At 43.0% G+C, this 62,133-nt stretch overlaps 1 protein-coding gene, 2 long non-coding RNA genes and 2 other non-coding genes across 5 annotated transcripts; all 5 read left to right on the forward strand.

Annotated features, from left to right (window-relative positions):
- Positions 1-424: 424 nt before the first annotated feature.
- LOC120694297 lies at positions 425-1,546 on the forward strand. The gene is made up of 2 exons (XR_005683423.1): positions 425-796; positions 945-1,546. It is a non-coding gene; the product is annotated as an uncharacterized LOC120694297 (long non-coding RNA).
- Positions 1,469-1,554, forward strand: LOC120694301. Its single transcript, XR_005683426.1, has one exon. It is a non-coding gene; the product is annotated as a small nucleolar RNA Z102/R77 (small nucleolar RNA).
- Positions 1,555-25,788: 24,234 nt separating this feature from the next.
- On the forward strand, positions 25,789-31,449 carry LOC120694299. Its single transcript, XM_039977457.1, has 3 exons — positions 25,789-25,861; positions 26,100-26,374; positions 31,357-31,449. Exons 1-3 carry the CDS (start codon positions 25,789-25,791, stop codon positions 31,360-31,362), a joined length of 354 nt encoding a protein of 117 aa, XP_039833391.1. The 3' UTR covers positions 31,363-31,449.
- A 737-nt stretch (positions 31,450-32,186) lies between these two features.
- On the forward strand, positions 32,187-38,119 carry LOC120694298. The gene is made up of 3 exons (XR_005683424.1): positions 32,187-32,342; positions 37,667-37,836; positions 37,984-38,119. It is a non-coding gene; the product is annotated as an uncharacterized LOC120694298 (long non-coding RNA).
- A 365-nt stretch (positions 38,120-38,484) lies between these two features.
- LOC120694300 lies at positions 38,485-38,570 on the forward strand. The gene has a single exon (XR_005683425.1). It is a non-coding gene; the product is annotated as a small nucleolar RNA Z102/R77 (small nucleolar RNA).
- The last annotated feature ends 23,563 nt before the right edge of the window (positions 38,571-62,133 follow it).

Raw genomic sequence — 62,133 nt, forward strand, 5'->3', positions numbered from 1 at the left:
ATTGGTCACAGTACCCGTGCATTGGACAACATGAGCCATGTTGAAGTTAAATAAAAGAAACAATAAATAAATCTCTATGCCTTCATAACATCACAAAGATACTGGTGGGACAATATGATAAGGAATCTGCCAGTACTGAATTTTCATTATTCCAAGATACATGCACAAAGGCTGACTGTCCAGGCACACACTATGACTACGAGTAAGCTACTTTTGCTTATACTCTCCCCCGAATCAGTTCTTCATACTTTCCTGTCTGTTAACCCTTTGATGCTAAAGCATCACTGATTCACTGTGATTTGAATCTTAATGCTACAATGCTTTGTATTGTACTTATGCAAAAATGAGTGGGCTAAGTATCACAAATTAAAATTTTTATTGCTATTTTACCTTATGATCTATACTTCCTACTATATTGTAACTTTCAGAGCATGCAAGCTGATCCCAAAGATATCAAACAACTGAGCAGAAGAAGACCACCTGATTGAGTGCCATCTATAGTTCTATACATGTAGCATGTTGCTTAGCATTTTGGTGCCATCTTAGCATTGTGATAGTTAATCTTTATATCTTCATGGATTGGTTCACTCTGGTACTTCACTTTGATAGACACATTTTCTTGCTAGGGGTCGGGCGAGATAGGCCAACAAGTGCACATGAATGCTGGATCTAGGCAAATGCTTCCATACTAGGAACAACACTCTAATGAAACATCGAGTTGCTCCAGAGCAATAACAATGCACAAGACGGAATTTTCTGACCCAAATCTTAAGCTGGCCATCAGTTTTTAACTCAGGTGACAAATTTACCTTTTTATTATTACACAACATTGTCCCTTTTGCAATATGATCATCCTACGTATGCAACACCTAACTATATACTCAGAATAGGCTATGGAACCATTAAAACATGGGATTAATCTGTTTTTTTAAATGAACCTGCAGGAGAGCTGCATGTTATATTGAAAAGTAGAAAACGCCCAGAGGGGCGAAGGTAAAATTTACAAGGCAGAACAAGAAAAACGGAGCTCCAACAGCTGCCAAGTCGGATTAATATGTTTGATCTTGCTAATATTGACATAGTGTACTGGTCAACTCCATTGAGGGTGCGGCAAAGCCGCGCTGTGTTTCTAGTATATACTTATTATCATTTGAATGGACAACACACAATCAGGAGCTAGCACAAGTGCACAACTATCAACTACTGCGAATAGCTACGTCAGTGCACTAATTAGTTGGACGATCCTTCAAGTTCGTGCTAGTGCACCTTGTTTGAAATCTTTCTTCCCTTTTCCTGCTTCTCCTATGAGTGGGAAGACTGCTGTTGATGTATGCAGATGAGTCGCAACTCTTTAGTCTCTCAATCTTTCTGCTTGTGTGCCGTGTTTGTATACTGAATTCTGGGTGAGCTTTTTTCTTTGGTCCTGGTTCTGCTTTCTGTATGTAGCAGTGCTGTTTTTTCTGAGAGGAGATGGTGTGAGGATCAAATTGTTTCCCTATTGGTTTTATTGGCCACCATGATGGTTCAAACTGTATTAGCTCTATCTGATTATTTCCTTCACAATCTAATTTTTTGAAACCATTGAAGCCTTTTATTTTATCTCCGCCGTGTTGTTTCAACGATGTTGTTTCAACAATGCCGGTCCCAAGCCCAGATAAAGGAGGAGGGTTGTGTTAGGCATGGCGAGCCAATGTAGAACCCATCTACTCTTATGGAGATGAAACCCAAGAGAAAACCATTGGGGCGTAACCTTCTTAGCGGCGTGCCATATCGCAACCCGGGTATGGTGTTAAATGAGCAAGGGCCGGGCCATCACCCCATTGGTGCCGCGCCATATCGTGATCTAGACGCGGTGTTAAGTGAGCAAGGATCGGGTCGTTGCTTCCTCAGTGGCGCGCTACATCGTCTCCCGGGTGTAGTGCTAAATGAGCAAGGGTCTTCGCACCTGACTCAGCGGGTGCGAGGGGTAAGGAAGCTAGTCGTGCCAACTAGGATCCATCTAGGCAGCTGGAATGTAGGGTCCCTCACAGGTAAGTTAAGAGAGTTAGCTGACACAGCGATTAGGAGATGTGTAAATATCCTATGCATCCAGGAGACGAAATGGAAGGGTCAGAAAGCGAAGGAGGTGGAGAACACAGGCTTCAAGCTTTGGTACACAGGAACAGTTGCAAACAAAGATGGAGTGGGCATCTTGATTGACAAGAGTCAGAAAAATGGAGTGGTGGACGTCAAGAGGCTGGGGGATAGGATCATCCTAGTCAAGCTTGTTGTTGGTGACTTAGTCTTCAATGTTATAAGTGCGTATGCTCCCCAGGTAGGCCATGATGAGAGTACAAAGAGGCAGTTTTGGGGTGACCTAGATAGCTTGGTTAGAGCGGTACCCACCAATGAGAAGCTTTTCATAGGAGGAGATCTCAATGGCCATGTAGGGTTGTCTAATGCAGGTTACGAGGTGGCACATGGAGGGTTTGGGTATGGTAGTAGGAATCAGGAGGGAGAGGAAGTCTTAGACTTTGCTATAGCTTACAATCTGATGGTAGCCAACACCTTCTTTAGGAAGGTGACCTTCTGTAGTGGCCATCATGCTAGTCAGATTGACTTCATTCTCACAAGAAGAGAGGATAAGAGGACATGCTTGGATTGTAAGGTAATACTGGGAGAGTGTGTTGTCTCTCAACACAAGCTCGTGGTGGATGATTTCCACTTTCATCTGCGTACCAGACGGGATAAACAAGTCAAAGCCGTGAGAACGAAGTGGTGGAAACTAAAAGAGGCGGCGTCAGAAGACTTTAAGAGAAGGGTTATCACGGAGGGCTCTTGGGAAGAAGGGGAAGATGCAAACAACACGTGGGAGAAGATGGCAACTTGCATTAGGAAGGTGGCTGCGGAAGTGCTTGGTGTTACCAAAGCGAGCAAAGGTGCAACTAAAGAGACTTGGTGGTGGAACGAGGATGTACAAAAGGCCCTTAAGGAGAAGAAAGAGCGATACGAACGCATGTTCTATGATAGGAGTACAGATAACATAGAGAGGTACAAGGTGGCAAAGAAGTTTGCAAAGTGAATAGTGAGTGAGGCAAAGGGCAGAGCATATGATGACCTTTACCAAAGGCTGAGTACAAAGGAAGGAGAGAAGGACGTCTACAAGATGGCTAGGGTTCGTGATAGGAAGATAAGGGACCTCAATCAAGTCAAGTGTATTAAGGATGCGAGGGATCAACTCTTGGTTAAGGAGGAGGACATCAAACTAAGGTGGTGTGAGTACTTTGATAACATGTTCAATGGGGAGAGTGAGAGCACGTCCACTGAGTTGGACGACTCCTTTGATGATGGCAATAGACACTTTGTGCATAGGATTCAAGAGTCTGAGGTTAGAGAAGCCATAAAAAGGATGAAAGGGGGCAAGGCAGTGGGCCCTGATGCGATCCCAATTAAGGTGTGGAGATGCCTAGGAGATATATCTATTGTTTGGCTAACAAAGCTTTTTAACCAGATTGTGCGATCGAACAAGATGCCCGAAGAGTGGAGGAGAAGTATATTAGTACCAATCGTCAAGAACAAGGGAGATATCAAAAGCTGCACTAACTACAGAGGGATTAAGCTAATGAGCCATATGACGAAGCTATGGGTGAGAGTTATAGAGCATCGTTTGAGAAGATTGACGTGTATTACCATGAACCAATTTGGGTTCATGCCAGGGAGATCAACCATAGAAGCAATTTTTCTTTTAAGACAAGTTATGGAGCGGCATAGGGAGCTAAAGAAAGTCCTACACATGGTTTTCATGGACTTAGAGAAGGCTTATGATAAGATACCAAGGAAGGTTATGCGCTGGGCTTTGGAAAATCATAAAGTCCTAACAAAGTATGTGGCCTTCATTAAGGACATTGAAAGTGAACCGGACGCCTAAGAGGGGGGTGAATTAGGTCTTTATCTAAATTTTCGCTCACCTAAGGGCTACTCAAATTCACACCAATGTCACACTAAACAAAACCTAAACATGATATGAACAGGTGCAATGACGGTTTTGCTAAGTGTGTCTACTCTACCAAGAGCATACAAGCAACCTAATAGCAACTCTAGAATATTTCTACTCTAGACAAGCATACAATCAATTGCAAGTATGAGAGTGCATAATATAAATGCGTAGAGTAAAGAGAGGGTTTGGAGAAGCAAACTCCCGGAGTAGATGACACGTGGATTTATTCCGTGGTGTCGGGGAGGCAATCAACCTCCCCACTAGTCCACGTTATACAAGTCCCTCTCGAGGGCCCCGTAACTTGAACCTCCAATGGAGATCAAGACAACCTTGTCCTCTCGAGGACAAGGACACCGCATGCGGCCGAGGTGATCCTTAATCAAGGATCAACTTCACGTCCGGGAACCGCCTAGCCACCCAAAGCCTTGGGCCACGTCTTCCCGGTCAGCTTCCACTAATGTAGAGCTTCGGACAAATCGCCGAGGGCCTCCCTCCCTCTCACAAGTATGGTGGCGACCCCTCCTCCCGGAGGACCTCGCAAGATTACAAACCACACACCTACAAGTCTTCGTGCTCTCGAGCACGGATAAGCTTTGAGACATGCAGGTCTTAGTGGGTGTAAGGGTGTTACAACTCACACTCTAATGCACTAAGGCTCTAGAATGCTAAGGGGGGTTCTTTCCTAGCTTGGATGAGTATTTCAATGTGTAGTAGTGAGCTAGGGGTGCTTGGAACCAAGAAATGAGTGCAACAGCACTTGGGTAAGCTCAGGGGTGTCCAAGCACACAATGGAGGCCGACCATGGGGGTATATATAGGCCACACCTCGAAATATAGCCATTGGGGGAAACTGCACATTTGCAGTGAACGACGGTCCGTCCGTCTTGTATACGACGGACCGTCCGTCGTGTGTTAGGCACCGCCCCCAAACTAGCCGTTGGAGTCGACCGTTGGACTTGTCAGACGTTCATTGTGAACGACGGACCGTCCGGTGTTGCACGCCGGACCGTCCGGCGTGTAGAGTTGCTTTGCCCGCTATCTTGAATATCTCTCGCTCCTTGTCGTCCGTCGTGTAGCGACGAACCGTCCGTGGTGTATACGACGGACCGTCCGTCATGTGTAACTTAGCCGCTCCTTCCTTCCTTCGCATTCTCGGCCGCTGTAGTCCGTTGTGTAGCGACGAACCGTCCGGCGTTGCACGCCGGACCGTCCGTCGTTTGTAGACTTTGTCGCCGGGTTGTTGTCAGATGCCGTGCAGCCGCAGGTCTGTGGACGCCAGACCGTCCGCCGTTACACGGCGGACCGTCCGTCGTGTGCATGTTGGTTCTGTAGCTTTGTCCTCTCACCGTATTTCTTTGCCGTGACTTGGGTCTTTGCTTCGTCTTCACTTGTACCTCTTCTATAGCCTTTTGATGCCTTCATTGAGGTGTTTTGCACACCAAGCCATCATCTTCATCCCTGGGACATAATCACATACAACTTGACACAATCTTAGTCCCATTGGTTAATGTTGTTATCAAACCCCAAAAACTTTAAGGTATAATGGGTAGGGGGCCATTTTCCTTACAGACATGTACAACAAGGTTGTGACTAGTGTTCGAAGAAATGACGGTGACACAAGTGACTTCCCAATCAACATAGGACTACATCAAGGATCAGCTTTGAGCCCTTACCTTTTTGCCTTGGTGATGGATGAGGTCACAAGGGATATACAAGGAGATATCCCATGGTGCATGTTGTTTGCTGATGATGTAGTACTAGTGGATGAAAGCCAAGCAAGAGTAAATAGGAAACTAGAGTTGTGGCAGCAGACTCTAGAGTCGAAAGGTTTTAGAATTAGCAGGACTAAAACTGAATATATGAGATGTGACTTCAGTACTGCTAGACAAGAGGAAGGAGATGTGAGTTTGGAAGGTTAGGTAGTGCCCAAGAAGGATACTTTTCGATACTTGGGATCGATTCTACAAAAAGATGGGGATGTTGATGAAGATGTTAGCCATAGAATCAAAGCGGGATGGATGAAATGGCGTCAAGCATCTGGTGTTCTATGTGACAAGAGGGTACCACAAAAGCTAAAAGGCAAGTTCTACAGGACGGCTATTAGACCTACGATGTTGTACTGTGCAGAGTGTTGGCCCACTAAAAGAAGACATATTCAACAACTAAGTGTTGCGGAGATGCGTATGTTGCGTTGGATTTGTGGGCATACCTGTTTCTAAAGAATCCAACCCGTGCGAGAGCCTGGATCGACGGTCCAGGGCAAGCCTAACTTAAAACATACAAGTTAAAATAATCTCTAGCATTGTGGTGCACGAGAGTGCCACTAGTACACAAACGCACTACAGAGGCGGTCCCAGAGGCCACAGCAGAGGCGGTGGAAAGATCCGTTGCTGCGCTAGTGTTGCTACTAACCCGAAGCTAGCAGCAGCGGTGATTCGAACCGCCTCTGCTATGTACTTAGCAGAGGCGGTGGACTCTGTGCACCGTCTCTGCTATTTGGTCTAGCAGAGGCGGTGGGTTGTACCCACCACCTCTGCTAAGTCTGTAGCAGAGGCAGTGTAATGAATTTTCCACCGCCACTGCTAATGTTTGAATATTGGCGCAATGTTTGAATGTCCTGCTCTATTTATGTTTCCCGCCATTTTAAAAGCATTTGGTTCCCGCTATTTGTGATAGCATTTGCCGTTTGATTTGAAATGCAGGTATTTAGTATTTTCGAAACACATCGACAAAACGGGATCACCGGTATTGTAGCACACCTCGAATATATAATTGAAATGCATTTTCGTTGCTTTTTCTCTAACACATGCGATAATAAAGCTGTGATAAAGTTAACACACATTTGTTATCCTATATACATCCAGCTTCACCAGATATACATATATATATATATACATATATATATACACATATATACAAACATACAATATATGCACAGAAGGCTGCACAGATATAATTAATACAAGTTCATTAAAATGAATGGTGCCCCCAGTCGATAAGCCGTTTGAATTTGTCGTCGCGTGTTAGGTATGACTCTGGATCAAAGAACCGACCTTGCCGGTTGCATACCTCGTGCATTGTGACACGGCAGAGGTCGGCCACGACGTTCATAAGATGCCTTTCAGTTAGGGGCCAACAATACATAGGGATTTTAGGGATCTAATAATTGATAAAGCAAACATTATTAGTGATTTATACATATACGGAAACGTTGTGTATTGCATTATTAATTGAGATGTTTCATGGAGCACTTACGTCTTCAGGGTTCGTTCTATACCTGACTCGCAAATATTTGCAAGCGTAGTATCCACAGTATCCAGACCCTTTAGGTTGCCGGTGGACCTATCACTACTGGAAACCGTTTTTCCCTGTCGGTGAAACAATTTCCTTGACGGTTTTTTCAAAAACTGACAGGGAAAATATATTATCCCTGTCGGTCCAAGCACTAACCGACAGGAAAATATATATATACTAGCAAGTAAATAAGTATTTTCCTTGTCGGTTTTAGGAAACCGACGGAAAAAACATAATACCTACAGGAAATAGGTATTTTCCGTGTCGGTTTCAGGATACCGACGCGAAAAAACAGAACACCGACAGAGAAATTAAGTATTTTCCTTGTCAGTTTCACGACATCGACGGAAAAATAAGAACGCCAACAGGGAAATACGTATTTTCCTTGTCGGTGTTACGTGCACCCACAAAGAAATTATGGCAGCCATAGTGAAATAACAGAGTGAAATTTAGCCGCGACACATTTTTTGTTCATCCGCATCGGAAAAAATAAAACCCCACCAAAACGCTGCCGCCCAAAAATACAAAATTTGTACAAAGTTTATTTTGTACAATATTTATCTTTACTAAATTTATTTATACAGTAAATCATCAATAGTGCAATTAAATTCATAAAAATATTGTATTGTTGACCAAAATTTGCAAATAAGTTATCTAGTTCAATAAATATGCTATACTAAGGTAATCTCAAGCCTCCACATGAAAAGTATAAATTCAACTATGGATCATGTTGAACCTTGGATGATTCTACCGACTTAATAAGTGACCCACGTTATGAGTGGAAGCCATATGAAAGAAACACCGGCAACATATGAAGTTTCTTGTCCAAACTTTTTTAGGGATGCTATATAGACATATGTTACCCCTCCACCAAATATATTTATTTTCCGAGGCTAATTGTGTATTATTAATTTCTTTTTGCAGTAAATTATTATTAATTTCTTTTTGTAGTAAATTATTAAAAATACAATTAAATTCATAAAATATTATAATATTGACAAAAAAATGCAAATAAGTTATCTAGTTCAATAAATATGCTATACTAAGGTAATATCAAGCCTCCACAAGAAAAGGATAAAGTGAACTATGTATCGCGTTGAAACTTAGACGATGAGGCTAACTTCACAAGTGATCCACGTGGCGAGTGGAAGCCATATGAAAGAAACACCGGCAACATATGGACTTTCTTGTCCAAACTTTTTGGGATGCTATATGGACATATGTTACCCCTCCACCAAATATATTTATTTTCCGAGACTATTTGTGTATTATTAATTTCTTTTTTAGTAAATCATCAAAAATACAATTAAATTCATAAAATATTGTAGTGTCGACAAAAAATGCAAATAAGTTCTCTAGTTCAATAAATATGCTATACTAAGATAATAGCAAGCCCCCACATGAAAAGGATAAAGTGAACTATGTATCACATTGAAACTTAGACGATGAGGCTAACTTCACAAGTGACCCACGTGGTGAGTGGAAGGCATATGAAAGAAACATCGGCAATATGTGGATTTTCTTGTCCAAACTTTTTTGGGGATGCTATATGGACATATGTTATCCCTTCACCAAATATATTTATTTTCTGAGGCTATTTGTGTATTATTAATTTCTTTTTGTAGTAAATCATCAAAAATGCAATTAAATTCATAAAATATTGTAGTGTTGACCAAAAAATGCAAATAAGTTATCTAGTTCAATAAATATGCAATACTAAGGTAATCTCAAGCCCCCACATAAAAAAGATAAAGTGAACTATGGATCACGTTGAAACTTAGACGATGAGGCTAACTTTACAAGTGATCCACGTGGCGAGTGGAAGCCATATGAAAGAAACACCGGCAACTTGTGGATTTTTATGTCCAAACTTTTTTTGAGGATGCCACATGGACATATTTTACCCCTCCACCAAAATCTTGATTTCCTAAGGCTATTTGGTTATTATTAATTTCTTTTTGCAGTAAATCAACAAAATGCAATTAAATTCATAAAATATTGTAGTGTTGACCAAAAAATGCAAATAAATTACCTAGTTCAATAAACATGCTATACGAAGCGAACCTCAAACCCCCACATGAAGAGGATGAAGTGAACTATGGATCTTGTTGAAAATATTGAAGTGAACTAGGGATGGCAAAAGTGACTTCGCGTGTAACACACACGACGAGTTGAAGGAAACACCGGCAACATGTAGCGTTTCTTGTCCAAACTTTTTTGAGGATGCTACGTGGACATATGTTGCCCCTCCGCCAAATATCTTGATTTTCTGAGGCTATTTGTGTATTGTTAATTTATTTCTGCACTAAATTATAAAAATTCAATTAAATTCATAAAATATTCGGTGTCCACCGCTGCTGCTAATGGAGTGGGTCCGGCCACCCTCACTTACCAGCAGCAGTGAATTTTTCCAACCGCTGCTGCTAAGTGCCTTATACTTATTATATTTATTCTATAATACATTTCTCCAACCTGCAACAAGAATACATTTCTTCTATATTTAATTCTTCTATTTACTCCTTTACTTCTGTTTATTTCTTTTATATTTAGTTCTTCTATTTACCCCTCTACTTTTATATATTCTTGCAATATCATACCTTAAACAACAAGAACACATTTGCCATGCACTCATGTTATAGTCATCTCAATGTGAGCTGAAAACAAGAAATAATAAAACATAAAAACTGAAATAATGATACATAAAAGCTAACAGCTTACATCTCAGCAAGCATTTTCTCCACAACGATAAAAAAAATGTCAACGTACACACAATTTATCCACTAACTTGATGGATTTGCAACCGTCTTTGTAGAACTTGCAGGTGGTGTACACCTCAGCAAGTATTTTCTCTGCCGGTGGGTAGGACTCATATTAGCTGAGATGTACACCACCTGCAAGTTCTATAAAGGAGGGTAGGGCAGCTGCAAGGCAACTGGTTATGGAATAAATCCATTAGGATTTTTCCACAACCTGGAACTCCCACCGGAATAGTTGCATCCGGCGAGAGATTAGGATTTTTCCACAACTTGGAGTTTGCATTACATGCAACCTATCCCAATAAGCAGAAAGGCAAGGAAGGAGGAGAAGAATATGTGAGGCATTGTTTCTACTGATGTAGCTTGGCAAGAGGTGGGGGGCACTGGAGGGTATTTATAGGCCCAAGAGGAGCAAAAAAACCAAAACAACTTTCGGTGGAGGGTCACAAGAACACTGTTTAAAAACTGAAAATCGATGTTGAAAAAAATCTGGGACACTATCAGAATCGGTGAACGTAATCCACCGCTGCTGCTAACATATAGCAGCAGCGGTGGATAAATTGTCCACCGCTGCTGATAAGTGGAGTGGGGCGGGCCGCCCACAGTTATAGCAGCAGCGGTGGACTTTCCAACCGCTACTGCTAAGTCACTTAGCAGCCGCGGTGGATAGCGTCAACTGCTGCTGCTAACTTATTTATAATTTATAATTTACTTATTCATATTTTCTTGTTTTATATAATCTTTTATTTACTTCTTTTATACATAATTATCTTATATTTACTTGTTATATCCCTTATTTTATATTTACTCCTTTTCATATTTTCTTGTTTAATATTGTCTTTTATTTACTTCTTTTATACATAATTATCTTATATTGACTTGTTATATCCTTTTTTTTATATTTACTCCTTTAATATTTACTTGTTTTTGAACAACAGAAGACAAATTTTGATCAAACTCAAAATATTTGACGTGCAAAGGTTACAATGTGAAATTAAATAACAGTAGTGCATTAGGCGGTTACAAATCTTGGCTCTCCATCGAGCCGTGACCATGGTTTAACATCCTTTATGCTTGCTTCTACAATCTTGATCTTGGTTGGTAGATCTGTGGAGACCTGCATGTCATCATAGTCATTGAAGGCCTCCACGTCGTTCACACCATGAACCCCGATAATAGTCTGTTTGTCCGAGGCAACTATGTGCTTCTCGTTCTTCTGGCTTGGGTCGAGGACATATACAACCTGTGCAACTCATTTGGCGAGTACCCAAGGGTCATCTTTGTAGCCAACTTTGGCCAGGTCAACAATCGTCAGGCCGTAGTTGTCCACCTCTACACCTTGTGGGTGTTTGACCCATTGGCACCTAAACACAGGAATCTGTATGGTCCTTCCATAGTCAAGCTCCCATATGTCCTCTATAAGGCCAAAATATGACCTTGTTTCTCGTTGTGTCATCGATGGCGTCTATCCAAACTCCACTGTTTTGGCAGACACTTTTCTTATCCTTGGCAGATGTGTAGAATGTATACCCATTAATATCGTATGCCTGCCATGTCCTGACCTGTGCAAAAGGACCCAAAGCCAGCCGTTTCAATGTGACTCCCTCAACAGTTGTTCCCTCCTCTATGTTTTGGTCCATGAGCCAGGTGGTGAATCGTTGTTTGTGCTCCTTCATGACCCAAGCCTCTGATCGGCTGTTGCTTTCTGCGCGAACAATATTAAGGTGCTGCTCGATGAACGGAGACATAATCTCCAACTGGTGTAGGACACTGAAATGAGCGCTTGCCACTTTATGGTATGCCCTATCAACAAATGTTTTCCTCCCCCTCGTTCCTTTCCCTTCTAACTTTCCCGTGTGATGAGATGCAATCACGCCAATACCTTTCTTGTCCACCAAGTAATCCTGATAGCATTCTACAATCTCTTTGGTGCAGTAGGCCTCTATCATGAACCCCTCAGGACAAGCACAATTGAGAACATAGCGGTTTAGAGTCGCCATGAAACGCTCGTATGCTCACATTTCATGTAAGTAGGTATGACCAAGTGCACGGATCTGGTCGACCATATGTACCATGAGGTGTCGCATTATGTTGAAAAGTGATGGAGGAAAACGCATCTCTAGCTAGGCCATAGTCTCCGTGCAGAACTGTTGCAGTGAATCCAATTCATCTAAACGAATTTCCTTTTGCGAGATTTTGCTGAAGAAGTAGACCATCCGAGTTATTACCATACGCACAAATGCAGGCTTGGCAACCCTTATAGCAACCGCGAGGAATACCGTTAGCATCATGTGGCAATCGTGAGCATTGTATCCGCTTAGCGATAAATCTTTCATGGATACTAGCTTCTTTATTTTAGATGACAGCCCGGTTGGCACTTTTAGACAACGTAGACATAGGCAAAGTTCCCTTTTCTCTCCTAATGTCAGGTTGTAGCTAGCGGCTGGCAGCATAATTTTCCCATTCGCATGTTCCACGAGGTGGAGGTCACTTCTTATTCCCATGTTTACCAGGTCCCAACGTGACCTCAAGCCATCCTTTGTCTTGCCTTTTACATCCATCAACAAATAGATAGTGCTATCGAACACGTTCTTCTTTATGTGCATTGCATCGACGGCATGTGGAACCTCCAAGTCCTTCCAGTATGGCAAATACTTAAAGAACATTGACATCTTCTTGAAAGGCACGCCCTCTACAGGGGCTTTAGTTATCTTGATCTTCTTGCCATAGCTGACGTTAATCTTCCTTACCATATCAAAAACATATTTGTTGTTGTGTCTTCTTATTGGTATTGAACCTGACTCTGCCTTACCATCAAAGAGGGCGTAGAACACCTTCCTGCGGTATTTGTGCCTTTCAACAAGGAACCGGCGGTACTTCAGATACACAAATTTTTTTTGAACCATCCAGGTACACAAACATCGTGCCATCCAGCCATACTAAACATCCCGTCTTTCCTTTGATCTGTCTAGAGATCGAGAACAATGCAGGGTAGTCATTGATGGTAACGATTATAATTCCTCTGCATGTGAAGTGGTCCTTAGCATACTCGTCCCACATTCGCACACCCTCATTCCAAAGCTTCACCATATCAGCCATCAATGGCTCAAGGAAGACATCTATATCAATGCGGATTGTTTTGGCCCTTGTATCAGAATACACAACATTATTAACTTCCTCTTCTGGCAAAGCCAAATCGGTAGGTTGTATATGGTCAATATAACTGCCCATGCGCTGTGTATGCTGTTTCTTTCCCCAAAAGGATTCATTCCATCTGTCCTTAGTGCAAACCTCACATTCCTTGGGTGTGAAAGCTTACCCTCGTCTTGAATCCGCTCTTCATGCCACCAACACATCAGCTTTCCTTCTCGAGGGTTTGCAAACATACGCCTTAAGCGGTCGATTGGATTGAGGTACCACATAACCAATTTGGGGAATCTCCTCTTGTTCTCGTCTATGCCTAAGCATGTATCTTCTTTGGAAGGTTCAGGCACACCCTTTTTCTTCCTCTTCTTCCTTTTGGAGGATGCTTGATCGTCGTCCTTGTAAATGTCATTCTGCTTGTAACGACTAGTGCCACATGTTGGACATTTCTCTAGTTTCCCAAATGTTTCCCCTCGATATAGTATCCTGTAGTTCGGGCAGGCATGTATTCTCTCAATTCCCATTGTGAATGGGCTAATAATCTTCTTTGCCTGGTACATGTTCTCAGGCACAAAGTTAGGCTTCTGAAGCAACCACGATAAGAGTTTCATCAGATCGTTGAAGCTAGAGTCAGACCATCCGTACTTGGCCTTCAGAATCAACAGCTCGAGTACAAACCGTAGCTCAGACCAATGAGTTGGACACCAACTTTCTCGTACACGCTATGGTGTGCAGCATCCTCTACCACCTTGAAATGCTCTAACCCTTTCGCGCTCCCAATAAGGACATCCGCCTTAAAGTGCTTCAGCATTTGTTCCAGCTCATCTGCATCACTATCATCATCACCATATTGGCCTTCTAAACTCCCCGAAGGTATGCTTATGTATCTACCACCGCCGTCATCATTTCCATCAACATGAGAACACGTCATGTGAAGGTCGGCATCGAAGAATGTTTCACTATCATCCGCATCTCCACATCCTATAAACCCGTATGTTCCTTGATCGGTTACTGGTAGTTCCGAAGGAGTGTCATGCTCTCCATGATGGATCCAAGTGGAGTAGTCATCAACAAATCCTTCAATGATCATGTGTGACCTGATGGTGACTGCGTCTGCCCAGACGTTCAGATTTTTACACTTCCTATAAGGGCAACATATACCGGAAACCCCCTTGATCCTCGCATCCATCTTCGCAACATCAATGAATTTATCCAATTCAACACGGAAAGCCCTCTCCGTCCTTTTCATGGTATACATCCACCGACGAGCCATCTACAAATTAAATTTTCACAAAACATTCCGTGGCACATCTTGAGATAATAGACTATTGATCTCGTAACAAACTTACATTATTTGACTGGTACAAATACATGTGCTTATAAAAAACATACGTTTAAAAAACTTGAATTTCGTACGTTGTAAACGTACACCTATGTTGCTTGGTTCGATTAAAATATATATAGACATTAAACACATGCTTGGGTTTTCTTAAGATCCAAAGACAGTACATATATAAGAGTATATCCATATTGGAGGAATACATCTGGCGATTGCAGGTGGCACAGCCAGAAGCAGCAGATCTGAGCTCCTGGTACATGTTTTATCTGTTTTAATCAATGACATCTCAAGTCCTCTGTTCATTTTTTCTTTCTCCTGCAAAGTTGGTCGATTTCTTCTCCCACGATCAATGAATATACACATTCTGCTTTCGCTGCAACTGTTTTGAGCAAACAAAACTGGTGATTGTTCTGCCCATTATCAGGTACTAGGGGCAGGAAACTCAGAAGTCATATATCATAAGTACAATACGTAGCCAGAGGAGAGGACGAATACGTTTGAGCTCAACTGGTACATCTTCTGTTCTAACCAAGGACAGCTCAAGTCCTCTGTTTAGTTTTTCTTGCTCCATACTCCATTGAGGTTCATCGATTTACAATCAACATTGACACCTTCTGCTCTGAATGCAACTATTTTCAGCAAACAAACACTGATGATTATTGATCTGGTGGCTATTGTCAGGTACTGAAGGCAGGATACTCACAAGTCATACATCACAAGTAGGAAACCTACGTGATAATGCTTGGTTCTTCTAAGCTAGAGGCTATTTATCTTCAGAGACTAATCGACCACATCGTTCTCCCAATTCTCATCTACGGAAGGCTGAAAGCTCAAAAGGCATAAATCATAATTACAGCACAAGATCCTATTCAATTGCTTTGTGAGTTGAAGCTACGGTATGTTAATCTTAAACACCGTTACTTTTCTATTTGACATGCTCAAAAGTCCTAAATCTCCTCATACATACATATGTACATATGCATGAGAAAATGCGCGTACACGCATCTGATTCTGTTGCTGCTGACCACGCATCTCTGCAAAACACCAGCCAACCAGCATCTGTCCCCATGGACGCACGTCTGTCTCTGCAACACAAAGCGCGACGCACGCAGCATGCGTTTATCGGTCCCATGTGCTTATTGAATGGCAGCCTGTTGCAATAATTACGTTTTGCGTACAAGCTAAACAAATAGACTTGCCAAGTTTTTAATCTCCTATTGCAGCCATAAAAAGATAGGCAGAAAATCGTGTGACCCATGTACGCTAGCTACAACTAGTCTATATTTCTTCTGTGCATATAGTTGCAAGTAACTCACTTAAAATTAGGCAATACTAGTCCACCAACCCGTGCTCCTCCACGGGCTAGAACTATAACAAATATAAACATTAATTAGGTGGTTGTGGATAAATTTAATACATACAACTAATAAAAATACTTATATTTGTTTTTTTCTTTCTCTGTCATCTGTCCACGCGCTCACATTTTCTAACTGTAATAATGCTTTCTTAGTTTGTATTCTATATTGATTGTGATAAACTAATAATTAATTATATAACTTTTATCATCTACGTTGATAGTTTCTCACCCTTCAAAATGTGTCCATAACATATTATTTTACGATTTAAAATTTGTCCATAGGAACTAAAAGTTAGGAGATTAATAACATAAGGAAAGTGATCAACATAGGTAACACGTCAATAAGGGGACACATGTGCCTTAACTCAACCTTACTAAATTAAACTGTATGAGAATTTCTAAAACATAAATTATCATGGAACATAGGAAGTACCTTGAAATCTATGTTTAAATATGTCATCTACTTTTTTATCCCTGTTGTGGTGATGTACGAATCTAGATTTCCTTTTAAACTTTTGTTAATTTAGTTACTTTCTATTTATCTATTTTCTAATAATAGCTAATACTGGTAAATGTAGATGTAGTTTTTTAATTTTAAAATGACATAGATGTCTAATTTATATGAATATATTGGGTGTGTAGATTATTTACTATAATATATAATATGGTTTTCTATTTAACTTTATAAGATTATATTAAAGAAATTAAACATGTGTGAAAAATTACATGTAATTTTTAGGGTTGTTTTAAATAATATTTCATATTGTAAGTGGGTAATTCAAATACAATTAAAGGGGTTACCTTAAATCATCTCTTATAATATAGATAATTTGAATATATAAATTTACTGTGCTTCTTTAAGTTCTATTTTATAGGGTTGTTTGTGAATTTGTTTAAAAATAGAATGAATGCAATAATTATTTCTATAGATATATGTTTTTTAAAATATTTAATACTTACTCTATCGGTCTAAAACTATAAACCACAACTAACATTTGATTCAATGTTTGGCTGTCTATTATATTTAATAAAATTGTATGTATAATATTTATTTTGTTGTGTTTTTTGTTCTTTCTAATTATTTTATGTATTATGTTTATTGAGTATTTTCACTAATTATTTTAATATTACTGGCTAGATGTTGTACCACAACAAAAAAGTAAAACTTTAAATGGTCCTCCAAGATGTATCAATGCATGGATTAATTGAAAGTTAATAATAAGAAGAAATAGAAAAAAAGATTTTTAATGGTCCTCCAAAAAGTATGGATTTATAGGTTGAATACAGTGGGACATAGGTTAATAATAAGAAAAAATAAAAAAATAAATGATCCTCCAATCGATGCATAAATTGATTGAGGTGGGAGGTGGTTTAATAATACGTAAAAATAAAATAAAAAAATTAAATGTTCCTCTGTGAGGAATCGATGCATGGATTGACTGTGGTGGCAGGTGTGTTAATAATAAGGAAAATAAATAAAGAGAATTTAAATGATCCTCTATGAGGAATCGATGCATGGATTGATTGCGATGGGAGATGGGTCACCTTTGGCTACTAATAATCATGGATATAATTAGAAGGCCAGATGTTTCTGATTATTGTGGAATTTTCTAGACTTTTTTCTCTTTTTCTAGAGCGCTTCGTAAGTCGTGCATCCTTTTCATCTCCAATTAATAATAGTAAGATGTTTAGTTGCAGTTGTTCTCATCCACAACTACAAACTATTTCAATGTCCCAGTTACAACTAGATCATTAAAACCGTTGCATCTAGGACCGACGAGGCGATTGCAATTACAACTAAGCAATATACTCAGTCGCAATTGGCCAGATCCCGTGCGTGACTGCAACCGCTTCACTGCCACCGTAATTACAACTAGGATCTTTAAATCGGTTGCAACTAGGACCAATAAAGCGATTCCAGTTACAACTAGAGAATATGCTCAGTTGCAATTGGCCTGACACCACAATTCCAACCGCTTCAATACCCTGGTTACAACTATGATTATTAAGCCTGTTGCGACTTAGCTAGGACCAGTAAGACGAGTGCAATCTGGCTTAGTTAGTTACATGACAGAGGGTAACTAAAAAAGTAATTACTCTCGTGCAACTAGCTTACTATCCTAGTATATGTTTTGTTCTAACCAAAGACTACTCAAGTCCTTTGTTTTGTTTTTTTCTTGCTCGATCCATACTCCTGTTAAGTTCGTCAATTACCATCAACATCCACACTTTCTGCTTTCAGTGCAACTGTTTTCAGCAAATAAAAATGTATTATTATCCTGCCTATTGTTAGGTACTGAATCCAGGAACTCAGAAGTCACACATCACAAGTAGGAAATAAACGTAATTAGAGTTGATTCGTCCGAGCTAGAGGCTGTGGTATGTTCATCTTGAGGAACTAATCAGCCATCTGTTCGAGATCCTCATCTGCTCCTTTGTGAATCGAGGCTATGGTACGTTAATCTTAAACACTGTTACCTTTCTCTTTTACATGCTCCAAAGTATGAAATCCCCTCGTATATATAATGCTTCTTGTTTCATGTGATAACAGGAACAAGAAGGCTAGACGAGACTGTTTGCGGCCACAGTTGTGCAGCTCAAAGACTAAAAGGCTAAAGAGCTCAGCTTCAGGCTAGCAGTCTACCTGTTTTCCTAGGTCAGACATCAATATCATCAACTACTGTTTCATATAGGTCTATCAGATGGTGCCAGTCATACATCATGTTAGCAAAGTAACAAAGAAACAATCATGCATGAAAAAGTGCCATAGGATTCAGTTAGTTTGGAACATGCACAACCCATAATTTATTGAGAGTACAGCTAGTTTGTGCAGATCATTTTTTTTTTGTTTCAAAAGTAGCAGCTCATGTTCAATTTGGTCTGCAGGATTTTTTGTGCAGGATTTTTTTTGTTTCAAAAGTAGCAGCTCATGTTCAAAATAAATGATGGCCAGTATCGAAGGTGCTGCTGTGTCTGCAATTTTGAAAATTTTGGCAAACAAGTTAGCTCCATTGATGATGAAGCAGTACAGCTCTATAGTGGGTGTGACAAAGGATCTCCAGGATCTCAAGGGTCGATTTGAGGATATCAGCTCCTAGCTAGAAAAAGCAGGATGTAAAACTACGGATAATGATCAATTTTTCATCAGACAATTGAAACACGTCGCATACGACGTTGATGATATTGTTGATGAGTTCCATCTAGAGGCTGAGAAGCACGAAGCTGAAGTTGCCAACAATATTGTGTCAAAATGTCTCTGCACAAAACCAAAATCATATCTGTTTCAATTCAAGGCAGCCCTCAAGATCAAGGCTATAAAGAAGAGATTTGATGCAATAGTGAAGCAAAGAACTGACTTCAGTGCAACAGTAAACAGTTTGCCGGAAGGTCATCCTGTTCCACACATGAACAGGACTGCCAGGGCAATTCCAACAGTGCCAAATGTTGCTGTGGCATCAATAATATGTGGAAGTGAGCGAGAAAAGCAGGAAATAATATCTAAACTAGTGGACAAAAATAACCAACAGATAATCAAGATAGTCTCCATAATTGGGCTTGGTGGCTCTAGGAAAACTGCCTTGTCTAACCTTGTTTTCGGTGATGGTAACACCGTAAAGGATCATTTTGAAGTAAGAATATGGGTTCATGTGCCTCAAGAATTTGATGTCTAAGAGCTTATGATGAAGATGTTTGAAGCCATTACTTATCAAAAATCTGAACATCATTCCATACAGAACATAATTCAAACTATAGCAGATACGTTGACTGGAAAGAGGTATTTGCTTGTATTAGATGATGTCTGGACTGTGGGCCGAAGTCAATGGGAAGATTTTATGTTATATATAAAGAGAGGAGCACCTGGAAGTAGTATTTTGTTGACAAGTCGCAATAGAAATGTTGCAGAAGCAGTGGAATCAACAGATCTGTTGAAGTTGTTGTCCTTGTCTAAGGATGATAGCTGGACTGTGTTCACTCAGATCATTGGTGAGGACATAAAAGGTTTGGACTCTGAATTATTGGAAGTTGGGAGAGAGATTGTGAATAAATGTGGTGGGGTGCCACTTGCAATTAAAGTTCTTGCAAATGTCCTTCGTGGCAAGACACGTATAGAACAATGGAAGGCCTGTGAGAGACAGTAATCTACTAGATGCTGAGGATAAAGAGCATAGAGTATTAGCAAGCTTGATGTTGAGCTATTCCCATTTACCATCCCATCTGAAACGGTGCTTCACAATATGTTCATTGTTTCCTAAAGGCCTTCCGCTCGATAAACAACAATTGGTTGACCAATGGATTGCTCACAATGTGATTAGTTTGACTCATGGTTACAATTGCTTGGAGGATGTTGGCGACGAGTGCTTCAATTCACTTGTGCAAGTTTCTTTTCTCCAGGATGTGAAGGAATATTTTGGGAGAGTGTGTTGCGAGATGCATGATTTGCTTCATGATCTTGCCCAGTTCATCTTGGATGAGCAAATTTCAACTAATGTGCCAAAGGATGCAACCAGTTCCACAAAATACCACAGATACTTTTCCTTAGTTCAACAGCCAAAAAAACCTTTGCCTAGAATGTTTTTCAAGAATGCACGTGCTATATATGTTGATGGTGGTGATTGTGATGATATAATATTCAACAAGGCCAAGAATGCAAAGCACTTGTGCAGTATCATTGCAAACAATAATCTATCGACAACAGTGCTCGCTGCCATATTTCAGACAAAACATTTGAAATATCTTGAGATGTCAAGATTGCAATGTGAATCACTCCCTGAAACTATGTCAGATATTTGGAGCCTGCAAGCTCTGCATCTAGAATGTAGTAGCCTTCTCGAGTTGCCCAAATCTATTGGTAAGCTGCAAAAGTTAAGAACACTGAACCTATCATGGTGTATGAAGCTAAAGTTTTTACCAGATTCAATTGGTGACTGTAATATGCTTTCAAGCATTTATCTTTGCCAGTACATGGAGCTTGCAGCCTTGCCAAATTCTATTGGTAGAAATAAAAAGCTAAGAGTTCTTAAACTAGATCATACCAAGATTAAGGAGCTACCTGTAGTTATAACAAAATTGAGAAATCTACAATGTTTGAGTCTACATAATTGTTATAGGCTGGTAGAGTTGCCCAAAGGCATCGGAAATTTGGATAAGCTTCAAGTTTTGAACCTAGAATATTGTGTGCAGCTGGTAGAGCTACCTAAAGACATTAACAACTTGGAGAAGCTTCATGTTTTGAACTTGGAAAATTGTGGGGAACTGGTAAATCTACTTGAAGGCACTAGCAAGTTGGAGAAGCTTTAAGTTTTGAACCTCGAAGGCTGTAGGAAGCTGGTAGAGCTGCCTAATGGCATTGTCAAGTTTGAGAGGCTTCAAGTTTTGAACCTGAAAGATTGTGAAGAATTGAGAGGGATGCATGTAGGCATTGGACAATTCAGCAGTCAACTACAAAAGTTGCCCTTATTTGTTGTGGGTAACGGTGAAAAGTTTGCTGGAATATCAGAGCTCGCAAATGTAGGTAGGAATAGTGAAGGTCTAATTATCAGAGGTATTTCACATGTGTTGGAGAAAGATGATGCACATAAGGCATGCTTGAAAGAGAAGACAAATTTACAGAGGTTGAAGCTAGAATGGAAGATGCATCAGAAAGGTGAGGTGAACACTTAGTTTTTCTTTAATGAAAAGGTGGACACTATGTTGGAGGAGGCTGTACTTGATGGCCTAGAACCGCCAGCTGGGATTAAAGAGCTAGAAATTTGTGGGTACTCAGGCGAGAAATATGCATGGTGGATGCATAATCAGGTTGTTGGTACTGAAGTAAAGGGGCAAGCTTGCTTCCAATTTTTGAGGGCGATGAAGCTATCTGATTTCCAAGGATTGAAGCATCTACAAGGGCTTGTGGAACTTCCTTGTCTGGAGGAGCTTGAGCTGCACAAGATGCCTTCTCTTGAGAGCATAAGCTGTGGCCCATTTCCTTCACTGGTGAAGTTATTAATGGATGATCTACCTAGATTGGAAGAAGTGTGGTTGGTAGCAGAGGGGACCATGTCTGATGGAGAAGAGGGAGGAAACTGCAGCAATTGTGCACCTCACTCGGGACAGGTCCGAGTTGGTAATTGCTTGACATGTCTGAATATATCAAATTGTCTTACATTGAAGATCAAGACATTCCTACCTTTGTCTTGTCACCTGAAGCATTGGAAGTTCTCCGAGTGTGCTGGGAAGTGGATCACAGAATCTAATTACCACAGCCAATTCCATTTCGAGAGGTCCAATTCATACTTCTATCATAGCCACCTACAAAACACCGGACGTGAGTGGGAGGTGGTGCAACACATGACAGCATGGGAATTATTGAAGACTTTTCTCATTGATAATGCGCTAGGGGAGCTTCGATATCCACAAGAGCTAAACATTCTGAACTGTTGTCGCCTTAGTAGCCTTCCTCAAGCAATGGGGCAACTCACATCCCTCCAGGTGCTACGGATAGGAATGTGCGACGGACTTAAGCAGTTGCCGGAATGCTTGGGCGAGCTCTGTTCTCTTCGAACTCTACATGTTGAATGGCTGCCCAAAATAAAGAGCCTTCCCCAATCGCTGCAGCATCAGCATCTCACATCACTTGAGGATCTCAGGATTCATGCATGTCATGCACTTCATGAGCTGCCTGAATGGCTGGGAGATCACGTCCCTTAAAGAGCTATGCATCGACAGCTGCCCACTCATCACATCCTTTCCGCAGGGGATGGAAAGCCTGGCCTCCCTTGAAAAGCTATGCATCTCTAGGTTAGGAGGAATCGGATCCTTGCCAGAGGGCATAAAAGGTTTCACCGCTCTGAAGAAATTGGAGATCATTGACTGTCAGGGAATAAAATCCTTGCCAGAGGGTATAAAATGCCTCACCACTCTGAAGAAATTGGTGATCAAGAAGTGTCCTGATCTGGCGAGGCGCTATGAGGAAGGAAAGGGGAAGGACTGGCACCCCATTTCCCACATCCCTGATGTGCGGATTGATTGAGGTGTGTCATGGGCCCTTTTTTTCTACTCCCTCCGAATTTAAATATTTGTCGCGGTTGACTTTTTTTTGCAACTTTGAATCATCCGTCTTATATATATATATATATATATATATATATATATATATATATATATAGTATCACTATTTAGCTCCTGGGGTGTTGAATAACTATTCAACGCACCATCCAACAGATTCAACCACCCGCAACCGTAAAATCCTCCCGCAACAGTAAAATTGCCTCTCATCTTATCTTCTGCATGTCCACCGCCCCGCAACTGGAAAATCTTTAAACAGGATTGTAAAACTCTAACTAGTTGTCATGCACGTGCGGCATGCACATGTAAAAAAATTATTTGAATATATGACAATGCATATGCTATATAAGTATCAAGACAATAAAAAATGTACATAATATTGAATCATTGATAATCAAACTGGTTTCTAAAACTGTCAACAAAAGTGGCCAATAACAGCTAATTTGAGTTGGAGAAAAGATATGCTTTCTTGCGGTCAAGGTCATTATCACAATCCACATTTCATTTATACATCAGGGTAGAACCTATTCTCACAGTCCACATTTCATTTACATCTCGCAGCACCTATTCATTAACAGTTACCTGCATGCTTTACGGCCACTAACTTAGATACCTAGTCTCCTACCATATTCCCATTGTAATCTTCATGCATTCACGTAATTTAGTGTGGTGCTTGAATGATCCTCCGTTCACTGCTGCTCAACGTCGCAATATATCCCAAGCTTCTCCAGGACCCGTGCAAGCCCTGCGGCAGCTATTCAATTTGGCACCCTGTAGACAAAAATAACAGTCGCATTTAGGCATAATATCATGAACTATTTATGTGGAGGCAATTACAATTCACAGCATATAAATTGGCAATATAGCTACTGGACTGGGTTCTTGAGATAACAATTATCACAAAAGGCCCTGTTTGCATACTAATAAAAGAGGACACAAAAATTGAACCAGGCTACACCAAATTTAGCAAATGGTAAATCATAACAGTTTGATTTCCTGATGGCCATAGACCGTAGAGGGTAATCCACATTTCTTATTTTGCAATTGTTTTAAACGGCACTACTTTTAAAGGACAGAGTTAACATTGCAGAGTTGTAAAGATATGCATCTATTCTGTATATAGATTTGAAATGATCTGAAATAACACAACAATCTGAGAAGAGGAACAATAACAAAAGATATATACCTTGCGGCAAAGATTTTAGTTCTAACATACTCACTGAAGATGAGGAACTACAGAACCTTATGGTTTGACATGCAAATCATTCCAAATTGGGAATTACTTCCAACAGGTTCTAGGAACACACCTTCTGTCTTAATTGCAAATTTGGCACAAAGTGAAAGGAACCCCCACTGTAATGGAATGGCAAACAATAAAAATATCCGTGATATCAAGAACCTCTTTAAACTACAAGGCCAACTTCAGAGCAATTTCAGTCAGACTTATTTCGACCTTCTCGATTCATCCTCAAATGCAGCGATCGTGACAAGAGTTAGTTACCTTACAAGATGTGGTAGTGCAATGACTGAAACAACAGGTATCGATCTTCCTGATGCCAACAGTGTGCCGCAGGTTTCAACTGGGTGCCAAGTGCCAACAGTGTGCCGCACAATTAAACAATAATGGTGCAATTGTCTTCATTATAAAGAAAAATCCTCCTCTATGGATTCTTCAACTGTCAACTAATTAAGTGCCTCAATTTTTTTATGATTTTTTAGTTTTAAGTAGTTGACATCCTTATTTACAGATCATCTCCAAGTTAGAGAAATAACCAAATATTAGATGTTTACTCAAACAACTGCAAGAATAAATGACAGCTTGGACCATCGTAATTGCAGGTTTAAAGACAAAGGGTATGAAAATAAGCCAAACAATATAATATAAAAATGATTTAGGCTTTCAGAAATGGGTGACATGCTATAGTGATATAACAGGCATCCTAGTAGGCTCCAAAAAACACTGAACTGCACACAAACCAACTGAATGTTAGCATGTCCGACCCAAGCCATGACCTTGCAGTCTAAAAGATATGGAACAATATAACTTAGAATACCAAAGTAAGAAAAGATATGGAACAATATAACTTAGAATACCAAAGTAAGAAAAGATATGGAACAATATAACTTAGAATTTAGAAAATAAATAAACTATCAGAAGCAATTATGCTATATACTTATGGTTAGTGAACCTAGCAATCCCTTGCTGCTGTTGCTAGAAAATAGATTCTAGAATTGAGCATTACCTGAACCCAAGGTTAGTTTGTGGCAGTTCCTGAACAGAGGCAAGAGCTGCTACCGCTGAAACCGGAATGAAGCACTGTAAGTCAAAGAAGCAACAGATCAGATGATATGCAGACAGCCGACATAAGCAACCTGCAAAGGCAACAATAAACAAGCCGCTAGGCCACCGGCGTGAGCTGCTAGGACCAGTGAAGATGGCACGAAGGTCAAGGGACCAGATCTTGTGGGCGCCAACCAGTGCTGCCGCTTGCCCCTGTATGTGGCTGGCCAGCGTGCTGTTGTAGACCTCGCGCATCGAAATGTGAGATTCTGAAACTTGGAGGGATGAGGGCACGGAGCAACAGGAAAGAGGAGATTGGTGAAGGGATTGTACTCTGAGGGCTCTAGATGTCGGCCATAGTGGCCTGAGCGCCGAGGATACCGGTGCCGCGCCCTCACCCTCGCCTGAGCGGAGCAGGAGGTGGAGCAGAGGGCGGATCTGAGGGGCCTCCCTCCATGGCGGAGAGCAGGTTCTCCACCAGTGTTTGGTTCAGCACACGCGCGATTGCGAGGAGGGAGAGGGGAGGAGCAAGGCGAGCGGAGTGCGGAGATCGGAGGCGATGCGCTGCAAGTTGTTGCTGGTGCTGGCGTGATTGATGGGCGGCGGCGCGGCATCCATGCGGTGGAAGGAAAACATGCGCCTGATTTACGGACGTGTGAGAGGCGCGGGTATGCGGGCGGGTAGGCGGAGCAGATCGGTTTGAAAAAAATCATCAAATGGCAGAAACATTTTCTATCAATCGGTTTTCACCATTTTCGACTCCTTTCCGGTCCCTTGGGCCAGCGCAGTGGATTAACCAAAACTCGCTCTTTTGTAGTGTAGATTAAAACCGTAAAATAACATTGTAGATATATAAAGGAGTCCAACCCTAATTTTCGCCTAAATTTTCTCTCTCCTCTCATTTAGATCCCCCCGGCACCCACAAGAGGCGGCGACGGTGCTCCTCGGGTCCTCCGTTCCCCGGCATCGAAGCGGAGACGGCGGCGGTCCTCTCCCTGCTGCGGCAGCGTGAGTCCCCGGCGGCGGCGCTCTTCTCCTTCGACCGCGCGAGTCCCCGGCGGCGGCCTTCCTCCGTGACGGCGCGCTCCTCACCTATGGCGTCCAGGCAGCATCCCAGCAGTGGCCGGCGGCGCGAGTCCCCGGCGGCAGCGCTCGCGAGTCCTATGCACACCGATCTGCAGGTCAGTCCCCTCCGCACCCCCTCTAATTTCTAATCTATGTGCCTGTAGCGTTGGAGGAAATCCTGTCATATAGGAATATATTGTTTCGATTTGGTTTTGATTTACTGATTTCTAATCTCCAATTTCACTTCCGCGTGCATATTCTAGATAATTGTTGAGTATAGATCCAATTTTGTTGGATATCAATAGACCAAAATCATGGACTACATCGGCTAATCTAATTGCTCATCTGATGAACATGTCAGTCAGTTCTCCCTTCCATGCCCACAGCAGATGCTACGGGGTAATTGCCACCGGCCCGCGAATTGAGGATGCATACCGTTCTTCTTTTCCTTTTAATTAATTCCTGTAACATATAGTCCTAATTTCCTTTCTCAGTTCAAACTTGTGGCGGAACCACCCAAAACTACTGGGCCTGGGTGCACTGATCTTTGTTGCTAAGCAACTCTGACCCAAATTGGCACTCACCGGTAATTCCTCGAGTGAAGCCTCGATAAAAGCCACGCTATTCCAGGATCAGCAGACAACACTCACACGAAGGTGAGCCCAGAGATTACAACACAGAACATTTCATACATCTCAGAGTGATTGCAGCGGAAGAAGAATTTATTACAAACTGGGTTCAGAATAGTAAAGTACTACAGAGTTCCATTTACTCAAATTATTCAAGTCTCATTGTTCAGCGGAAGCATTAAAAGATAACTAGCAAAATACGTGACGCATCGATAAAGCCCGTACGAATGCGTCACTCAGCGGGAGGGTGGTCAGCACCAGCTGAAGGGCCATCCCACTCAACAGACCAACCCGGAGGCAGAGTACACGGCCAAGTAAGACTTGCAAACAGATCTTCAAAGTTAGTACCTGAAAAACAGTGCCACAAGCAAGGCTGAGTATACTAATACTCAGCAAGACTGACCCGTCTCCGGATATATCATAGTCCGATAACTAGACATGCAAGGCTTTTTGGTTGGTGGGGTTTGTTTTGCCAAAAACGCCACTAAATGTTGATCCTTATTTTCAGATTTTATTTAGCCATCTTCTAGTTAGATTAACCATTCTAAGTTTGCATCCAACTCTACACAAACATGGTAGAGCAATCATTTAATCAACCAGCAATATTATCATCATCATGTTCCACTTGTTACTCTATGTGACCGAAAACATTAAGCAGTCTCATGCCGTGAGAGGCGGACGATTATGAATCGAATTTCAACCTGGCCAGGGGAACCTAGACCACACGTATGGGAACCAAGTCACCCACACAACATTTCCCCTTTCTTTTCAGTCCGTGGATCCGGCACACCCTCCCCGACTACAGAGTCCGGCCACTCTGCACCCGTACGTCCGGACAAAAATAAAACCTACTTCTACCAAGAGGGTGCGAGATCGTTCCACTCGCTGGTCCAATCAGGTACTTCAGCTTACCGATTACCATATTTCTCGGCATGTGGCTAGTACTTTCAAACGCTTAACGAAATGAGCCACACCCCGCGACCTTAGCCATTTTTGACTACACCAGCGGGGTATCACAACTACACAACCCCGCCCGTTGTCCTTATATTTCAGCAGGAATTAAAGTCAGTCAACTCCTATAATCTCGCGAAAGGCAGGAAACCTCTCGACTTTTACCGTACCTAGTTAGTGGGGCAACTAGTCGAGAAAAAGATCCGGATAACAAACATAGGTACCTAGGGATTATGCACCTAAGGTTTTCGATCAACTCCTAGAAAACGTAAATGCACAATAAAATTATTACAACATATACAAATAGTAAGATGAATATAATGCGTAAAATAATGGGATTATGCACCGGGGCTTGCCTTCTTGGGCACTGTTCAAAGGTAGCCTTGGGCTCTTCCGAACATTGGTTCGGGTCTTGATTCAAGTCAGTAAAATTAAGGGAGACACTCTCCGGAGTGGTAGTATTCGCGGGCACCAACTTGTAATCACCGTCGAGTAGATTTACCGTTTCTATATGCATGCAGAAATGATATTGTTACAACATGATATAAACATATTTCTTTCCTTCTCTATAAAGTTGTAGTCCGATATAGCATGTGTTTGTTGTGGTGGTCTTAGTTAACTTGATTTTATGGGCAATCGTTTATAGAGTAGTTCTTAAATTCACTTTACTTCATAAAAGAGCTGTGTGGTTTGGTTTTCATTTTTATCATTAAAACATAGCATGCTTTCACTATTTCATAACAACAAATCTACTCATGAGCTAGTGATGAAAAACTAAAGTAACACACATCCCAAACTTTAACGTCTATGGTATAAAATTCAGCATCTAACCATAAAGCAATTTACCACAACTATTCATGTAAGTAGATTACTCTAGTTGCTTCACCTTTTCGTACAGAACGTTTTACATAGGTTCTGGTGATACAAATTTTACGGGAGCATCTACAAAGCATCTACTCAGCACTGTAATTTTTCCATATTTTATATACTTATACATCAGAGGTGACAAAAAGAATAAAAACAGCAAGCCATTAACAAGGATTAATTCTACAGAAAGTTTTACTAGGGATATGGTTCTCAAATTTTTACCAGAGTCTACTCATGAGATAAAAATACTCCAGAAAAATTATCGAGCTTTATAACCACCAGATAAATTGGCTATGCATTTAACATAACATGAATTAGCATAAATTTATCAAGGTGCATTTAACCAGTACTGCATATGAAATTTTTATTACAGATAGAACATACTCTAAACAAGATCATGTCCAAAAATCAAGATCAGTTATGGTGTAGATTACTCAAAACAAAAATAGTAAATCTAGCCCTAAGATGCTAAGCATGATTATTTACCAAAGCAAAACTCAGTAACTGCAGCTCAAAATTTTTAGACAGGAACAAAGAGCTAAAAAGAGACTTCAAAAATAAATATAGATTTTTCTGAGCATAAGAACTATATATGAAGAATTAAGTTGATTAAACAAGCATAAATCATGGTATATAGCAAATGAACTCTAATAAATCTGAAATTTATGGAGTAACAAGATTTCAGTTATACATGTATGCAGTAAAAATTGCAGAGCAAGTTCATGTGCATATTTTCCAGTATTAAATTGAGAAAGCTAGCAACAGATTAGAGAATCTTGATTGTTCTAACATGATAACTGTTTTCGTTGGGTGTCATATTTTTACTGTGATCTTAATATTTCATTAGTGATAACATGTCCAAAAATCAAGGTCCTTTGCTGATTAGAACTTCCTGAACATGCATAAGGTGATTTTCTTATTCTTTTTCTCAGATTAAAATAAAATCAAAATATGAACATGTGAATGTAACAAAAGTTGTAGTTCTTGTTCTAAGGATTCCAGAACATTTTAGTTTACATTTTTATGATTTTTATACGATTTTCTAGGTATTTTTGAAGTTTGCTGTTTTGAGTTTAAGCACATTTTGCAGTTTGACCCCTGGAAGTTTTGGTTCTTTTAACTTGGGGTCCTTGGCGGAAATCCAAAACAGGGGAGGAACTGGCTCGGCGTTTCCCGGCGATGGGGATGGCCGGCGGCGAGGGGAAAGTGGGGGAACAGGGAGAGGGGTTCACGCCGCACCTAATGGTGGTCTTGGCTCGCTGGGAGGTGGACGGAGGAGGCGGGTCCGCGGAGAGGGGCGGCCGGCGGTGGCTCTGCTCGCCGGCGTCCATGCTCCGGCGGGTTCTAGCGGCGTTCGACCGGGTGTACAGCACCAGTGAGAGGCGAGGAAGGTTTTGGTGGCGTCCAAACAAGCAATGGGGTTCGGGGATGGCCTGTCCACGGCGAGCTCGAGCTTGCCGTCGGCAATGGCGGGCGGTGGATGGGGAACTGGGGTCTGGGCGCGCGAGGGGGCTAGGGGCTCGTTTTATAGGCGGCAAGGAGAGGGAGGGCGAACTGGGAGCGAGTTTGCTGGGGAAGGGTCGCCCGGGGGAGGCGCGCACGGCCGTGGCAGCTCGGCCGGCCGTCGCCGTGGCGAGCGCACAGATGGTGGGTGCGCGTGGTGAGCCCAAATGGTGCCAAGAGGGGGCGGTTTTGGGAAGACCAGGGGCGCACGAGGTGGTTTAGGCTGGGGCGCGACGCGTGGGTGGCCAGGTGGCCGGCGCCGGCGTACGGACGCCGCCGTGGGCACGGTGCAGGGAAGCTAGAGGTAGGAGAAACGGTCAGTGGCAATCTCGTAAATAAACCGAAGTTCAAAACTCTGTTCTGTAATTTCAATTTTTCTCCCTCTTCTTGGCCTCAAAAGAAAAAGTGTTGAATACCACTTTTGCTCAGTTTTTCGAGATCTACAACATTCGTGTTATGCACTTTTTCATTCGAGCAATGGTTTGAGAGTTATTTAATTATTTCAAAAACTGCCATTTTAAGGTACTTATTATTTCATGTGAATTTTGGCACTTTTACTCCTAGGCTTCAACTAGGTTTTTGTTTAACATGACATGGTGAATATGTCTATTTATTTTCATATGCATGTTTGCATTGTTTTGCAAGTTATTTCAATTTCCTAACAACTAGAAATAGAACTCTTGTCGATTTAATTTGTTTGAATTAGTAGCTCTTCTCAAATCAAAGAATGGTTCCATTAATCATTTCATGTGATGGTTTTCCAGTTTGAATTTGATTTGTATAGAAAGTTTATCGATCATTATGAAAGGGGTATTTTATTGTCTTATTACCACACATGTCAAGTCAAGTTTAAAAGGGTACCAATTATTGTTTTTCAAACACATTGCACTCAAACACATGCACACATACATTTACACACAAGTTTGCAAGAACTAGACATAGGATTCATATTTAAGTTTTCTTAGCTCATTTGTGTGGGAAATTCTATTAATCGACTGGCTTTGGTTAAACTGACACCAGAGGTGTCACAAAACTATCTTTAACAAAATATCTCATGTTCAAACTATCTTTAACGATAAAACTAATCATAGCAAAATAAACAATAATTTCTACGTGAATTTTAATTACTGCTTGCCTATTAATTGCAGGGTTAAGCGGGAGCCCTGATCAGCCTGTCGGTCAAGATGAAAGACCTGCATCTGCATGGGTGAAGAGGTAGATCAAGATCTTGACGCTGTATGATGTCAACCAATCCATCGCAACCTTTGAAGTTGATTTCGTCGAGTGGCCTCTGCTTTGCCACAAAGAGATGCACTGGTTAGTTTTTTGTCTAACTACTTCGATCCTGCCTGTGTACTCAAGCAGGCAGCCTGCGAGAGCTTCCTTTGCTGCCTCGCACCATGAAGCAATCTGCTGAGCTGCACCTGCACGGTTTGTTCTCCATATTCGGTTGTTTGTATTGTATTGTATCCACCACACAGCCCTGTTTTCTCAGATCCAGCGTATTTGCCGGAACAAGCAGTGCTTGTTTGGTTTCATTCACAAACGATATTTCATTGCGGTTTCAGAAAAGAGGGAGAAAACATTCTTCTCTGCTTGCTCGGTTACAAGCTAGCTAATGGATTATGGATGCTCCTGGAGAGATGGAGCAAGCCAGGGGCGACCAGCCTCGGACTTGCCGGTTGCCGCCTCTGCCATGGCGCGGCCCGGCGTCTGCGCGTGGTGGCACAACTATGCAAGGGTGGTCGCGTCTAGCCAAGGAATGGTGGGTGTGCCAAGGCATGGCTAGGTGGCCGCGTGAACACAGCAATTGGCGATGCACACCACCTGTTGGGCGAAATGTGTGGCCGGTGAGACATTGTTCGGATTTCACCTTTATATCTTTTCCTTTTCGGTTTATCTTGAATTGATTCTGCTTCTTCTGCATTACGGTTGGTTTTGAACCCCAAGACGGAAGAAGATGGCCGTGGCCGAGGCATGGACTCATCTAGGTGAAGGGCGACACCCACAGCCAAAAGTACGTCGACGAGGCCACCAAGAAGGAGGTCAAGGACATCTTTCGGCCGCTATGACCGCACCCTCCTCGTCGCCGACCCCAGGCGCTGCGAGCCCAAGAAGTTTGGTGGGCGCGGAGGTACCAGAAATCGTGTCGTAATTGCTAGATCATGTATCAATTGGTGTTGCGTGTTCTGGTTCTATACCTAGCTACATCTTTACATATATGCAATGGGAGTTTAGAATTTTAAGCCTAGTAGTCTGGTATGTTTTTGAATAATCTTACTATTACTAATTAGAGGTCTAAAAAGATGCACTGTTTACGAGACGCTTTAGAAAAAAAGAAAGAATCTAGAAAATCCCACAATAATCAGAAACATCTGTCCTTCTATTTTAAACCATAATCAACCATAGCCATTGGATTAACATCAGCCACCTAGCCTTCTATTCCCGCATAGTTGATCCACTAGCAGATCCAACAAGGATCAATACACAACTTGGACACTTTTTTTCCTTTTCTATTAAAATATGTAGAACCATACGCGGATACACCCCTAAGCAACGGGCAACTAAAAAGTGTACTACAGCATACTAAAATATTGCTACCCCTACAATAATCACGCCTGAAACTCTTTATTTTTTCCGGGTTTTCTCTCCGCGAGCTTTGGTGACCAAATGTTACGTTCGGTACGGGGCTGATTAATGTGGTAAAAAGAGACTACTAATATTATGTGATAACGAAACTTGATTAATGGTGACGAGGTTTCATATCCGACTGTGTTACAAAGACGAACATGCATGGAAATTCTACTTCACCAGTTTCTCTACTTCTGCCTCCTTTATCAATGAGTAAAATCCATCTCCAGTCCCTAAACTTGTCACGCTATGTCATCCCGGTCCCTAAAGTCTCAAAGTGACTATCCCAGTCCCTAAACTATGTTTGGGTCTCATCGAGGTCCAAACGGGCATAGGGCAGACTCATTAGCTAACGTGGCACCGGACTCCACAATGACGTTAGCTCGACCTACTCTGAAATTCGGCAGTTTCTGCCAAATCTGAGTGTCAAATAAACTTCCTACAAATAGAAGCATGAAACAATAAAATAAAATTTGAGTGTTAAATTAGCCTCTTTATCTCTAGCAACCGTAATACCCATCAATTGCTAGAAACAATTATGATAGAATGAAAAACACGACAACAAAACCATAAATATAACAAGTGAAATTACTATGAATTGTAGTAATTATTTGATTTCTGCAAATGTATAAAGTGAAAATACACCGGTATTTGACACTCAAAGATTATATTAATTTCCTACCGATACATCAATATTTCACACAGGAACATCATCAAATCGACGGTAAGTAACAAGTTGAATGGTTGTTTAAACCTATAAGGATTATAGAAGCACTGTTTGCACACTTTCAATCCTTTTTTTTTTGAAGGGGCTATTGCAAAACTACCCTCGTTTCGTCCTCTTATTGCATGTTTGCCCCCCTTTTTTTGACTTTGCATGTTTGCCCCCCTTTTTTTGACTTTGCATGTTTGCCCCTTTTTTTGAATCTGAAGCTTCCAGTTGCCCCTATTCTGTTAAGAGCCGGTGACGGTATTAAATGGCAGTTGAAAATACACATATGCCCTTGTGGGACCCACTCGTCAGCAGCAACAAAGAGTCAAAGACATCCGCTCACTGGCGGAGGATGAGGCGGCGCTCTACGACGCTCGTCGGCGTGGGACTGGGAGGCAGCTGGCCTCGCCCAGCGCTGCCGCGCGGGTGTACAACTGGATGCTGGAGGAGCGGGCCCCAGTGCGCAGCCTCACCCACGCACCCCTCAACGACGCCGTCGCCCCGCGGGACCGGCCCGGCCGCTGCGGCGATGACGGCGGCGGTGGCGTCGCTGCCTTCTCCGCCCTCGCGGGCGACCTGCGCCACCGCTTCCGCGTCGCGCACGGCCGCCAACCTAGGTCCTTCACCGCCGGCGCGCTGGCATTCAGCAGGGGCGCTGGCGGTCGAGCTCCGGACCTCTGGCGGCGTGCACTGGCAGTCGCAGAGCAAGCTGCTGGCGTCGAGCGGGAAGACCAAGGTGCTCGGCGGGATGGCGCGCCACCTCCGATCCTGCTAGCCGCCATCGCGAGGAGGAGCGGGCCGGGCCCACGGCCGGCGCCATGGGCCTCGTCCCTGTCTTCACCCCGACAGCGGCGAGGCGGGAAGAGGCGGAGAGGCGACGCTCACCAGCACGGGACGAGGGTGCAGGGGAGGAGAGAGGAGATGCTCGCCGGCTGCCACGGGCTCCGCCCGCTCCTCCGCGCCGCCGGTGGCCACGGGCTCCGCCCGCTCCTCCGCGCCGCCGCCGGCCATGGGCTCGGCCTGCTCCTCCTCAAGCCGGCGGGCGGGCGCGGTCTCCCGGCCCCCGCGCGACGCCGGCCGCCCAGGCAGCCCCACCCACTCCCTTCGCCCCTCTGCCTTTCCCCCGCGCCTCAGTCTTCTGCCACCTCCGCCGGTCCTCCCCCAACGAGAGAGCCAACAGAGCAGGGGTAGGAGAGACATTTCCTATCTAGATTTTCCATATTTCCTTTTTCTTTATTTGCTGGAAGCTGCCTCGGTGGACGCCGTTGGAAATCAGGGGCAAACGGATGATTCACACTTGAAAAATAGGGGCAAACATGCAAACCTTAAAAAGAAGGGGCAAACATACAGTTGTAGGTACAAACGAGGGCAGATATGCAATTTGCCCTTTTTTAAAGTATTGCGGCCTTAAGGATTGAAGCTATAACCTTGGGCTAACACACAAACAGAACCTCAAATTTAGTTACTAGATTGAAAAGTTGACCAAGTAACACATACTACTAGCGTGTTAATCCTGGCAAAAACAAGTGACCTACTCCTGCAAACAATAAGTTTAGTAGTGCAATTGGGGACGGCCCTGCTCAGACTCAATGGAGCTTCTCCACTTAGATCTCCACCTACTGGGTGGCGCCGCGAACGGGCTCCCGCAGCAGCGACACAACGCCGGCAACGTCCACACGAACTCCCAGCTCAGCCTCGCTGCGAACCGTGCCGTCCCCGCCGGCCACCACGCACTGCACGGTGCCCGCGCCCTGCCGCAACACTAGGAACACCACGCGACGCCCCACGCTGCGCACGCGCCCGTGCCCCGCGGCACCTGTCGGCTCCAGCAACGCCAAGTCCGCCCACGCGTACACCTCCTGCAGCCGCCGGACCTCTCCCGTGGTGGCCACCGTAGTCTTCCCCCTCGTGGTGCTCACATCCGGAAGCCATGGGTGTCTGGGAGCACAGGAAGAAAGAAGGAGGCAATGGCCACATAGTTTGATGGCCGCCGAAGTCTATTCGAAGAGGAATGAATGGATTCGGGAGGAAAAGATAGGGGATCGGTGGGGGGAAGAGGAGGGTGTGTGTGGGGGTCCCACATGACAGTCCAAGGTGGCATACCCGTTTGGACCTCGTTGAGACCCGAACCGAGTTTAGGGACCCAATCAGCTACTTTCAGAGTTCGGGACTGGGATGACACAGCGTGACAAGTTTAGGGACCGGAGATGTATTTTACTCTTTATCAATCTTATTTGCTTGCCTTTTCACCTCAATTTTTGTCCAAAGGAAGGTAAAATATTACATTCAATGTATCATCATACCCCAAAAAACTAATTATTTCACATTACAAAAACTAGCCCATGCACTGTCACGGGTTGATCGGCTGGTGTCATAAGAATGTGAATACTCTTGGCTAGTCTGTCTAATATGGTTATGCTTGTTACCTATAGGCTATAGCAAGGAGAGGACGAGGGCGCTGCAGCCGCCCAAAGGACCCACAGCACCGAAACATGCGGCGCCATCCCCCTTCCTATCGCGCCCCTCCAACGCCCGCAGAACCACTCGTCACATCCCACTGCTCCCGGCTACGGGCCTGTGCTCGGGACGCTGCGCCATAGGGCCGGGCTTTGCCTCCTCCCTCGGCTCCACCGGCGCCACCCCCCCCCCCTGCCTGCGCCAGAGCAGCCGTCGTTCGGCCCCTTCATCCCACTGCCCGTGGAGGCGCCAAGCTGTCCACACGCTGGTGCAGAGCAAGGTGCGAGCGCCGAGCGACGAAGAAGGCCGGTGCTCCATGGGTCCTCCTGGCGCCTGGGCAGCTGCTTGGACAGTAACAGCAGCACTGTCTTCGACGCGCACCTACTGTCATAGATATGCTAGCTTGCCAAATGTCTGACACACGCTGCATGTGTTCGACAGAATGTCGACTAATAATATGTCCGTTTAGATCGCAGTGATCAAGGCTTTTGTCCAGTAAGTAGGCAGAACCGGTCCACTGATTACTTGAGCCACTCGCTATTCCTTTAGGCAAAAATTATTTCTAGGTATAATAGCCTTATATTTTGACCCAGTGATTTCAGTGGACAATGCTATGCTACTATTTTTAACCTCTGTAAACTTAATATGCTTCACAAGGTACTGAAATTGAAACATGGAATAGGTAACAGAGGCTACCCTACTTGTACGACCTTTGTTAGCGTTTCTGGTACTTTAATTGTAAATTAGTAGTCGCTTGCATCTTGTTGTCCTTTGTGCAAGGCCAACTGATGACTACGATTACATTGTATATTACCTTGCTAAATGAGCTTCCACCCTGAACTGTCAAACAACATTCTTTCAAAATAATAGGGAATTGCCTGAACAAAAAGATTGATTTTTTCCAAACATACAAACTAAAACTGAGTACTCCTAGCTAACACATGTAAACTATAAATCTTATTTGAGAGTTTTGCATTGTAATTTTTCTCATGTTCATAGTTGGCCATAATACCAGTGTGTTCAGGCAATATTGGTCACAGTACCAGCGTGCATTGGACAACATGAGCCATGTTGAAGTTAAAGAAAAGAAACAATAAATAAATCTCTATGCCATCATAACATCACAAAGATACTGGTGGGACAATATGATAAGGAATCTGCCAGTACTGAAATTTCAATATTCCAAAGATACATGCACAAAGGCTGACTGTCCATGCACACAATATGACTACGAGTAAGCTACTTTTGCTTATACTCTCCCCCGAATCAGTTCTTCATACTTTCCTGTCTGTTAGCCCTTTGATGCTAAAGCATCACTGATTCACTGTGATTTGAATCTTAATGCTACAATGTTTTGTATTGTCCTTATGCAAAAATGAGTGGGCTAAGTATCACAAATTAAAATTTTTATTGCTATTTTACCTTATGATCTATACTTCCTACTATACTGTAACTTTCAGAGCATGCAAGCTGATCCCAAAGATATCAAACAACTGAGCAGAAGAAGACCACCTGATTGAGTGCCATCTATAGTTCTATACATGTAGCATGTTGCTTAGCATTTTGGTGCCATCTTAGCATTGTGATAGTTAATCTTTATATCTTCATGGATTGGTTCACTCTAGTACTTCACTTTGATAGACACATTTTCTTGCTAGGGGTCGGGCGAGATAGGCCAACAAGTGCACTTGAATGCTGGATCTAGGAAAATGCTTCCATACTAGGAACAACACTCTAATGAAACATCGAGTTGCTCCAGAACAATAACAATGCACAAGACGGAATTTTCTGACCCAAATCTTAAGCTGGCCATCAGTTTTTAACTCAGGTGACAAATTTACCTTTTTATTATTACACAACATTGTCCTTTTGCAATATGATCATCCTACGTATGCAACACCTAACTATATACTCAGAATAGGCTATGGAACCATTAAAACATGGGATTAATCTGTTTTTTTTAATGAACCTGCAGGAGAGCTGCATGTTATATTGAAAAGTAGGAAACACCCAGAGGGGCGAAGGTAAAATTTACAAGGCAGAACAAGAAAAACGGAGCTCCAACAGCTGCCAAGTGGGATTAATATGTTTGATCTTGCTAATATTGACAGTGTACTGGCAAAGTCGCGCTGTGTTTCTAGTATATACTTATTATCATTTGAATGGACAACACACAATCAGGAGCTAGCACAAGTGCACAACTATCAACTACTGCGAATAGCTACGTCAGTGCACTAATTAGTTGGACGATCCTTCAAGTTCGTGCTAGTGCACCTTGTTTGAAATCTGTCTTCCCTTTTCCTGCTTCTCTTATGAGTGGGAAGACTGCTGTTGATGTATGCAGATGAGTCGCAACTCTTCAGTCTCTCAATCTTTCTGCTTGTGTGCCGTGTTTGTATACTGAATTCTGGGTGAGCTTTTTTCTTTGGTCCTGGTTCTGCTTTCTGTATATAGCAGTGTTGTTTTTTCTGAGAGGAGATGGTGTGATGATCAAATTGTTTCCCTATTGGTTTTATTGGCCACCATGATGGTTCAAACTGTATTAGCTCTATCTGATCATTTCCTTCACAATCTAATTTTTTGAAACCGTTGAAGCCTTTATTTTATCTCTGCCGTGTTGTTTCAACGATGTTGTTTCAACAATGCCGGTCCCAAGCCCGGATAAAGGAGGAGGGTTGTGTTAGGCGTGGCGAGCCAATGTAGAACCCAGCTACTCTTATGGAGATGAAACGCAAGAGAAAACCGTTGGGGCGTAACCCTCTTAGCGGCGCGCCATATCGCAACCCGGGTATGGTGTTAAATGAGCAAGGGCGGGGCCGTCACCCCCTTGGTGCCGTGCCGTATCGTGATCCGGACGCGGTGTTAAGTGAGCAAGGGTCGGGTCGTCGCTTCCTCAGTGGCGCGCTACATCGTCTCTCGGGTGTAGTGCTAAATGAGCAAGGGTCTTCGCACCTAACTCGGCGGGTGCGAGGGGTAAGGAAGCTAGTCGTGCCAACTAGGATCCTTCTAGGTAGCTGGAATGTAGGGTCCCTCACAGGTAAGTTAAGAGAGTTAGTTGACACAGCGATTAGGAGACGTGTAAATATCCTATGCGTCTAGGAGACGAAATGGAAGGGTCAGAAAGCGAAGGAGGTGGAGAACACAGGCTTCAAGCTTTGGTACACAGGAATAGTTGCAAACAAAAATGGAGTGGGCATCTTGATTGACAAGAGTCTGAAAAATGGAGTGGTGGACGTCAAGAGGCTAGGGGATAGGATCATCCTAGTCAAGCTTGTTGTTGGTGACTTAGTCTTCAACGTTATAAGTGCGTATGCTCCCCAGGTAGGCCATGATGAGAGTACAAAGAGGCAGTTTTGGGATGACCTAGATAGCTTGGTTAGAGCGGTACCCACCAGTGAGAAGCTTTTCATAGGAGGAGATCTCAATAACCATGTAGGGTTGTCTAATGCAGGTTATGAGGTGGCACATGGAGGGTTTGGGTATGGTAGTAGGAATAAGGAGGGAGAGGAAGTCTTAGACTTTGCTATAGCTTACAATCTGATGGTAGCCAACACCTTCTTTAGGAAGGTGACCTTCTGTAGTGGCCATCACGCTAGTCAGATTGACTTCATTCTCACAAGAAGAGAGGATAAGAGGACATGCTTGGATTGTAAGGTAATACCGGGAGAGTGTGTTGTCTCTCAACACAAGCTCATGGTGGCTGATTTCCACTTTCGTCTGCGTACCAGACGGGATAAACAAGTCAAAGCCGTGAGAACAAAGTGGTGGAAACTAAAAGAGGCGGCGTCGGAAGACTTTAAGAGAAGGGTTATCACGGAGGGCTCTTAGGAAGAAGGGGAAGATGCAAACAACACGTGGGAGAAGATGGCAACTTGCATTAGGAAGGTGGCTGCGGAAGTGCTTGGTGTTACCAAAGCGAGCAAAGGTGCAACTAAAGAGACTTGGTGGTGGAATGAGGATGTACAAAAGGCCCTTAAGGAGAAGAAAGAGCGATACGAATGCGTGTTCTATGATAGGAGTACAGAGAGGTACAAGGTGGCAAAGAAGTTTGCAAAGCGAATAGTGAGTGAGCCAAAGGGCAGAGCATATGATGACCTTTACCAAGGCTGAGTACAAAGGAAGGAGAGAAGGACGTCTATAAGAAGGCTAGGGTTCGTGATAGGAAGATAAGCGACCTCAATCAAGTCAAGTGTATTAAGGATGCGAGGGATCAACTCTTGGTTAAGGAGGAGGACATCAAACTAAGGTGGCGTGTGTACTTTGATAACATGTTCAATGGGGAGAGTGAGAGCACATCCATTGAGTTGGACGACTCCTTTGATGATGGCAATAGACACTTTGTGCGTAGGATTCAAGAGTCTGAGGTCAGATAAGCCATAAAAAGGATGAAAGGGGGCAAGGCAGTGGGCCCTGATGCGATCCCAATTGAGGTGTGGAGATGCCTAGGAGATATAGCTATTGTTTGGCTAACAAAGCTTTTTAACCAGATTGTGCGATCGAACAAGATGCCCTAAGAGTGGAGGAGAAGTATATTAGTACCATTCGTCAAGAACAAGGGAGATATCAAAAGCTGCCCTAACTACAGAGGGATTAAGCTAATGAGCCATATGATGAAGCTATGGGAGAGAGTTATAGAGCATCGTTTGAGAAGATTGACGTGTATTACCATGAACCAATTTGGGTTCATGCCAGGGAGATCAACCATAGAAGCAATTTTTCTTTTAAGACAAGTTATGGAGCGGCATAGGGAGCTAAAGAAAGACCTACACATGGTTTTCATAGACTTAGAGAAGGCTTATGATAAGATACCAAGGAAGTCCTAACAAAGTATGTGGCCTTCATTAAGGACATTGAAAGTGAACCGGACGCCTGGGAGGGGGGGGTGAATTAGGTCTTTATCTAAATTTTTGCTCACCTAAGGGCTACTCAAATTCACACCAATGTCACACTAAGCAAGACGTAAACATGATATGAATGGTGCAATGACGGTTTTGCTAAGTGTGTCTACTCTACCAAGAGCATACAAGCAACCTAATAGCAACTCTAGAATATTTCTACTCTAGACAAGCATACAATCAATTGCAAGTATGAGAGTGAGGAATATAAATGCGTAGAGTAAAGAGAGGGTTTGGAGAAGCAAACTCCCAGAGTAGATGACACGTGGATTTATCCCGTGGTGTCGGGGAGGCAATCAACCTCCCCACTAGTCCACGTTATACAAGTCCCTCTCGAGGGCCCCGTGACTTGAACCTCCAATGGAGATCAAGACAACCTTGTCCTCTCGAGGACAAGGACACTGCATGCGGCCGAGGTGATCCTTAATCAAGGATCAACTTCGTGTCCGGGAACCGCCTAGCCACCCAAAGCCTTGGGCCGCGTCTTCCCGGTCCGCTTCCACTAATGTAGAGCTTCGGACAAATCGCCGAGGGCCTCCCTCCCTCTCACAAGTATGGTGGCGACCCCTCCTCCCGGAGGACCTCGCAAGATTACAAACCACACACCTACAAGTCTTCGTGCTCTCGAGCACGGACAAGCTTTGAGACACGCAGTTCTCAGTGGGTGTAAGGGTGTTACAACTCACACTCTAATGCACTAAGGCTCTAGAATGCTAAGGGGGATTCTTTCCTAGCTTGAATGAGTATGGCAATGTGTAGTAGTGAGCTAGGGGTGCTTGGAACCAAGGAATGAGTGCAACAGCACTTGGGTAAGCTCAGGGGTGTCCAAACACACAATGGAGGCCGGCCATGGGGGTATATATAGGCCACACCTCGAAATATAGCTGTTGGGGGAAACTGCACATTTGCAGTGAACGACGGACCGTCCGTCGTTTGTTAGGCGCCGCCCCGTCCGTCGTTTGTTAGGCACCGCCCCCAAACTAGCCATTGGAGTCGACCGTTGGACTTGTCAGACGTTCATTGTGAACGACAGACCGTCCGGCGTTGCACGCCGGACGAGTTGCTTTGCCCGCTGTCTTGAATATCTCTCGGTCCTTGTCGTCCATTGTGTAGCGACGGACCGTCCGTCGTGTATACGACGGACCATCCGTCGTGTGTAACTTAGCCGCTCCTTCCTTCTTTTGCGTTCTCGGCTGCTGTAGTCCGTTGTGTAGCGACGAACCGTCCGGCTATGCACACCGGACCGTCCGTCCTTTGTAGACTTTGTCGCCGGGCTGTTGTCGGACGCCGTGCAGCCACAGGTCCATGGACGCCAGACCGTCCGCCGTTACTCGGCGGACCGTCCGTTGTGTGCATGTTGATTCTGCAGCTTTGTCCTCTCGCCGAATTTCTTTGCCGTGACTTGGGTCTTTGCTTGGTCTTCACTTGTACCTCTTCTATAGCCTTTTGATGCCTTCATTGAGGTGTTTTGCACACCAAGCCATCATCTTCATCCCTAGGACTTAATCACATACAACTTGACACAATCTTAGTCCCATTGGTTAATGTTGTCATCAAACCCCAGAACCTTTAAGGTATAATGGGTAGGGGCCCATTTTCCTTACAGACATGTACAACAAGGTTGTGACTAGTGTTCAAAGAAATGACGGTGACACAAGTGACTTCCCAATCAACATTGAACTACATCAAGGATCAGCTTTGAGCCCTTACCTTTTTGCCTTGGTGATGGATGAGGTCACAAGGGATATACAAGGAGATATCCCATGGTGCATGTTGTTTGCTGATGATGTAGTACTAGTGGATGAAAGCCAAGCAAGAGTAAATAGGAAACTAGAGTTGTGGCAGCAGACTCTAGAGTCGAAAGGTTTTAGAATTAGCAGGACTAAAACTGAATATATGAGATGTGACTTCGGTACTGCTAGACAAGAGGAAGGAGATGTGACTTTGGAAAGTTACGTAGTGATCAAGAAGGATACTTTTCGATACTTGGGATCGATGCTACAAAAAGATGGGATGTCGATGAAGATGTTAGCCATAGAATCAAAGTGGGATGGATGAAATGGCGTCAAGCATCCGGTGTTCTATGTGACAAGAGGGTACCACAAAATCTAAAAGGAAAGTTCTATAGGACGGCTATTAGACCTGCGTTGTTGTACTGTGCAGAGTGTTGGCCCACTAAAAGAAGACATATTCAACAACTAAGTGTTGCGGAGATGCGTATGTTGCATTGGATTTGTGGGCATACCTGTTTCTAAAGAATCCAGCACTCGTGCGAGAGCCTGGATCGACGGTCCAGTGCAATCCTAACGTAAAACATACAAGTTAAAATAATCTCCAGCATTGTGGTGGGCGAGAGTGCCACTAGTACACAAACACACTACAGAGGCAGTCCCAGAGGCCACAGCAGAGGCGGTGGAAAGATCCGCTGCTGCGCTAGTGTTGCTACTAACCCGAAGCTAGCAGCAGCGGTGATTCGAACCGCCTCTGCTGTGTACTTAGCAGAGGCGGTGGACTCTGTGCACCGTCTCTGCTATTTGGTCTAGCAGAGTCCGTAGCAGAGGCAGTGTAATGAATTTTCCACCGTCTCTGCTAATGTTTGAATATCGGCGCAACGTTTGAATGTCCTGCTCTGTTTATGTTTCCCGCCATTTTAAAAGCATTTGGTTCCTGCTATTTGTGATAGCATTTGCCGTTTGATTTGAAATGCAGGTATTTAGTGTTTTCGAAACACATCGACAAAATGGGATCACCGGTTTTGTAGCACACCTCGAATATATAATTGAAATGCATTTTCGTTGCTTTTTCTCTAACACATGTGATAATAAAGCTGTGACAAAGTTAACACACATTTGTTATCCTATATACATCCAGCTTCACCATATATATATATATACACATATATACAAACATACAATATATGCACAGATGGCTGCACAGAAATAATTAATACAAGTTCATTAAAATGAATGGTGCTCCCAGTTGATAAGCCATTTGAATTTGTCATCGCGTGTTAGGTATGACTCTGAATCAAAGAACCGACCTTGCCGGTTGCATACCTCGTGCATTGTGAAACAGCAGAGGTCGGCCATGACGTTCATAAGATGCCTTTCAGTTAGGGGCCAACAGTACATAGGGATTTTCGGGATCTAATAATTGATAAAGCAAACATTATTAGTGATTTATACATATATGGAAACATTGTGTATTGCATTATTAATTGAGATGTTTCATGGAGCACTTACGTCTTCAGGGTTCGTTCTATACCTGACTCGCAAATATTCTCAAGCATAGTGTCCACAGTATCCGGACCCTTTAGGTTGCCGGTGGACGTATCACTACTGGAAACCGTTTTTCCCTGCCAGTGAAACAATTTCCTTGACGGTTTTTTTCAAAAACTGACAGGGAAAATATATTATCCCTGTCGGTCCAAGCACTAACCTACAGGAAAATATATATACCGATAGGTAGATAGGTATTTTCCTTGTCGGTTTCAGGAAACCGACGGGAAAAAACATAATACCGACAGGGAAATAGGTATTTTCCTTGTCGGTTTCAGGATACCGTCGGGAAAAAACAGAACACCGACAGGGAAATTAAGTATTTTCCTTATCAGTTTCACGACACCGACGGAAAAATAAGAACGCCAACAGGGAAATACATATTTTCCTTGTTAGTATTAATACCGATAGGGAAATTACATTTCCCTATCGGTTTTTACAATTACCTTGTCGGTGTTACGGGCACCCACAGAGAAATTATGCCAGCCATAGTGAAATAACAGAGTGAAATTTAGCCGCGACACATTTTTCGTTCATCCGCATCGGAAAAAATAAAACACCACCAAAACGCCGCGCCCAGAAATACAAAATTTGTACAAAGTTTATTTTGTACAACATTTATCATTACTAAATTTATTTATACAGTAAATCATCAATAGTGCAATTAAATTCATAAAAATATTGTATTGTTGACTAAAATTTGCAAATAAGTTATCTAGTTCAATAAATATGCTATACTAAGGTAATCTCAAGCCCCCACATGAAAAGCATAAATTGAACTATGGGTCACGTTGAACCTTGGATGATTCTACTGACTTAACAATTGACCCACGTTATGAGTGGAAGCCATATGAAAGAAACACCGGCAACATATGGAGTTTCTTGTCCAAACTTTTTTAGGGATGCTATATGGACATATGTTACCCCTCCACCAAATATATTTATTTTTCGAGGCTATTTGTGTATTATTAATTTCTTTTTGCAGTAAATCATTAAAAATACAATTAAATTCATAAAATATTGTAGTGTTGACAAAAAAATGCAAATAAGTTCTCTAGTTCAATAAATATGCTATATTAAGATAATAGCAAGCCCGCACATGAAAAGAATAAAGTGAACTATGTATTACGTTGAAACTTAGATGATGAGGCTAACTTCACAAGTGACCCACGTCGTGAGTGGAAGCCATATGAAAGAAACACCAGCAATATGTGGATTTTCTTATCCAAATTTTTTTTGGAGATGCTATATGGACATATGTTACCCCATCACCAAATATATTTATTTTCTGAGGCTATTTGTGTATTATTAATTTCTTTTTGCAGTAAATCATCAAAAATGCAATTAAATTCATAAAATACTGTAGTGTTGACAAAAAAATACAAATAAGTTCTCTAGTTTAATAAATATGCTATATTAAGATAATAGCAAGCCCCCACATGAAAAGGATAAAGTGAACTATGTATTACGTTGAAACTTAGATGATGAGGCTAACTTCACAAATGACCCACGTGATGAGTGGAAGCCATATGAAAGAAACACCAGCAATATATGGATTTTTTTGTCCAAACTTTTTTGGGGATGCTATATGGACATATGTTACCCCTTCACCAAATATATTTATTTTCTGAGGCTATTTGTGTATTATTAATTTCTTTTTGCAGTAAATCATCAAAAATGCAATTAAATTCATAAAATATTGTAGTGTTGACCAAAAAATGCAAATAAGTTATCTAGTTCAATAAATATGCTATACTAAGGTAATCTCAAGCCCCCACATAAAAAGAATAAAGTGAACTATGGATCACGTTGAAACTTAGACGATGAGGCTAACTTCACAAGTGACCCACGTGGCGAGTGGAAGCCATATGAAAGAAACACCGGCAACTTTTGGATTTTTATGTCCAAACTTTTTTGAGGATGCCACATGGACATATTTTAGCCCTCCACCAAATATCTTGATTTCCTGAGGCTTTTTGGTTATTATTAATTTGTTTTTGCAGTAAATCAACAAAATACAATTAAATTCATAAAATATTGTAGTGTTGACCAAAAAATGCAAATAAATTACCTAGTTCAATAAACATGCTATATGAAGCGAACCTCAAACCCCCACATGAAGAGGATGAAGTGAACTATGGACCTTGTTGAAAATATTGAAGTGAACTAGGGATGGCAAAAGTGACTTCGCGTGTAACGCACACGATGAGTTGAAGGAAACACTGGAAACATGTGGCGTTTCTTGTCCAAACTTTTTTGAGGACGCTACATGGACATATGTTGCCCCTCCGCCAAATATCCTGATTTTCTGAGGCTATTTGTGTATTGTTAATTTATTTCTGCACTAAATCATAAAAATACAATTAAATTCATAAAATATTCCGGTGTCCGGCAGAGGACGACAGAAGAATACCAGAAGCTCAGCACACTAAACTAAGAGCTGGCAAAGAAAAATGTACACAGCCATCGTCTAGGCCCGAGTGGGTACTAGGCACAAGTGGAGAAGTGGAAGAAAGAGAGGGAGGACGCGATCGCCAGAGGGGAACCCGACCCATATGAGGGCCTGGACGAAAGTTGCTTCAACTGGGTCAAGGTTCGGGAAGTAAAGGATTCCACGGGGACCAAAAGTATTGCCAAGCCCAAGACAAGAGAAGTCGTGGGAAACATTAAAAGGTTTGCAGAGGCACAGAAGGCAGGAAAATTCGTGCCTGACAAAGAGAAAGACTCTCTGGCCGTAGCCTTAGGTACAAAGGAGCATTGTGGCCGTGTCCGAGGCATCTCCTGCAAGCTGAACTGGAAGGAGGGGTTCGCTAAGGACTTAGATAAATATAAAAAGCATGACCGCTACAAGGAAGAGATGAGAGAGATGAACAAGGAAGAGATGAACACCTGCTCTACTTAGCAGGGGCTCACTCCACGTAGCAGCAGCGGTTGACTCTATCCACCGCTGCTGATATATGTTAGCAACAGCGGTAGATAGGGTCAACCGCTGCTGCTAACTGGAGTGGGGCCACCCGTCCACAGTTAGCAGCAGTGTTGCACCTTTCCAACCGCTGCTGCTAAGTCTCGTAGCAGCAGCGGTAGTAAATGTCCACCGCTGCTGCTAATGGAGTGGGTCCAGCCACCCTCACTTACCAGCAGCGGTGAATTTTTCCAACCGCTGCTGCTAAGTGCCTTATACTTATTATATTTATTCTATAATACATTTCTCCAACCTGCAACAAGAATACATTTCTTCTATATTTAATTCTTCTGTTTACTCCTTTACTTCTGTTTATTTCTTTTATATTTAGTTCTTCTATTTACCCCTCTACCTTTATATATTCTTGCAATATCATAACTTAAACAACAAGAACACATTTGCCATGCACTCATGTTATAGTCATCTCAATGTGAGCTGAACACAACAAGAAATAATAAAACATAAAAAATAAAATAATGATACATAAAAGCTAACAGCTTACATCTCAGCAAGCATTTTCTCCACAACGATAAAAAAAATGTCAACGTACACACAATTTATCCACTAACTTGATGGATTTGCAACCGTCTTTGTAGAACTTGCAGGTGGTGTACACCTCAGCGAGTATTTTCTCCGCCGGTGGGTAGGACTCATATTAGCTGAGATGTACACCACCTGCAAGTTCTATAAAGGAGGGTAGGGTAGCTGCAAGGCAACTGGTTATGGAATAAATCCATTAGGATTTTTCCACAACCTGGAACTCCCACCGGAATAGTTGCATCCGGCGAGAGATTAGGATTTTTCCACAACTTGGAGTTTGGATTACATGCAACCTATCCCAATAAGCAGAAAGGCAAGGAAGGAGGAGAAGAATATGTGAGGCATTGTTTCTACTGATGTAGCTTGGCTAGAGGTGGGGGGCACTGGAGGGTATTTATAGGCCCAAGAGGAGCAAAAAAACCAAAACAACTTTCGGTGGAGGGTCACAAGAACACTGTTTAAAAACTGAAATCGATGTTGAAAAAAATCTGGGACACTATCAGAATCGGTGAACGTAATCCACCGCTGTTGCTAACATATAGCAGCAGCGGTGGATAAATTGTCCACCGCTGCTGATAAGTGGAGTGGGGCGGGCTGCCCACAGTTATAGCAGCAGCGGTGGACTTTCCAACCGCTGCTGCTAAGTCACTTAGCAGCCGCGGTGGATAGCGTCAACTGCTGCTGCTAACTTATTTATAATTTATAATTTACTTATTCATATTTTCTTGTTTTATATAATCTTTTATTTACTTCTTTTATACATAATTATCTTATATTTACTTGTTATATCCCTTATTTTATATTTACTCCTTTTCATATTTTCTTGTTTTATATTGTCTTTTATTTACTTCTTTTATACATAATTATCTTATATTTACTTGTTATATCCTTTTTTTATATTTACTCCTTTAATATTTACTTGTTTTTGAACAACAGAAGACAAATTTTGATCAAACTCAAAATATTTGACGTGCAAAGGTTACAATGTGAAATTAAATAATAGTAGTGCATTAGGCGGTTACAAATCTTGGCTCTCCATCGAGCCGTGACCATGGTTTAACATCCTTTATGCTTGCTTCTACAATCTTGATCTTGGTTGGTGTGGCAGAACCGCCTAAATTATCCCGGCTCAAGTGCGTAAACCATCACCATAAAGGCAACATTAGCTTAAACGCACTTCAAACGGAACAATTTTTGGTCTGTCGGGTAACGTCCCGATACAACCACCGATTCTCGGATCGAACAAGCATACCCCACACGAAGGCGAGTTCAGAGATATTACAACCACAATTTTACAACTCAGGCATAATAACGATTACAAACCAGTTAAAAACATTATTACAAAGCCAACTTAAATAAAACAGTTATACAAGTTATGATTATAAGTTCAGAGTCTAAACAGCAGAAAATGAAACACGATGACTACAACACGTCGCAAAAGTATACCAAGCTAGCCCAAGCATGGTATCACTCGTCATAGTCATTGCCGGCCGAAGACGTATCCCATTCTACGGACCAGCCAGGAGGCAAAGAGCAAGGATAGGTTAAGCTAGCGATCTGATCCTCAAAACTCATACCTGAAAAAGAGTTTCAACAGCAAGGCTGAGTATTCTAATACTCAGCAAGACTTAACCGACAACGGGTATAAGTAGCCCACTTTAACTAGACTATGCAAGGCTTTGTGAGGCTCTGGTTTTCCTTTTTGCTGAAAAGCAATAAAGAGTATGTCCTTACTTTCAAGTTTTAGCTTCAAGATTCTAGTTGATTAACCATTCTATGTAAGCATCTACTATCCAATCATGGTGGAACTTCTAAGCAAACATCGAGATTAATAAGAATATTGTTGCTCTTATTACTCTGTGTGGCAGATCAATCAAGCAGTCTCATTTCATCGTGAGAGGTGGACGATTCTGAATCGAAATTCAACCTTGCAAGGATAACCTAGCACACACGTCTGGAACACCGTCGGGTCATTCCCAAACAACCGTTGACCTTTCTTTCCGGCTTGTGGACAGAGTCACTCTCCCCGGCTACAGGGCTCCAAGGCCGAACCTTGTCCCTCCTAGCCGTAGTGTTGCGCAACATAAAATTTAAAACCTATCCCTAAGAGAGAGTGAGAGGTAATATCCACTCCCCGGTCCAATCGGCTACTAGGCTTACCGCGTACCATATTTACGGCATGTGGCTAGTACTTTCAAAAACTTAACCGGCACTACCACACACCGCGACCTTAGCAAGTTCATCAACACAGATGGGGTCTCACATAAGGTCATGATATCGAACACAACCCCGTCCGTCGTCCTTATATTGATAGCAGAAAGTAAACAATCAATTCCTATAAAGCTCGCGAGTGACAGGCGATCACTCGACTTTTACCGGTCCTGTAAGCTTAGCAAGTAGTCGAACTCAGGTCTAGTGTTCAGTACATAGGTTCCTAGGATCATGCATCCAAGGTTTCAGTTCAACTCCTAAGAACTGTAAATGCACAAATAAAATAATACAGTAAGTGATATTAATTTGAAATATAGGTTATGTCCGGGGCTTGCCTTCTCGGTAGTCGCTAACTATTTCAGCTCTAGGCTCTTCCGAACTTTGGTCCGGGGCTTCAGTTAGTACGGCGGTGTTCACTTGAGCTTCGAGATCACCACCGTCAGACTCCGGAATCAGCTCGTACGTCCCGTCCGATAAGGCAGTCGTATCTAAATGTAATGCAAGAACAACATTATAAACACACATGGGCAATCGTTTATAGAGTAGTTAAATAACACACTTAACTACACAAGGCATCATGATCAACAGCACAAAAGAAGTTAACTAACTTCATAAAATGAGTGGTGGTGATTTACTATACAACTAAGTCATGGTTTGTAAATAAATCAACAAATCAGAGTACAAATAGTAATAAATTCTACCAAAATTACACTAAACAGAACATGAACAAAGTAATCTACCCTGTAAAAATCATGCCAAGACATGTAACCATTTAATCACAATAAATCATTTATGCAGGCAACACCTAATAAAAGCTCGAATTATACAGATCAAACTAGAGCCGAACAGAAGCTTAAAATTTAACAGGAGATCTACACAGGGATGATTTACCTACTGTGAATTTTTCATGATTTTATCTATACGGAATTAATTCTGAGAAATTAAACAAAACAGACACCAGTTTAACAAGATTTATTTTTATCTCCTGATATAGCCATTAACTGATGCTCAAACTTCCTGGACAAGTTAAGGTATTCCAGATGAACACTCAGGAATATTTTCAGGATTTAACAAAAACAGAAACTATTTATCATAAATAAAATGTACTAAACAAAGTTTAAATCAAAGAAAACGCTACACAAGAGAACTGATCATGAAATTTTTATAGCAAAGCTAGTGTAACATGAGTAAACTACCACAAAAATTTCAGAGCAAGACCAGCTTTCAAGCATTAGATAAGAAAAAATACTAAACATCTAGTATTTATTTACCTAGTGACACAAAACCATTTATACAGCAAAAAGTTGCAACTAAAGCCTAACATATTATGGTTCTACTGCATAGAGCTCTTCAAGAGGATTCCAAAACATCAAGATTTTCTTTTTTATGAATTTTCTACGAATTGATCTAGAATTTCAAAGTTCACAGCAAACTAATACAAACAAGTCCGTATAGCACTATTTCCCTGAGTCACAGACATCGCAGACAACCCCCTGGGGTTTTTCAAATTCAAACCCGAGGTCCTCGGGTCGGGTCAGAGGGGGAGCGCGGGTTTGACCGGCGATTTCCCGGTGAGGGGCTCACCGGCGGCGAGGGTGGAGGGGTGTGGGAGCTTCACGAGTTCAAGGCGCACCTCTGGGTGCTTGGAATCGAGGCTAGGGCGGTCGGAGGTGGGGTGTCGACGGCGAGCGGCGGCTTGCGGGCTCGGAGCACGGCGGCGGGGTAGCTCCGGTGAGGTTTGGGCGAGGGGAAGTGGCCTGGGAGCTGCGCTAGGACGAGGCGGCGCTAATGGTGGGGGCTGTAGGGGTGGAGCGGGCCTGCAGTGGCGGCTCCGCGGCGGGGTGAGCTCGCCGGCGTACCAGCGGGGCGGCGGCGGTGTTCTGCGGCGTGGTAGCGAGGATAGAGCAAAGGGATGCACAAAATCGAGTCCTGGGATATGTGTAGTGCTCGGGCGCTCGCTAGAAGAGGGCGGCGTGCTCTGCAGCGGCTGTTCCACGGCGGCGTCGCGGTGGCGGCCGGCGGGGTGGTTCTGGAAGCGGCGGGGCGCGTGGCAAGGGAAGAAGAGGGCCAGCGCGAGGCAACAGGAGGGGGAGGAGGTCGTCCGCGACGCGTGGGCGCCAGCGCACGACGGAGTAATGGCCGGAATGGCCGGGAAGGCGTCGGCGGCGGCGCTGTCGGTGGCGTCGGCGGCGAGAACAGAGCAGGGAGGTGGGAGATGGTCATAAGGGTCGATTTGTAATTACCAAAAATTCCAGGGACCTCTCTGTAAACAAGCAATAACTTTTAAACTAAAGCTCAAATGAAAAAGTGCCCAACACGAAAGTTGTTCAACTTTTCAAGATCTACAACTTTGATGTTGTGCAAAAATTTATTTGACCAAAGATTCAAGCGCTAAAATTAAAATCATTGAAGAGATTTTGAATTCTAGGAAATTTGTCTTTTTCAAAGCAAATTCACTTCAACTCTAGACTCAAAAGCAAAAATGGCTGCCATGCATTAAATGCACTGAAATTTTGCAAAAACACCCTCCACTAAAGCTATAATTACACAACCTATTCAACACAACTGCAGAAAGGACCTTGCATAAAATCATAATTACACATATAACCTTTCATAATTACAAAAAGATCCTTTTTAAGTAATTCAAGCACATGATGCATAGCAAACCTACACAATTACTGTGTAGACACCTAATTAATTACTGTGCAGACACCCGGGGTGTTACAGTTGGTAGATCTGTGGAGACCTGCATGTCATCATAGTCATTGAAGGCCTCCACATCGTTCACACCATCAACCCCGATAATAGTCTGTTTGTCCGAGGCAACTATGTGCTTCTTGTTCTTCTGGCTTGGGTCGAGGACATATACAACCTGTGCAACTCATTTGGCGAGTACCCAAGGGTCATCTTTGTAGCCAACTTTGGCTAGGTCAACAATCGTCAGGCCGTAGTTGTCCACCTCTACACCTTGTGGGTGTTTGACCCATTGGCACCTAAACACAAGAATCTGTATGGTCCTTCCATAGTCAAGCTCCCATATGTCCTCTATAAGGCCAAAATATGACCTTGTTTCCCGTCGTGTCATCGATGGCGTCTATCCAAACTCCACTGTTTTGGCAGACACTTTTCTTATCCTTGGCAGATGTGTAGAATGTATACCCATTAATATCGTATGCCTGCCATGTCCTGACCTGTGCAAAAGGACCCAAAGCCAGCCGTTTCAATGTGACTCCCTCAACAGTTGTTCCCTCCTCTATGTTTTGGTCCATGAGCCAGGTGGTGAATCGTTGTTTGTGCTCCTTCATGACCCAAGCCTCTGATCGGCTGTTGCTTTCTGCGCGAACAATATTAAGGTGCTGCTCGATGAACGGAGACATAATCTCCAACTGGTGTAGGACACTGAAATGAGCGCTTGCCACTTTATGGTATGCCCTGTCAACAAATGTTTTCCTCCCCCTCGTTCCTTTCCCTTCTAACTTTCCCGTGTGATGAGATGCAATCACGCCAATACCTTTCTTGTCCACCAAGTAATCCTGATAGCATTCTACAATCTATTCGGTGCAGTAGGCCTCTATCATGAACCCTCAGGACAAGCACAATTGAGAACACAGCGGTTTAGAGTCGCCTTGAAACGCTCGTGTGCCCACATTTCATGTAAGTACGTAGGACCAAGTGCACGGATCTGGTCGACCATATGTACCATGAGGTGTGGCATTATGTTGAAAAGTGATGGAGGAAAACACATCTCTAGCTAGGCCATAGTCTCTGTGCAGAACTGTTGCAGTGAATCCAATTCATCTAAACGAATTTCCTTTTGCGAGATTTTGCTGAAGAAGTAGACCATCCGAGTTATTACCATACGCACAAACGCAGGCTTGGCAACCCTTATAGCAACCGCGAGGAATACCGTTAGCATCATGTGACAATCGTGAGCGTTGTATCCGCTTAGCGATAAATCTTTCATGGATACTAGCTTCTTTATTTTAGATGACAGCCCGGTTGGCACTTTTAGACGACGTAGACATAGGCAAAGTTCCCTTTTCTCTCCTAATGTCAGGTTGTAGCTAGCGGCTGGCAGGATAATTTTCCCATTCGCATGTTCCACGAGGTGGAGGTCACTTCTTATTCCCATGTTTACCAGGTCCCAACGTGACCTCAAGCCATCCTTTGTCTTGCCTTTTACATCCTTCAACAAACAGATAGTGCTATCGAACACGTTCTTCTTTATGTGCATAGCATCGACGGCATGTGGAACCTCCAAGTCCTTCCAGTATGGCAAATACTTAAAGAACATTGACATCTTCTTGAAAGGCACGCCCTCTACAGGGGCTTTAGTTATCTTGATCTTCTTGCCATAGCTGACGTTAATCTTCCTTACCATATCAAAAACATATTTGCTGTTGTGTCTTCTTATTGGTATTGAACCTGACTCTGCCTTACCATCAAAGAGGGCGTAGAATGCCTTCCTGCGGTATTTGTGCCTTTCAACAAGGAACCGGCGGTACTTCAGATACACAAATTTTTTTTGAACCATCCAGGTACACAAACATCATGCTATCCAGCCATACTAAACATCCCGTTGATCTGTCCAGAGATCGAGAACAATGCAGGGTAGTCATTGATGGTAACGATTATAATTCCTCTGCATGTGAAGTGGTCCTTAGCATACTCGTCCCACATTCGCACACCCTCATTCCAAAGCTTCACCATATCAGCCATCAATGGCTAAGGGAAGACATCTATATCAATGCCCAGTTGTTCCGGCCCTTGTATTAGAATACACAACATTATGTACTTCCTCTTTGTTGATGCTGCTTAAAGACGAATATTTTATATCATTTTATATTGATTTTCACTGATTTAATGCATCAACTATGCCTTTTACTACGATTTATCACCGATTATTATGGATTTTGCAATATTGCCTTGGGGAAATTGTATTTCTATTTATTACAAGTTTTAGGGCAATTTTTCGCAATTTTCATCATAATCCACCTCGAGTAATTAAGACCTTCAAGATGGTGTTTTCCTGAAGACAAGTGATCAAGAAGAGGCTTGAGTGACTCACCCCTACCTCTGTGTCAAGTCAAAGCTCCCAAAGGTCAGAAGCTTCATGAAGATTCCAAGAGCTACCGGAATATAGAAGATTATCCAAAGGGAATACTTCCAATCAAGTCAAAACTAGAAGATTTCGTCAAATCTCGGAGAATATCGAAGATTCCAGAACCCCAAGAGTCCGAGAACCCCCGTTGGTGGCACGGCTGGAGGAGGTGTGATGATTGATCTTGCGTACCTCCTCAAATGAAGATAGCACTTGGTCGCTCTTCTCTATTCTGCACTCACGAAATGTTGGTGGGCATGGTTTCAACCTCAAGCACGTAACTCCTCCACCACACCTTCTTCAGCATAGTATGCTGTGCTCAACTCCTCCAAGCCTTCCATGAATGAGATTTTGAAGTTTGAGAGCCGACGGAATGCTCCTTTGCCACCACAAAATTCCCAGCCCGTTTTTGTAATGCTAGGCCAACGATCGAGAGACAGCTCTTCTAGGTGTGGCAATGAGAAATGTCCATGACCCAGCCTGGAAAGCCGGTACTGCTGTAGCCTTCTAGAAACAAGTGTTCCAGAGTTCTTGGTGGCACTAGCTAGTTGTCCCAACAAATCGCTGTCCTCTAGATGCCGATCCACACCGACAGTCCAATCCAATGTTAACTCCGAGAGATTGTGTTTGTCCGCCAACTTAGCTTTCCTTGCTTCTTCTAGACACCTTGCATTTTCAAGAGAAAGTATTTGTAACTCACTGATGTGATTTGCACCCTCCAGCAAATGAAGCTTGCGGCAACCACTGACGTCATCAGCAAGAACCTTGAAGACTGGTAATGTTCGTGAATAGTGCACCAGTGAACTGGCCTGATCTATCGATTCAGACGATCGAGCAGCACTCCATCCGTAAAGACTTTAGCCCAAGTGTGCCTATACTGTCAGGTAGGGACAGAAGTTTTTGACAAGAACTAAGATTCAACATCTGTAATCTTTTGAGGTTACCAACGCTTTTTGGTAAACACACAAGAGGATTCCCGGATAGGTCAAGGCCCTCCAGGTTGGTAAGGTTACCAATAAAGTCAACGGCATTTACTTTGCAGCATACTAATCTCAACTTCTTGAGATTGGTGAGGTTTCCAAAATCAACAACTGATTCTTCATGAGAAATAATCGTCCATGACAGATCCAGGTATTGTATTGCGGTGAGGCCACAGAGACCTCCCTAATACTAACCACATCTCCATGCCCCCGCACCCTGAAAGATCTAGATGCAACAAATTGTGGAGTTTCATCATTGACTCGGGTAGTTTCTTGATTTCCTGACACTCTGACATATTTAAATACTGTAAATCAGCAAGGTTGCCAATAGCTTCTGGTAGCCATTGAAGACAATTACAAGATGATAACTTCAAGTGTTGGAGCTGTTTGATGCCACACAACGATTCAGGTAATTCTTGGAGACTGGAGCAATTAGATAACTTAAGGTGCTGCAAATTCGCAAGCTTACCAAACGATCCTGGCAGGACACATATCCTACAACAACCGGACATATCAAGATGCACCATACATTTTAAGTCCCCAAATGATTCTGGCAATCTTGGTATACGAGAACATCTTGATAAACCTAGACATTCTAGACACACAAGCTTGCAGATTGATTCTGGTAGTGTAGAAACTTGAGAAGATTCACTTATGTTTAGGTACTGCAGTTTTGCTAGCTCAGTGATACGTTCTGGGAGACTCTTATTTTGCATTCTTTAAGCAATAAGACACCTCAGCTGCTTCAGTTGGCCAATAGAGTCTGCCAGCAATAGAGCAGAGGTTTCACTGAGATCCAAAGTACGCAGATTCGCAAATGAAAATGCACCACTAGGTATATCCAGTTTGCCACAATCTGATAAACGAAGTACCCTCATCTTTAACGGCAAAATATTTGACAAATTTGTTGTCCCATCATATTTTCTGAGCAATGAATAGCGACAATATCTGTGTGTACGGGCATTTCTCTTCTGTGTAACATCATAGACAATCAGCTCGTCAGCCATGGTCAATCTTGTGAGGTCAATCTTGTGCGCATCAGGTCGTGAATGGTGTACCGCACCACATGCTGTTCAGATGTCTGAAATGATTATTATATAGCACACTTCATTAGAGATACCTACCACATAATAATATAATCCTACTTTCACATCTTAATATTACTAATTAGAGGCTCCTTTTGAAGCATCCACATTAATCCTCACGAGACGCGCTAAGAAAAAAAGATAAAATCCTAGAAATTCTCACAATAATCAGAAACATCCTACCATCGATTAACATATTGGATATTAATAGCCATTAGATTTGTTTTCTAAGTAATTACCCACCTCTGCCATTATGATAGGTTTTGAGTTCAACTCTCAACGAAAGCAGTTTTTTTTGAATGTTGATTAACATACTTTATAAATAAATCAATGAGTCAAAAATATTATACATTTAGATCTAATCCCAACGCGCATATACATATCTAACGGAGTGCCTGAAGAACATACGCATGGACCTATAGAGGATGTATTGGATCTTGAATCCCAATGATCATATGGTGATGCGTCTATAGAAAAAGAAATCATATGTGACGTGTTGGATCTTGCATCCCAATGATAATACATGATAATACTCACCGTGCCATTAAAAAGATGAATTAAAGTAAGCCTTAAATCTACATATAAATTAACCAATACACAATCATAAAAGATAAGTTAAAATAATTTCCAAATTTGCACGTTCACCCTCAAACGTCATTACGAAACATGAATTAAAATAATCACCTCTAATATTACTAAGGATTGAATCTATATCTGCTAATAAAACTCTAACCCGTGCGAGAGTTTGACTTAATTTACTTACGACACATAAACATAATCTATTACCCTCTCTATCCCAATTTATAGCCCGTTTGAATCTTTTGACACCAAGTTTGACTTGCTCGTCTTATTCAAAAAATTTCACAATTATTATTTATTTTCATTATGATACATATTTATGCTTATACATAAAATATTTTTACCAAGTATACTCATGTATGCATTTAAAAGCTAAATATACATATTTATACATGCAGTCAACCATTCAATTATGCATATTTATGTACATGTATGATATAAGATATAAACATTTGTGCATGAGAAAACAAAATTTCCTTCAACCCTCACCAACTGCCAGTCCGTCCTCTGCCCTGCACCATGCGGGCTGTGGAAGGTGGACTCCTGCACTACAGAACGCAATTGGTGAATGCGGACCGTGGCATTCCGGCAGCTGCGGAAGGTGGCGGCACAGTGCCGGCGGAAGTGAAGGTCGCATCCTGCCGCCTGCGCCCCTGCGCACGGACAGGCAAACTACTCCCTGATCCCTTTCGTTCTGTCCACTGCATGTCCCAAAATATTTGTCAGTGGTGGCATGACTTGACACGGCTAGCTTCTGATCTGCACACATCCAGTCCGGGCATGGATTCACAATTAGATCACCTGCAATATACTTCATAAAAGGTTTTACGGTTCACCCTGGTACCTCCCAAACCTATCAAAATGGGGTCTATGAGCTATGGCCTATGAGTCTTAGTTCCCTGGTCAATATTTGTTAGTGGCGGCATGACTTGACATGCTAGCTTCTGATCTGCACACATCCAGTCTGGGCACGAATTCACAATTAGATCACCTGCAATATGCTTCATAAAAGGTTCTACGGTTCATTATGGTACCTCCCAAATCTATCAAAAAGGGGTCTATGAGCTATGAGTCTTAGTTCTCTGGTCAGAAGTCTTGTAACTAGAAAATACTAGGATCTAGAGGGAGATGACTCCACAACAATTAAGTTATACTAGTCCATCAACCCGTGCTTCCGCACGGGTTAGAGTTCTAGGTATGTAAATTAAATTCTGAGGAGCTATCCTGAAGAGGGTGGGCCTCATGGCTCCTAGAGAGATGAGTGATTGTCAACGCAAGGCTCGCCGCCCTGAAGAGGGTGGCGAATGGAGGTCGCCACTGAAGAGTGGTGAAGGCGTCACTGAAGAGTGACGGAGAAGTCCCCTGAAGAGGGACCGTCCTGAAGAGGGCGAATGGGCTGCCGTAGTGGGCGCCGGTGTTCAACTCAGGTACACGGAGGGCGGTTAGCGGGCTGAAGAGCACCGGGGCTGTGGTGTCCAATCCGGGTGCACGGCGACGGGCGCTTTGGCGGTTTCGGTGCAAAACCGTCACCTATCCCGAGAAAGCGGAAAGCTTCGGCGACTACTTCGGAAGGCGTCGAGATGGACAGGCTCATGGGCTGACAACGCTCATGGGCATCACAACAAGAAACAGGTTAACTTCCGTTGGCCGGGTACGCCGCCAGTTTTTGGCTAACTCCTGTCGGTACCCGGCCGAAGGCAGTTATTCGACGGGGTTTAAATAACTGTCGTCGGCCCCCATCAGCCACAATCCGGCCAACAGCAGTTAATCTTTGCCACGTCAGCCCTGGCCCCCGGCGTTAACTCCCGTCGGCCGGTGCGAAGCCGGCGGCAGTTACTGTTGCCACGTCAGCCCTGCCGGCCCGTAGTAACTCCCATCGGCCGCTGCAGCCGACGGGAGTTAACCAATAACTCCCGTCGGCTTGACCATAGCCGACGGGAGTTATTCTGTACTATGTACAGAATAACTCCCGTCGGCTATGGTCAAGCCGATGGGAGTTAAGTTGCCCCCTCAAACAGCCCTGTTTCTCTCTAAACCACCCACAAACAAAGCATATACCATATATTTTCATTCAAGTTCACAAGCACATTCACATACACATTCATATATGTTCACAAGCACATTCACAATATAGATTCACATATCCATACAATTTTAAGTCTTCAAATCCACAAGTCACAAAACATGAATTACATACGAGGTCCACAAGTTAAGCTCTCCATACACAAATCCATAAGTTTAGTCACAAACCGCTTCCTCCCGCCGCATGCATGGTTGGAGCCATGGCCGCTTCCGCTTCCTCCCGCCGGATCCTCGTAGTGGAAGAACGAGTCCGCACAACCTCCTTGCCATCGCACTTCCAGCATCCTGGCTATCGTCGCCCTACGCACCATGAACCGAAATAATCAAAATTTGTACATATTAACTCCAGAACTCTAGTGTAGAGGTATAATACAAACCTGAGATCCAGGTGCAGGTAGATCTGCCGGCGGTGTGCTAAACTGGGGCGGTGTAAGCACATATCCCTATTCAGTAGATAAAAATAGCAAGTTTAGTTACTATTCATGTCTTATCTCATTTAGGAGCTCAATCTAAGTTAGAAGCTCAATCTCCTGCTGAAGCTAAAGCTAATTCTCTAAAGCTTGTTTATATTGCGTAATTAGAGAATGGACATAGAATTTCTTACCGGAGGTGGAGGAGGGCCCATAGGGATGAACGTCCATTGCGGCGGAGGCGGTGGGGGCACCCAGGCTATGCCCTGCTGCTGAGCTAGTAACTATTAACCAAATATGTTAGTATTGCGCATGGAATGTGTAAAGCAACGAATAATGAGTAATAATGCATATACTGACTTGAAGCAGCTGCTGTTGCTGCTCCTGGACTTGGGGCATAATATTCACTTTGAGCCTTCAACTGTTCATCACGCAGACGGTTCTCCTCACGGAGCCTAGCGATCTCAAGCTCTTGCTTGGTGGGTCAACGAGAGCTACCACCGCAGCTCTGGGACGAAGAGGCCAACCTCTGAGATGCTCTGACCTCCCGCGTGTTCATCATTCCATCAAAGAGAGAGAACCTTCAAGTGTTATCATAGAAGGCTTAAGGCATATGCTCATGTGACTAGATAATTTGTTTGTAATATAGCATCTCACCGTCCATGTGCCTTCCCTCCACTGCTAGCATGCACGGCTTGAGCGTCAATCGGCATGTGCCTCCAGTCGCAGTCCGGTCCATGACGCCGAATCATCTCGTCCCTATATGCCCCCTGTACCAATTTGTTAAACTTAGTTTGATCATATGTTGCGATCATTAAGCTAATACGAAGGACAATAGCTCACCAGCCGTTCGGAAGCTGTCTGTCTGCACAGTACGTCCGGGATAGTAGGGTCCTTTCCCTTATGCCCAGCCTCATACACCTCGACAACAGTCGGCTCATGACCTAATTGAACACTCTGTATATATAGCAGAGTTAGTACCATATATGAACATATATGTTATAAGTCTCACTAACTAAACCTTACGAGACATTGAGCCTTCCTCGTGAAGTTGTCACCACCGAATGTGTGGTTCGGGTTTGTTCCTCGACACTCCCTGTGCTTAATCGATGTCTCGTGGAAGCCTTCCGAAGCCCAATGCTGACACCAAGCCATGTAGGCGTCCAGGATGTGAGACATCCACGGGACCATCACCTGCACAAATATGCGCGTATCAATACCGACTCATACTCTAACAAATCCATAGACAATCCAATGAGAACAAACCTGGGAGTACTTATCCGCGGTGAGGTATTATATCGAGGCCCCCATCATCCTTGGTCATTGTAATCCCTTCACATGTTGGAAATATTGACAGGTTGCCGAAATCCTAGCCATGTACAGGGCATCCTTCACCAACCGATATGCACTCATGTTGAAAACCAATTCGACATGGTTATGGTCAACATCGTCGGGGAATCGAAACCGTAACTACAAGATAAATGCCACATGTTATTTAACCAAAATTATGTTTTCTACACATAAGTCATGCAGAATTAGAAATGGCATCAACTCTTTACCATGAAGTCATGGCGAACAAGTCCCTAGGCATCACCATGGTTGATGTCTTTCTTCAACTTGTACTCTTCCCAACTTGAGATGAGAAACCGGTCAGCAGCCGGATCGTCTGACGTCCGCACCAGACCAGGGCAGTGAAGCCTGACAAGGGCACCCAACACTTGGTTCACCTATGTCTTGCGCCCTTGGGCGGTGAATGAGTGGTCGTACCACTCCCTACAAAATAAGACAAGCATCAAGCATGCATATCTTAGATGTTTAGAACATATTCTAAGCAAAAGATAGAACACTCACCTATCTCCGGGGGAGATCAAACGCCTCTGATCTGGCGTACTGGGGACACGTGAAGGTTTACGCAGTGGCTCTTCCTAAACCAACATTTAGGGCGTGGAGCTGCAGAGCCTCCGGAAGCCTCCACAGGGCCCAAACTGCCCCTCTCCACTGA

The sequence above is a fragment of the Panicum virgatum genome, unplaced genomic scaffold (genome assembly GCF_016808335.1).
Source record: "Panicum virgatum strain AP13 unplaced genomic scaffold, P.virgatum_v5 scaffold_4646, whole genome shotgun sequence".
Lineage (NCBI taxonomy): Eukaryota > Viridiplantae > Streptophyta > Magnoliopsida > Poales > Poaceae > Panicum > Panicum virgatum.

Coding starts and splice junctions, on each gene's coding strand:
- LOC120694299 (XM_039977457.1), top strand. CDS start 25,789: ATGGGCGGCGGCGCGGCATCCATGCGGTGGAAGGAAAACATGCGCCTG. Junction 25,862..26,099: donor CGGACGTGTGAGAGGCGCGG/GTATGCGGGCGG, acceptor CCTCTCATTTAG/ATCCCCCCGGCACCCACAAG.